The 72,089-nt window shown below is 37.2% G+C and overlaps 2 protein-coding genes, 1 long non-coding RNA gene and 1 other non-coding gene across 4 annotated transcripts; 2 read left to right on the top strand and 2 right to left on the bottom strand.

The window, feature by feature from the left end:
- Positions 1-12,344: 12,344 nt before the first annotated feature.
- On the bottom strand, positions 12,345-15,285 carry LOC118484124. The gene is made up of 2 exons (XR_004872778.1): positions 12,720-15,285; positions 12,345-12,569 (listed from the first exon to the last, which is right to left on the bottom strand). It is a non-coding gene; the product is annotated as an uncharacterized LOC118484124 (long non-coding RNA).
- Positions 15,286-27,725: 12,440 nt separating this feature from the next.
- LOC110888725 lies at positions 27,726-30,587 on the top strand. The gene is made up of 2 exons (XM_022136236.1): positions 27,726-28,598; positions 30,573-30,587. The coding sequence occupies exons 1-2, from the start codon at positions 27,726-27,728 to the stop codon at positions 30,585-30,587; spliced, it is 888 nt and encodes a 295-aa protein (XP_021991928.1).
- An 8,528-nt stretch (positions 30,588-39,115) lies between these two features.
- Positions 39,116-39,221, bottom strand: LOC118484485. The gene has a single exon (XR_004873596.1). It is a non-coding gene; the product is annotated as a small nucleolar RNA R71 (small nucleolar RNA).
- Positions 39,222-44,830: 5,609 nt separating this feature from the next.
- On the top strand, positions 44,831-47,545 carry LOC110890991. The gene is made up of 2 exons (XM_022138649.2): positions 44,831-45,049; positions 45,383-47,545. Exon 2 carries the CDS (start codon positions 45,385-45,387, stop codon positions 47,098-47,100), a length of 1,716 nt encoding a protein of 571 aa, XP_021994341.1. The 5' UTR covers positions 44,831-45,049; positions 45,383-45,384; the 3' UTR covers positions 47,101-47,545.
- The last annotated feature ends 24,544 nt before the right edge of the window (positions 47,546-72,089 follow it).

The raw sequence follows: 72,089 nt of genomic DNA on the forward strand, positions 1-72,089 counted from the left end.
ATATGTTTCATAAGTTTAAAGAAACTCACTAATTCATCAAACTATAATGTAAAAGATTAGGCTATGTGTAATGGATTCAGTTGTTATCAATGTAACAATAAAAAGTGAGTGTTACTTTTTTTAACCTTTAGTGTGTAATGATTTCATAAATTTTCACTACCCATGAAATAAATTTGTGGCAATACATGCTCATACATTATGCTTACCTATAAGCATGAAACTTGACAAAACAAAGAATTAAATAACGAGTCCAAATGGTGATCACCATTTGACCCTCATGACCCGTTTGTCCTTTTATACCATTCTTGATTCGCCATTTATGGCATATACATCAATCTTTATATTGTTTGACCCTTTTGGTTCGCGCCATCAGTTATTTACACCAAAACTCATTTCTACTAGTTTTGGTTCGTGTCAGCAAATGTTTATACCACAAACTCATTTCTATTTGTTTGACCCGTTATGGCTTGCGCCACAAAGTAATCCTTTCAAAATTCATTGTTTACCACTAAAATACGGTTCCGCACCAATTGTAAGACCCATTCAAATTAAATGCGGACTTTTATGGTAATTTGCATATTAACTTTTAAAGTAGTTTGCATACAAACATATTTGCATACTCACTTTTATAGTAGTTTGCATACAAACATATTTGCATATTTCGCGTCAGCAAGTATTTACACCAAAACTCATTTCTACTAGTTTTGGCGTTAGCAAATGTTTATACCAAAAACTCATCTTTACTTGTTTGACCCGTTTCATGGTTTACATCATGGGTATCGTCTTAACAAATTTTCGTTTATCACGGACATTAGTTCAACATAACTTTACTCGTTTTAACCCGTTTCATGGTTTACACCATGGGTTATCGTCTTAACAAACTTTCATTTATCACGGACATTAGTTCATCATAATTTTACTCGTTTTGACCCGTTTCATGGTTTACACCATGGGGTATCGTCTTAACAAACTTTCGTTTATCACGAACATTAGTTCATCATAATTTTACTCGTTTTGACCCGTTTCATGGTTTACACCATGGGGTATTGTCTTAACAAACTTTCATTTATCACGGACATTAGTTCATCATAATTTTACTCCTTTTGACCCGTTTCATGGTTTACACCATGGGGGTCTGCTCTTAACATTTATTTGGCTAACCAGATCTTAACTAAAATACTTCCATCACATATATTACGATTCTATTTTAGGAGGTGAAAGCTTTACTTACCTTGCGTCCATTCAAGCTTCTATGTGTAATTGATTCATTTGACACATTCCTTTCCAAGCTCCCACCTAGATTGCCAAGAGTCAAACTATCACATAATATCCACAAGATGATTAAATTGTCATCAAATACCATGACCATCACCCTTATGGATTTATATACCACATTTACCAATCCATTCTACTTTAGGTCAACAAAGATATTAAACTCAAGGTTACCACCTTCAAGTTCCTCCATATACTACTCATCACTAAAACATAGATTACTACATACCTTATGATCTCCAAGCTTAGATGATCACTAATTTATGTTCATGCATGTTATTTGCCCCCAATTCTCCTTTCAAATTGTTAGAACAAGATGAACTAGGGGTTTTCCCCCCTCTTTTCTTCTCCTAGTTCGACACACACACACACACATGTGTGTGTGTCTGTTTTTGTCAACTTTGCTTTTCAATAAATTCGGTTTCAGATTGCCCCACTTTAGTCCCTCATGTTTTGGCTTTGTTATAAAAGACCATCACTTAGTCAATTTACTAACACACGACATGTTTTTAACTAGGTTAGTATTCCTAGTTTCCTACTTCCCGTTAATTATCAACGAACATAATAATTCTATTTACTAAGTTCGGGGATGCTATAACCCGACTTAGATTATGTGCCGATAACCCGGACCTTTTATAAACCTTAATTTTCTAAAAACATTTACTCGTATTTATATAACATTAGGTTTATTTATTTAAATCCCAATGTTTACGGGTTAACTTTTACCACTATAGGTATTTTACCCGCTCATCCTCAATTAATTTGGTTTAATTACCAAGCCCGTTTTGGGGTGTTACAAAATTCATAAAAGAAATATAGCTGAATTGATTGGAATTATGATTGAAACCTATTGTTCAATTGAATGAAAGATCTTAGTTTTTATGTGGTTTGAAGTTAAATATATATTTATGAGCTGTGAGATTACTATATAGTTATAGATTTTTTATTTTTATTTTTTGACTTACAAAGCTTACTAATTTACATTACACCAATTAGCTATATAACTTCTTTTGCCCGATAGAGGCTTATGCCTCTAAAAGAGGAAGTCCCAAATTCATATATAGTTATAGTTGATAAGGTCTTATGATATGCGTGTTTTTATGTTTTAATAACAACAATTCATTCTCTAGTATATATATATATATATATATATATATATATATATATATATATATATATATAGGGTAAGGTTCATTTGAGAATCACCCTTATTGCGAGAATCAATGTGAACACAAAATAAAATTAAAAAAAAAATCAAAAAAGCAATCAAAAAAAAATTTAATATTTTTTTAACAAAAATTCCTATATTTAGTTACCAAAAAAACAAACAAACCTTTTTTTAGTAACAGTTATCCATGCACATGTGCATATGTATCATTACTTCGACATATTCCGTAATACATTATCAGTAATAGACAAGTGCACTTTAATTTACAATACCATTCGTAATACACTATTTTTTACATTATCAATATTCAAAATGCACATGTGTATCATTGGGTATAACCATGATATCACATGTTTTGGTACAAAAATTTTGTGATTTTGAATGGAGAAGTAGGCCCATATACATGTTTTTTTGTTAGATATATCTAGTGGTTGATGGTTTGGCTATAGTTGTTACTTTATGATGTAATATGATGATTGGATGGTATAAATGGTGTTGATATACATGTAATAAAGTGAAAATATTGGTAATTGTGTTGTATTATGGATGGTAGGAGGTAATAATATTGTATTATGGATGGTAGGAGGTAGTGGTAGTGTATTATGCATGGTATGATAGATGAAAGGGAAAGTGTATTCAAAGTAGTGTACCAAAACACCTTATTTCATGTTGATACATATAGATGCACATGTGCATTTCTAATATTGGTAATGTAAAAAGTAGTGTATTATATATGGTAGTGTAAATGAAAGTGCAATTGTCTAATATTTGGAATGAATTACGGAATTTGTCAAAGACATGACAAAAATGCACATGTGCATGTTTGTGTATTATGGATGGAATGAAAGAGAAAGTAGTGTACCAACACACCTTATTTCATGTTGATACACATAGATGCACATGTGCATTTCTAATATTGTTAACGTAAAAAGTAGTGTATTACACGTGGTAGTGTAAATGAAAGTGCAATTGTCTAATATTTGTAATGAATTAAGAAATTTGTCAACGAAATGATACAAATGCACATGTGCATGGATAACTGTGACTCGAAAATTTTTTTTTTTGGAATTTTTTTATTATAAATGAAATATAGCGATTTTTCCAAAAGAATAGTAAAAAAAATCTGGGTGTTTTTTAGATTTTTTTTAGGTATTACTGTTTGTGTTCACACTAGTTCTCGCGGTTCTCGCAATAAAGGGTGGTTCCTAACGGATCCTTCTCCTATATATATATATATGCTTAGATTCAATTAAGAATCACCAAGAATTGTGAAAAACATGAGAACTCCCATTTTCCACATGAGTTGAGTCACAATTTTTTGCACAAATGTAGATGACAATATTATAAACACATCGGTAAAAAAGGCAAAAAAAAATTGTCGAGTCGGTAGTTTTGCCTGATGTAAATTTTGTTTACGCGCTGATGTAAATTTTGTTACGGCGATGAAATTTTTTTACACCGTATGTAAATTTGTGCCTGCGGCATTTTTTTAAAAAAAATTGCTGAAACAAGTGTTTTTTCTTTTTTAGATTTTTTAGATTTTTTCTTTTTTTTGGAATAACCTTTTAGAAGGCCTAGTTCTCATGGTTCTCACAACTCAATGTGATTCTCATTTTATCCTAACCCGATATCTAATACTAATAAAGAATCATGTTAATGACACATGACATTCACTCCTTAAAATTATATCTTAACGCCATGTGGTATTCTCTCATTTATTATTATTATTATTATTATTATTATTATTATTATTATTATTATTATTAGTATTATTATTATTATTATTATTATTATTATTATTATTATTATATCATATTAATATACAATTTATTAATTTATACACAACAACAAATAAATACATATTTAATACACAACAACAAATAAATACATATTAATTTATACACAACAACAATTATATTAATATATCAAATTTAATAATCTATACATAATAGATAAATACGCAATACATAAAAATATTTATCTTACACTATTGTAGTATTTATTTATTTATTTTTATTTTCATTTGTGACATTAAATTTTATTTTTTAGTCATTGTTGATCAAACCAAATTATGTTATATACTTGTAGACCTACATTGTCTAATCTATCCAAATAATTTGTTTGCGAATAACTACACACATGTATCTTTAATTTAGCAATTTTATTATTTTATTATAATATATTAGATTAATATCCAGTTATTATTAATATATAACACATATGGTTAATGGGCTGGATGAAAATGAAAAAAAAATGCAAAACTCGGGAACAAATGAGTAAAATTGTTATTGCTATTGTTATTATTATCTATTCGTAATTATTATATTATTATAATTGTGAATTATTATTATCTAAGGTGTTGTTTGTTTTTTCAAAGGTAAAACGTTTGCAGTTTGCAGACCACATCTGCAGACATCTGCAGCTGAAAAGGTGGACCAAACCTCTGCAGTCTGCAAGAAGAAGACTGTTTGTTTTTTAACATGCCAAAAAAACGAACAATGCCTTAATTTCAAAGAAACACCTAATTTCAAATAGGGTTATTGGATTTTATCAGCCCCAACTATCGGCCTTTGGCCGTTGCCACCCCCAACTAACACTTTGACACCCGGCACCCCCAACTTGACTTTTAGTTTGTGCTGGCACCACTCAGTTAAATCTTTACTAACTGGGTTTGTTTCTTATCCTATGTGGCACAGACTTGCTGAGATGGACCGGATTACATGGCGAATAACGTGTCACGGTATCCCTTTATAAAAACCCTCCATCTTCTAAAACGCCCAAAATTCTAAATCCGAAAATACAATAATTCATACTATTGCCTAATAAAATTCGGGCATGACCCGTTCGTAAAATAAGCAATTCCTTGTTTAATAACATTCAACAATTGACCTACAACACATTTTAAAAAGACATAGTAAATTTCATAACACTTTAGAAACTTTCAAAACGACCATTACAACTAGTGTTTGACAAAAGATTTACAACTTCAAGTTTAGAGTTTATAACTACCAACATAGCCTAATTAAACCAAAATATTGACCCATTGATAATACATCAACGATTGCGGAAGCGCTTAAAGGCGTTCAAGGTGTGTTCGGTTCCAAGCGATGGGATAGCATTTAAACTTGAGATTTACCTACAACCATTACAACAAACAACATTAGCGTAATACTAATATTTCAACTAACGCATTAATGAACTTGGTGAACCAATAATCACCATTTAAATTTTGAACCATACATGACTAAGTCATTTTTATACTCGACTTTCTTGTTTATGTAACCAACTTCGTTACATCTTTCTCTCCAACTTATTCTATCACAACCCGTTTACACGGAACATTAAGAAAACTTCACTTATTCATTCTCATTCTAACCCGAACTGACCCGTTCATCACGGACCGTTACGGAGCTATACTTTCGCGTTCTCATTTTGATACAATGACTACCATTAAGAAACTAATATTTAAAGTAACAAACTACTAATGTTGTTGAATAAACTTGTAAGTAACAAACTTACCTCGTTCTTGAGCCTTTTGTTGTGAACCGGAATTAGCTCCTTCTTCTTTCACTCCTACACATATTTCATTCTTATTTAGGTTACTTCATTCATTACATAATAATCATATTCACGCATCAATCATCTTCCATATCATATTTTGCAATGTACCAAATACTATATTTTCCTTACACAATTTAACACTTTTCAATCCATTCAAAATCACATAGTTTTTCATTGAGGCATTTCATCAAACACATGGTGTGCGTACAACATATTAAGCATTATGTACATGTATCCTATGCATAATTTCACTAGATATCATCACAATTCACACAATCAACCATTCTTGCACAAATCATTCATCCTACACATAATAATCTATCAATGTTCTAGTATACATACATTTATTCATAGAAATTACTCTACTTATTCAAATTACATAATCATCATCCTACTAGAACAAGTGAGTTTTCCCCCAAACCATCAATACAAATGAATTCCAAGCATAAAACATCCTCTAATGATGTTTCTAATTCATACACAGGTTCAGTTTCTCCAATTTTCACGAATTGATTAAACCATAGTTCATGAAAGTGCATCAAATCGCATAATCCGACTTACCCTATGTAGGAAACCCTTAGATGGTTGAGAATTTGGTCACATGCATTCGAAATCTGGATCAACAACACCTTAAATCCCTGAATTTCTTGAGGTATTATGAAAGAGAAGGGTTTCTTCTCCTTCCTGCTTCTTGGTCGTGACCCACACCCACCCACTAACTGGGTTTTTAAATTTTTATTATGTTACTAATCATATTTACAAGTTTAACCCCTCAAGGTTATTTAAGTTATCATTCTTATATATTTCCTAACCTTTAACTTTCATTATTTATTTATAACTAACTAATCATTTAAAACATATAAACATTCGATTAATCTTTATTAGAATTTGGGGTGTTACAAATCTACCCCCTTAAAAGAGGTTCCGTCCCCGAAACCTTTATACGTACCAAATAATGACGGGTAGTGCTTTCGCATTTCATCTTCTGATTCCCATGTCAGGTCCGATCCTTTCCGATGCTACCATTGAACTAGAACTTGTCGAATGGCCTTAGTTTGAAGACGCGTTACTTTGGAATCCTTGATAGCCACCGGCCTTTCAACATAGTTCATTTTCTCATCCAGTTCAATATCATCAAGTGGCACATATGCCGTTTCATCCGCGAGGCATTTCCTTAGTTGTGACACGTGAAAAGTGTTATGGATTCCATCTAGAGCCGGAGGTAATTCCAACTGATATGCCACCTTACCAACCCGGGCTATAATTTCGAATGGCCCAATGTACTGAGGGCCTAACTTCCCTCGTTTACGGAACCGTATGGTGCTCTTCCACGGCGAAACCTTTAAAAATACCCGATCACCTTACTGAAATTCAATGGGACGCCTTCTTTTCTCTGCGTAAGATTTTTGTCGGTCTTGCGCTCCCTTCAAACGAGCCCGCACTAGATCGATCTTTTCATTTGTTATCGCCGCAACATCTTTAGGAGCGAGTTCTCGCTGCCCGATTTCTCCCCAGCACACAGGGGTTCTACACTTTCTACCGTACAACATTTCATATGGCGCCATTTGAATACTACTCTGATAACTGTTATTATACACGAACTCTACCAACGGCAAATGGTCGTCCCAGTTACCCCCAAAATCTATGACGCAAGCTCTCAACATATCTACTAACGTTTGTATAGTTCTTTCTGACTGTCCATCCATTTGTGGATGGTACGCGGTACTTAATCGCAAGTTTGTGCCCACATCTTCATGAAATCTACGCCAAAACCGTGACGTGAATCTTGTGTCACGATCCGACACAATAGACACGGGTACTCCGTGATGAGCTATTATTTCATTCATATAAATCTCCACCAGCTTTTCAGATGAAATAGTTTCTCGTATGGGCAAAAAGTGAGCACTTTTAGTAAGTCGGTCGACTATAACCCAAATAGCATCGTGACCTCGTTTTGTTTTGGGAAGCTTTGTAACGAGATCCATGGTTATGTCTTCCCATTTCCAAACTGGTACTTCTAAAGGTTGTAATTTACCATACGGTTTTTGGTGCTCTGCCTTCACTTGGGAACATGTCAAGCACTTAGCCACGTACTTAACAATGTCGCGTTTCATTCCGGGCCACCAATATCCCTTCTTCAAATCTTGATACATTTTTGTTGCCCCGGGGTGTACTGCATAACGAGATTTGTTGGCCTCCTTTAACAACAACGATTTCACTTCACATAACCAAGGTACCCAGATTCGGCCATACCTGGTCATGATGCCGTCAGCATTCATTTTTAGTTCATCAACTAAGCCTTTCGTTCTTTCCTTCATTGGATCATTAGCATTTAAGGACTTTGTTTGGGCCTCTTTGATCGACTCCAAGAGTTTAGGGGTGACTGTCATTCTCATTGATTTAACTTGTATGGGTGGTGGATATTCCTTCCGGCTTAACGCATCTGTGACAATATTGGCCTTCCCTGGGTGATAAAGGATTTCGCAATCTTAATTAGTTCCAACCACCTTCGTTGTCTCATATTTAAGTCTTTTTGTTCAAAGAAATACTTGAGACTTTTGTGGTCTGAATATATTGTGCATTTCGTTCCGTACAGATAATGTCGCCACAGTTTCAGCGCGAATACTACTGCAGCCAATTCTAGATTGTGTGTTGGGTAGTTGCTTTCGTGTGGTTTAAGCTGCCTTGAAGCATAGGCTATCACCTTACCCCGTTGCATTAGAACAGCTCCCAACCCCTGATGTGAAGCATCGGTGTATACCACCAAGTCTTCTGATCCCTCGGGTAAGGTTAAAACTGGTGCGTCAGATAACTTACCTTTTAACGTTTGGAATGCTTTCTCTTGCTCAGGCCCCCATACGAATTTCTCATTCTTCTTTGTCAGTTTGGTCAAGGGTAATGCTATTCTGGAAAAATTCTGTATAAACCTTCGATAATACCCAGCCAAACCCAGAAAACTTCTTACTTCACTCGGGTCTTTGGAGGAACCCAGTTCATAACGGCCTCCACTTTAGTCGGGTCCACCAAGACACCGTCCTTATTGATGACATGGCTGAGACATTGCACTTCTCTAAGCCAGAAGGCACACTTTGAAAACTTTGCGTAAATCTTTTCCCTCCGAAGAGTTTCTAATACTTCACGCAAATTATTTGCATGTTCGGCTCTACTACGAGAGTAAACTAGGATATCGTCTATAAATACTATTACAGACTTATCCAACATGGGCCGACATACTCTATTCATAAGATCCATGAATCATAAACAAACTCAGTTAGTAAAGATTTAAGTGAGTGGTGCCAGCACAAACTAAAAGTCAAGTTGGGGGTGTCAAGTGTCAAAGTGTTAGTTGGGGGTGGCAACGGCCAAAGGCTGATAGTTGGGGGTGATAAAATCCAATAACCCTTTCAAATAAACATCACCTTAATTTCAAACGCACAACACCTAACTTTACAAAAACGGTTATACTTATTAACACAAACAGTACAAAAATCAAATTAGGCATATCAAAAGAAATTAAAACAAAAAAGAATACAACAGATATATTAACATAATTTGGCGCTGTTCAAAATTAGGCATATCAAAAGAAATAAAAAATAAGGTAATTAAACTCATGCAGTCATCGGTTGTAAATGGTCTACCGGTAGCCGACAGAAGGTGGGGTTGCTGGAGGAAGAGCAAAGCTAATTCTCCAACTTACGATTACGAGAGCAAAGCTGTGGAGAGTCGATTGAGAATTGTCGAGAGTCAATTGCGTGGAGAAGAAGCATGTGGCAGTCGACGGTGACAGAGAACAAGGTTAGACGACGGAGGAGGCGTCGACTGGAGAAGGTTGATGGCGGAGGCTGCAGGGTCGACGACAAAGGTGGGGGCAGCAGTGGGTGTCAGAGGTGGGTAAACGACGGTGCAGGGCGCGACGGAGGTGGAGGCGTGGCGGAGGTGGAGGGGCGGCGGAGGTGGAGGGGGTGGCGGAGGAGGTGAGGTGTCGGCTGGAGAAGTGGAGATGGGTGCTAGGGTTTTGAGGTTTGAAGATATGCAGGTGTTTTAAAACAGAGAAGAGTCTTGAAGAGGTGAGTCCAGATCTGCGCGAGGAAGAGGTCTAGAAGACCTTTTTTAGTGAAATCTCTTCCAAAAAACAAACACACTGCAGACCCAAAGGTCTGCACGGCGCAGACATAAGAGGTCAGGAAGTACTTCTTGAAAAAAACAAACACCCCCTAAGTCACTAGGTTATAGTCTATGGGTTACCCGGGTTTGCGTAACATATTGTCTTTATTCAACCCGTGTATACGCGGATCTATGGAGAAGGTTGGTGGCGGAGGCTGCAGGGTCAACGGCAGAGGTGGAGGCAGCAGTGGACGTCAGAGGTGGGTAAACGACGGTGCAGGGCGCGACGGAGGTGGAGGCGCGGCGGAGGTGGAGGGGGGCGGAGGTGGAGGGGGTGGCGGAGGAGGTGAGGTGTCGGCTGGAGAAGTGGAGATGGGTGCTAGGGTTCTGAGGTTTGAAGATGTGCAGGTGTTTTAAAAGAGAGAAGAGTCTTGAAGAGGTTTGAATAGGTGAGTCCAGATCTGCGTGAGGAAGAGGTCTAGAAGACCTTTTTTAGTGAAATCTCTTCCAAAAAACAAACACACTGCAGACCCAAAGGTCTGCGCGGCGCAGACATAAGAGGTCAGGAAGTACTTCTTGAAAAAAACAAACACCCCCTAAGTCACTAGGTTATAGTCTATGGGTTACCCGGGTTTGCGTAACATATTGTCTTTATTCAACCCGTGTATACGCGGATCTATAAACTAGTATATCTATATAGGGAATTATAGAGAGAACCCACTTAAGTTAAGAAAACTCAAAAAAAAACCTTATGTAACAATTTTTTTTTAATAAAAGAATTAGGGAATGTAAGTTACATGTTATCGAACATTTTGTAACAAAAAAAAAAAAAAAAACAAAAAGCGCCGTGGGGATTTTTTATAATAAATTTAAAAATATTCAGTGTTTATATATATATATATATGCAAAAATTGAATTTTTAATTTTTTTTATAAAAAAAATCCCCTCAACACTTTTTGTTTTGTTTTTTTTTTTTACAAAAAGTTCAATAACAATAACATGTAACTTACGTTTCCTAGTTTTTTTAGAAAAAGAAAATTATTACCTAATGTTTTCTTAACTAAAGCGAGTTTTCTTTCTATCCCTCCCAAGTAAGGAAGTTTTTCACGGCATTGCTATTCGTTTCTGCTGGAGTATTTGGAAGGCTAGGAATAATTTGATTTTTTTCCAGAAAGCTTTTTAACACCAATGAGGTCTTTAGTGAAGTTTGATCTTTGGGTTTTGTTTGGTATAAAAATAGGTCGAAAAGTAGAAGTATATCTTGGGGTGATTGGTGTAAATTTGTGAATATGTAACTGGGGGTTGCCGCTCGATTTCGAGTGGTCCGTTTTTGTGAATGAAGTTTTCTTTCCAGAAAAAAAAAAAGAGATTACTAAAACAAAATTGAGGTTTATCGATTTCTGAACACTCATATCGGTGTCTCTATATCCATATTTTCTATATAATATAGAAGAAAATTAACGAAAACAAATAAAACATCACTATATTGGATACTTTACTATAAAGAAAAATTATAGAAATTAAAGTACGTCTCTATATATAGATACTCGTATTCAATTCTCTATATTTTATTTTCAGAGTATAAAAATAAAAAAAATAATAAAATAAGTGTTTTAAGTAAGGTAGAGATAGAGATGGAGAGTTGGATGTGAAAAGTTTTTAAAAATAAGTGAAACTTAATTTTATTAAATTATACATATGGAAATAAAGGCTACACTCTCATGCACTATTGCATGCTATAAATCTTCGTTCATTAGAGAGTCAGGATGTTATCCTGAAAACGATTTCCTATTGCTTTATTTAGAGCTAGAAAATATAATCCACTTGTTTCTCAAGAATTAAGTTATCAAAAGGTGTGCAATATAAGATAAGAACCCATTTAACTATTTAAAACCCTCTTATATTTACATGATATCATATAGCAGGCCTATTTTGAAAAGAAAAAAAAAAACTGGAATTGGATATGATTAAAAATAAGTTGGATTTAGCAAAGATTGTCCTGACATAATGGATAAGGTACTATTCCGTATGCGAGCTTAGACAATTGGTAGTTTCGTTTTTAAATAAACTAGTCTTATCAAACTGGTGGCGCGTTGTGCCAAGGGCGATCATCAATCGGTATCAATTCGTTTCATAATGGTAAGTGGAAACCATGTGTTTCGTGGAAGTATAGGCAATTAGGCACTCGAAAAAATCTATGGTACATATGTTAACTGATGAGTCGAAGGTATAGAACGGACACGGTAAATATCTGGCGAATCAATTTTATAAAAAACGCACTAAATACAAATTTAACTTTAAAATTTAACATGATGTTCTAATAAGCAACACCAAAAACTAAATCTAAAACTGCCATAGCATTATAGCTATCCAACAGGAAATGCTATGATATGCAATAAGGACCTAGCTTCCAAAAGCATCGGCTTCACTACCAAGGACACTATACCAACATTCGGGCTCTCCCCTGAAAGTATGCAAAAATGTGGAAAACATTAACATCACATTTTCGAGATAATACACAACTTTAACCATTTATAAGCCATATATGCACTCTATAGGAAAGGACCATGCTAGAAATATAGGAACTATATTAAAATTCCAATAACCAACATACCAATCGTAATACTTCTATATAGAAGCAATGGTTTTCGAAGCACCAACAAAAACACGAAAATAGCATCCCTATGTAAAGCCAAGGTAACCATAACACCAGCAAAGTTACGGTGAACAGCACAGGCATTGACCCTTGTAATTTTGGCAAGTTATTAAGATTCCATGGGCTAGGAAAACTGAAGTATCCAGATCATTGTCATAAATAACTTCAAACTTCACCAACAATAAACAAATGCATCAATGTAGAAAAATAACAACCAAAATTAAACAAATTTAGAAAGCTTTGATTGGCCTCTACTAAATCTCAAATATAACAATTTACAATACACTTAAGACTGAAATGAAAATGCAAACTCATTAAGACATGTATGATAAGTCAATAATTTGGGAAAAAAACACTAATACATACCTGCATAGAGTAATAACAACTAACGTTGAATGATAACAAATTGGAAAATTGTAAGCTAATTCATGCAAAAGGAAAAAAAAACATATTATCAACGCCAAACAACAATTAAGAAAACTATCAATGGGAAATAACAACAAAGCATGTGTCCGAACCGATTGGTCAGACGACGACTACTTCATTTCATTTATTAGATTAGTATTAGTCGCCTACCCCGGAATGGAATGAGATGGAATAGAAAAAAAGGGCAGGCTAACCATTCAATGCCTATGTCTCATTAATATAGAGCCGAACCCGGTTTAAAGAGCTGCGGGTATTCAGTCTAATATAACCTTGATAACGTAAACACTAAATTTTCTTGGTACAATGTCCATGTTCCTCATGTTCTCAAAGAGTCGAAGGAAATGTCCATACAATTTGCATCAAAAAACTCGACATCTAAAGACGCTAACCAAAACGCGTTCCACATATGTTGAGTTGCGGGTCAAAACCGGATCAAGTTCTAAACTAAAACACAACCAAGCTAATCCATTTTCCAAATAGTCACACACATATGAGTCTGCCTCCTACATGTTTATTTTGTAAAGTCAACGAACAAACATACCTGGTTAGATATGTAGGCATAGCGTTAGTAAGTCCCCTGCTCTAGAATTGTTGTAGATGTAGCGATCTTGAAATCCTCACCCGATTGATGATTTCAAGTATGGCTCACGGTGTATATTGTAAAATCAGTCATGTTAAACAAAACTGATGATTATATATTTGTAGTCTTAAGTCACATGTCATACTTTTATAATAATTCATTATATCTATGAAAACAAACGACTTCTATTGCCAAAAATAAAATGAAGAAACACTTCTTTACAAGTAGTAGGCAAGATAGTCATAAGAAAATTGCAATTTCAGCCAACGTACTAATGGATGGGTTGATTCAGGATATGCTCTATTTGTAAGAGATAAAATAAACAAATAAATAACAGGTCAGAACTCAAAATCCGCCCAAATGTGTGTTTTTAATGCTTAACTCCACTTGAATCGTTTTATTCTAAACATTAGCTTGCTATTGGAGTAACATATATTGATCATCAAAGAAAATGAGACAAAATTCCATTCAACTTGACCCGTTTAGATCTAAATAAAAAAGTACATCTTTTGACTCGTTACCCAGCCCATCCCTTTCCCCAACTCTGACCAAATATTTATAGGTGTTCACATTTCTATAGTTTTTTTTTTCAAAATGATTCGTTACAACATATTGTAACTTCTTTTCTTTTCTTGTTAAAAAACTTATCATGCCAGCAAAAAGATGCAAAGTTAGGAAACAACCTGATTCTCTCTGGATCTCTAATGAACTCCCATACAAAACGACGGTAAGCGTTTGGTGAATATATGCCTACAAAACACACATACATACAATATATATTAATCTCATCCACCGCCTCATGTACCACAGTGGGATCCGGCTGAACATTTCTAACAGCTAGGTTTGTTCAACATGAAGAAAACCAAATACTAAGCTCCAAACAACGTTTAACAACTTGTGAGGCTCAGAGAGTGCAAAAGGACCAAGCCACCATGGCTGCAATAGAGGTTGCAGGTGATAACCTGCCATCCTCCACAGCTGCCACGCCATGGCAACATACTGACTTGATTTCGAGACTCATCATAGTCTCGTGTGTACCAATGACAAATTTAGGGTTTATTATATATTGTAAACCCTAAGAGACGACACAAGCATGCCCTATAATGAATGATTTAGGGCTTAGTATCAAAAATCCTAAAAGCCCTTCCTTGTGGCCAACGCCGCACCAAATTTAGCGATTTAGGGTTTAGCAACGTAAACCTCAAAGACGCTCCAACTACGCCATCATCGGAGCACCTTCCATAAGCCATCGACCTCAGGTTTACCATCGTACACCCAAACGGTCTTCCGTCATCACCATCATCGAACCATTTTCAACACAAGATCATGAGAGAAATCCATCAACAGACAAACACAAAAGTGAAATATTGACAGAGATGAGATGAAGATATAAGCCAGAAAAATCAAACCTACAAAACAGGTCTCAAACTCTTCGACAACGTGGTAGGCCGAAGGACACCAAGAGCGTGAAGGAGAAAGGCAGGTGAATCACCTACTTGCTACTATTCATTCTAGTTGGTTTATTCTAGGTGGTTTATTAATATATATTAATATTAATTAAGTTAATTTATTATTACCCCAATGTCCAATGTACGGAAGTAGTAGTTGCCCCGCCCGCATTGCGTGGCGACGGTCGAATAAATCGCAATCAATTAAAAAACGCTACTATAATTTTGCTAGGAAAAAAACTAAAATGATGATAAGACCGTAATTTTCGGCTCAGGGCAAAACTGTAATTTTTCAAGACTAATGAGCGAATGTTAAGCAGCTCTTTGACACGGGAAAAATTAAATGGAGTTAACCAATTAAAACAAAACACTTTTATATTTTTGCTAACAAAAACTAAAACGATGGGAAAAACGTAATTTTTAACTAAGGGCGAAATCATAATTTTAATTCGGGGATAAAATCGTAAATTAAATGGATCAATGGTGGAGTGTCAGGCAGCTGCCGGTATGACTGTAATTTTACACTGGGGGCAACCTTGTAAATTTAAGTTGAGGGCAAAATCGTAACGTAGCTGTGAGAAAAAAAACCTAATGACAAATCTGTAAATTTAAACGAGGCAAAATCGTAATTTTGATCCGAGGGCAAAATTGAAATTTTTAGCTGGGAGCAAAAGCGTAAATTTATTTTTAAGTGGGGGTTAAAACATAATTTTGAACCGATGGCAAAATCGTAATTTTAAGGGAAAAAAACTAATTTCAAAAGTGTAAATTTAAACGGGGCAAAATCATAATTTTGAACCGAGGGAAAAATTTTAATTTTTAGCTTGGAGCAAAAACATAAATTTATTTTTATAACATAATTTTAAACTGATGGCAAAATCGTAATTTTAAAGCGGGATAAAAACGTAAATTTGTCGAGCCAACAGGGGAGTGCCAATCAGCTGCTTGCCTGACACTATTAGCTTAACCTTAGCCGCCCAGTTTGGCATATGTGTACCATTGACTTTGAGTGAATTTATGAATAGTATAATATGTTTATATAGTCACCTCTTTGGTTCACAATAATTGTAATTTGTTAATTAAATTCTCTAAATAATAGGATGACATAAGTGGTATATTTTGGAAGGCAGAAACAATAAGAGTTCTATCATAAGTTCATTGGAACCACCGGTGGAAGACCTTAAATTGTTAATTGTGTTCGTTTTGTGGATTAAAGTTGGATAGAAGCTTAAGAGCTTGGAGTAAGAGTCTAAGAGAGGTCGTGTGATTTAAATCTTCATGATGTGTATAACTTTGTATTTTATGGGTTTCACTAGTGTTTACTGACCCGTTGCTATATATCTATATAGTGTTATGCCATTCAAATAAAATGTATTCACAATGTAGAGTTTGGTATATTAGACAACATCCATCATTAATTGACTACCCGTATAAAATTATAAAATTGACTTAATAATTAATTTGTTTATCTTAAACTAGGTTATAACCCCGTGTATTACACGGGGTTGAATAAATAAATTTTATATACTAAATAATAAAACAATATATCTTTAAAAACTTCATTTATTGTACAGGTTGAATAAATATAATTTTATATATCTAATTCTAATAAAAGAGTCATATTAATGCCACATGGCATTTCTCATTCAAAAGTTCTATTAAAGCCACATGGCATTTTCTTATTCAATTCACTAATAATAGATATTAATATTTCGTATGCATAAATATTTTATTGCATAACAATAACAATAATTATTTTGCATATGTCATAAGATTTGTTTAGCTATTTAATATTTAGTAATTTAAAAGTTTAATATTTCTTTAAGGACAATAGAGTTGTTTTAATTGAAAATTAATAATTAAAAAAACAAAAATAATAAATTATAATGATATAAAGTATAGTAATCACTAGGGATAAATAAAACTATCAAAATAATAATAATTTTTATATTTTAAAAGAATATATATAATATTGAATTAATTTACCCAATTAATTAATATTAGTTAAGAATACAAATATATATATATATATATATATATATATATATATATATATATATATATATATATAAGGGAGGGCGGGGCAACAAGCGGCTTCGAGGAACATTCCATAAAATGTCACCTGGCAATTCATAATGCTTTTTTTTTTAACGGCTAACTGCTTTCCACGTGTAAACCCACCCTTTCGGAGCTATGTCCAAATGCCGACTACTCGACCACCGCTAGAAAGCGTAGCACACCCCAGATGCGCGGAAACCCCGTGGAATAGGTAAAACCACGCCCCCCCCCCCCCCCCCCGGACTCGAACTTGGGTAAAACCCCAGGCCAAGCCCTCACCGAGATGTGTACAACCACTGCGCTGCAATGGAAGACACCAATTCCTTCCTAATGTAATTGAGCTTTTAAAATACAAGTTAATTCGATCTTTAAGCTTTTTAAATTTAATATGAATTCTAATTCTAATAAAAGAGTCATATTAATACCACATGACATTTTCTCATTCAATTCACTAATAATATATATTTATATTTCATATGAATAAATATTATAGTGCATAATAATAATTATATCTTTAGCTACTTCCTATTTATTAATTTAAAAGTTTAATAATTTTTTTAAGGAACAATTGCTATGTAAGGTTGGTTTGTTTCTAAAAAAATAGTTTTTATACATGACCAATAATATGTGGCATTGTCCAAAGTAAAAAGTAGAGATGACCTTAAGCTATTGATACTTGCTGATGATAGTTAAATACAAGCAAAACTACAAATGTCGTGTATAAAGAAGTGTTTACAAATTTATAAATGTAATGTGTATCTTGATTTTACATTGTTTGATTTAATAAGAGTAATTCATTTATGTAAATTAGATTACATATTATAAAATTGCATTATTTTTATTTTCAAATCCGTGTAGTACGCGGGTCTATAAGCTAGTTAAATAATAAAAAGTTATATCTATAAGAACCATATTGTACGGGTTGAATAAATGTAATTTTATATACCAAATAAAAAAGTTATATCTTTAAAACCACGTATATTACACGAGTTGAATAAATGTAATATGGTTTACCGAATAATAAAAATAATACATATTTAAAAAACCTTATTTATTACACGGGTTGAATAAATGTAATTTTATATACCAAATAATAATAAAAAAAATTACATCTTTAAAAATATATGCATTACACGGTTTGAATAAATATAATTTTCTGTACTAAATAATAAAAAATATATATTCTTAAAATAACCATGTGTATTATACGAATTGAATAAATCTAATTTTATTTATCAAATAATAAAAAGTTATATTTTAAAAAACCTCTTGTATTACATGGGTCGAGTAAATGTAATTTTGTATAATGAAAATAAAAATATTTAATATATTAATACAAAGTTTGGTTTTCGTGATAAAAATAGATTATTCTGTTGTTGCAAAATTTGTTAACGAAATCTCAATAAATTTAACCATTTATTTAAAACTCCGTAAATGTATCCCTAAAATGGTTTCTTTTATTATATAGTATAGATAGATTAAGTTTTTTATATTAATATCTCATGCTTTAATATATTGCTAGACATAATTAAGGTTTAAATTGTTTTAGTTCTAATTAAGTTAGACTGAATCAAAAGTGGGCTAAGCCCATTTTCATGTATTAAGATCAGTATGCGGACCCATTTGATAGTTCAATATTTTTAATAAGAAATTAAACTAATAATATTTAGTTAGAGGGTTATCTATAATACAAAATATTAAATTAAATAATATTTAGTAGAAGGGTTATCTATAATTAATTAGAAGAGATTAAACTAAAATAATAATTATCTATAAGAGATGGTGCTTGAATGCGTGACTTATGTCTCTTTTTCCATTTATAAAAAGTAAGATGAATCTAAGCTCCTCGGCCTATACTAAGTGAATGAGAGGGTATGGGGTTCCGGGTCTTTTTCCAGTCAAAATTGACTAAGAGGCAATCCCCTTTTTCTGTGATAATGTGAAAGGACTCAATTTTTTCTTTCTTCCCCAGTGAAATGTAGGAGGAACAGCCTTCCCGTAGTCACATTAAGGAGATTTTTTCTTGAAACTCTTTACTCCTTCACCCGTAGCAAGTACTCATTTTTATTTAGTTGATGACAAATGTCCTTAAATGGTTTCTTTTATTATATAGTATAGATTTAAGTCAAACATATAAGTGATTCAAAAAAAAATATTAAAACCATTTCAGTGAATCGATTTGGGCTTTGATTATAATTGTCCACTAAAGTTAGCTCTATTCCTTTCCTATACAAAGCCCAATTTCTTTTTTATTTATACGAAGTTATGCTTTAAATTTCATTCAATCCATTTTTCTTCTCAATATTTTTCTTAGAGAATGTCTTGCATAATGGATAAAGGTTTTTACATATTCATGATCCATTGTCTTCTCAGTGGGCAACTTTATTATTAGCCACCAATTCGTAATTTACTTTCATGGTTGTGTTAATAGTTCAATATTTTTAATAAGAAATTAAACTAATAATATTTAGTTAGAGGGTTATCTATAATACAAAATATTAAATTAAATAATATTTAGTAGAAGAGTTATTTATAATTAATTAGAAGAGATTAAACTAAAATAATAATTATCTATAAGAGATGGCCTAATATGATGACAATTGTCCCTAAAGTGGTTTCTTTTATTATATAGTATAGATTATAAAATTCTCCTGTATATTAATAGATGAACTAAATGAACAGTAAATAGTAATATAATAAAATATAGTAAATAGTAATATAATAAAATATTAAATACAGTTTTTTATGGTTTTATTATTTTCATATTATAATAATTGTTATCTTCTTTACTTTTTAATTTTGATAGCTTGGTGTTAACCCATACTTGTATCGAAAATACCAGTTTGTTATCGATACATGAAGGTAAAAAACAACACCAACCTGATACATAACACGCCAAAAGTTGGTACAGGATTGAGCTTGATAATCTTTTAGTTCGATAAATTTGGTACTACTACCCAGTACCATTTCCTCATCCCTGATCACGGGTACCGTACGAACAACGGTATCGTACAACTTTTTTTAGTTTCAGGGGTAGGGATGAGCTCGGTACCAACTGATACCGTATCGGTATTGGTACCGAAAATATCGGTTACGGTATCGGTATATGAAGGTAAAAACCAGTAGCGAACCGGTACCAGGAATGCCAAACGTTAGTACCGAACTGGTACTTAGGATCTTTCGGTTCAGGAAATTCGGTACCGGTACCCATTACTATTTGCTCATCTCTGACTACGTGTTTCTACCGAACAACATCATTACCATACAACTTTTTTAGTTGATTTTCTTTTGGTTATTTTTAGTGTTTTTTTCTACATTTTCTTTTTTTCTTCTCAACGATTCCGTGTGCAACGCGCTCGTAGTGATTTCAAACATATATAAACACAGACTAAATAACAAAACAAGTTCGCCACAACGTGGCGACGGTTTTATAACTTAATTAATTTGTTTCCCAATATGGCAATATTGTATGTACGGAATACTTGTGTGTAGCATTGACTTTTATTGATTTTACGAATAACATAATATGTTTATATCGTCACTTCTATGATTCATAATATTATATTCTTACAATAATGCTTAATACGAAGTTTGTCAAATTTGTAAAAACAAATGTTCTGAATATCAGATGCCTCAAAGGTTTAAGTATTTGCTATTTTGCTAACCATCTTTTTATAGTTTATCATAGGATTCATACTTTAGTCGACGATAGTTTATCATATATCTAGCTTATGTGTTATTGGTAAGGTTTTTGGTCATGTATGCTTGTCAGGATAAATTCAACCCTTTTAAAGTTCATCATCATCATCGTCGTCATCATCATACTCAGTAAATTTCATCAATAGCAAAGCTAAGTTAAAGTCAGATGAGGGTAAGATGTAGACAGCCTTGTCTCTACCCTGTTGGAATAGAGAAACTGCTTCCAATGAGACCAGGGGCGCAAGTATACGTTTTCACCCCCCCCCCTCCCGGTCGGAAATCTCAAGCTTCGCCACTGAGTCAGCCCCCGGCTCGATAGTAGTTTTGCATCAAGCCTTGGACATAAGGCACATAAGGCACATAACACTTAGCAATCAGGACGTACAAAGACCGATTGGTGCATGTACCTCCTTGTCTTTCGGCTATCAACGTCACTACATGATTCATGATTAATCGTACGCCACTTTTAACGTTATTTTCAAAAATTAGTAAAATAATGTTAAAATTAGTGTAATTTCACTTTTGCACTCTCAGCACCTACACATATATACATTTTGTTTTCTTAAATTCTTAAATTATGTGTTTTTTATTTATTTAGTAAAGCGCTTATGTGAAATATGGTTTGCTACTTTGCTTCATCAGCATAACTACGCTCTTTCTAATGTAGACTTGTGTACACAATAGCATGTAGTTGCATGTTTGAAACTTAATTGTCCATCAGGTTTATGCGATATTGTTTTTCATCTAATGTGCCGAAATTATCGCCTGTTGGTTTCATTTTTCGCATGTGGTTCAAAAGGTTTCACTATTGCCATTTTAGGTCACTTGGTTAACTTCATCCATTTTTTCTGTTAACCAGAAAGACAATTCTGCCATTTTATATGTAATTCTGTTATTGCCGTTCTAATTAACAGAATTACATATAAAATGACCGAATTGTCCTTCTCATTAACAGAAAAAATGGATGAATTTAACCCAGTAGACTAAAATGGCAACAGTAAAACCTTTTTAGACTCAAAGAAAAAATAAAATATTTGCATTAAACTGGTAAAATAGCTCAAACTACATAAACTACATGGACTAAAATGACACTTAACTCAATTTTATATATAGCTATGTTATTTACCTTAAAAGTAAAATCTTACTATATAATAAAAGAAACCACCTTAGGGACATTTGTCATCATATTATGCCATCTGTTATAGATAATTATTATTTTAATTTAATCTCTCCTAATTAATTATAGATAACCCTCCTACTAAATATTATTAGTTTAATATCTTATGGATAATTATTATTTAGTTTAATCTCCTTCTCATTTATAATATTACTAGGTTATAACCCCGTGTATTACACGGGGTTTAATAAATAAATTTTATATACTAAATAATAAAATAATATATCTTTAAAAACCTCATTTATTGTACGGGTTGAATAAATATAATTTTATATATTAAATAATAAAAAGTTATATCTATAAGAACCATATTGTACGGGTTAAATAAATGTAATTTTATATACCAAATAAAAAAGTTATACCTTTAAAACCGCGTGTATTACACGGGTTGAATAAATGTAATATTGTTTACCAAATAATAAAATAATACATCTTTAAAAAACCTCATTTATAACATGGGTTGAATAAATGTAATTTTATATACCAAATAATAAAAAATTACATCTTTAAAAATATGCGCATTACACGGTTTGAATAAATGTAATTTTCTGTACTAAATAATAAAAAATATTTATCCTTAAAAAAACCCGTGTATTGTACGAATTGAATAAATCTAATTTTATATATCAAAGAATAAAAAGTTATATTTTTAAAAAACCTCATGTATTACATGGGTCGAGTAAATGTAATTTTGTATAGTGAAAATAAAAATATTTAATATATTAATAGAAATTTTGCTTTTCGTGATAAAAATAGATTATTCTGTTGTTGCAAAATTTGTTAACGAAGTCTCAATAAATTTAACTCTTTATTTAAAACTCCGTAAATGTATAAATGAGAAGGAGATTAAACTAAATAATAATTATCTATATGATATTAAACTAATAATATTTAGTAGGAGGATTATCTATAACATAAGATATTAAACTAAATAATATTTAGTAGGAGGATTATCTATAATTAATTAGAAGAGATTAAACTAAAATTATAATTATAGTCTCTTATAACCCACCTTGTAAGTTTTTGTTTACGATTTTTCTAAAAGTATACCTTTTAAAAATAATTAAATAAAATTTTAAAAAAAGTATAAAAGTATACCTCTACATATTTTCAAGCAACCCATTTGTATTTTTTTTAATTATGTTGTTAGTCTCACACTCAAATAATGTCAAAGATATAACTTATATAGTATTACCGAGTTAACATATACAAATTTGGTGTACATTTGACGATTTTTTTTTTTTTTTACAAAAGGGTGTAGTTGAGAAACTTATTTACCAAAATGGCTTGTTATAAAATGAATTACCAAAATGGTTCTTTTATAAAAAAATAATAAAGAAACATTGAAAAATCCCCTAACCATCCCATCTTCTTCCTTGTCAAATCTGTGGACTCCATGGTTATCGCCACCAAATCACTACACCCTTTTAGGAAAAAAAAAAAAAGGAAAAAAACCTCTACATTTTGCGTATATTGTTTTTTTTTACTATGCATTTCTTGTTTAATGTGAGAGTTGAACCCAAAACCTTCCATAAGTGTTTTAAAATGTATTACCTTGTCATTAGACCACAACCCATTGGTCAAGATTTAGTACAGTTCTTGCATGCAAAAAAGACAATGACGAACTATGGAAATCAAAGGGAGAAGGTGGGTGTAGCCATATATGTCGAAAATTTCCGAAAATTAGAAAATCCATTAATTTTGTTAGACTGCTTTTTACATTACAATGATATTTAACGGCGATGTTTTTTTTTTTTTTTTTTTTGATAGTTTGCTTTTTCAAGATGGTAGAATCAGGGGCGTAGCACACACGAAGGGTGTGTCCAATCTCCAATGTTCAAACCTCTTACATTGCCGATTACAATCCATATTTTTTAAACTTGGTAAAAAATTACATCTACAATATAAGATATTAAACTAAATAATATTTAGTAGAATGGTTATCTATAATTAATTAAAAAAGATTAAACTAAAATTATAATTATCTATAAGAGATGGCCTAACATGATGACAAGTGTCCCTAAAGTGGTTTCTTTTATTATATAGTATAGATTTATTTGAATTAATTATATTTCAACGTTTTGTTTACTTTGGTATCAAATAAATTTTACAAAACTTAAAATAAAATTAACTAATATTATTTATCATTTATACATTTACGGAGTTTTAAATAAAGGGTTAAATTTATTGAGACTTCGTTAACAAATTTTGCAACAACAGAATAATCTATTTTTATCACGAAAACCCAACTTTGTATTAATATATTAAATATTTTTATTTTCACTATACAAAATTACATTTCCTCAAACCATGTAACACATGAGGTTTTTTAAGATATAACTTTTTATTATTTGATATATAAATATAGATTTATTTAGTTTGTAGAATACACAGGGTTTTTTAAGGAAATATATTTTTTATTATTTAGTACAGAAAATTACATTTATTCAAACCGTGTAATGTTCTTATTTTTAAATATGTAATTTTTTATTGTTTGGTATATAAAATTACATTTATTCAACCCATGTAATAAATGAGGTTATTTAAAGATGTATTATTTTATTATTTGTTAACAATATTACATTTATTCAACACGTGTTATACACGTGGTTTTAAAATATAACTTTTTATTTAGTATATAAACTTACATCTATTCAACCCGTAAAATATGGTTCTTATAGATATAACTTTTTGTTATTTAATATATAAAATTATATTAATTCAACACGTACAATAAATAAGGTTTTAAAGATATATTATTTTATTTATATAAAATTTATTTATTCAACCCGTGTATTTACACGGGGTTATAACCTAGTTATTAATTAACACAGACACTTGTATATTTTCATAAAGTTCGAAATTTAGATTTTTTTATCAATTTTTGAGATATGAGATTAATGATTATGGTTGATAATTGATGATGTCTTATCACTATCTTTCTATGATAAAAAGTCAGCCCTAAAAAGAAACAACTATGTTTAGATTGGGTAATAGATGATAAAACACAACCAGGGTCAAAGGATTTCATGTCCGGGGTTGCTAACTATAAACCACTAATAGGCTTGAAAGTTGAAACTTCATTTATTTTCTTTTCTTAATAAGAACACTTGTTTACATAAATACTGGGTCCTGCTGCTTTATAAATTTGATGTCCATTTTCTTAACGGGAAATAAATTGTTTATGAAAAAATGAAGTCCGGTTTCTTTAGGAGACGATTAATCTCGATTTTTTTTTTTTTTTTTTTTTGTGAAATCAAGTTTAATCGGACGAGCAATTTCTTATTATGTAGTGAGCATGTATAAAAGTAAAAAGTGGACATAAAACTTCTTCAAATGATAAGACTACTAACCATGGAAGTGAATTAAAACATCAGAACAAGTCATAAACTTATTCATATATTACTAGGGAACGGTTACGAGAAAACCTATAAAAATGTCAGAAAACTTTATATTACATGTATGTAACATATTATATGTTGTATGTTACACATATGCAATATGTGTTGCATATATGTAATGTATATAATTTATCATATATTGTATTTATGTAATATAAAATTGTTACATATATGTAATATATGATATGTTGCATATATGTGATGTAGAGTTTTCAAGTAGGTTCATTAAAATAATTTCTCTTATGATTACTAGCTACTGAATTAACCCACCCATCTATGGCATATTGAAGAACGTATAATTAACAAAACAAAATAGTAATAAAAAAAAAAGTTTCTAGTCTGTGCAAGTAAAAAAAAAATATATATCATAAATATCTATCATATATGCCTTTGAAAAAAAATATCTATCATAAATATCTTAAATCTTTTTCTCTTTATATATATATTAGTAAGTTTGAAACAGTATTAATTAAATTATACCATGTAATATATTATGATGTTTGTTTCGACTGACGTATGTTTTATGGTGTACTATGTTTTCTTGTAATTTTGGTGACTAGCGTCTCGCTATATTAAATAATATTTTTTTTTGTCCGTTCAAAAAAATATATTATGATGTTTGAATTTTAGATTTGTACTTATTAATTTTTGAGATATGGCATTACTCATATGATAATTGATTTATGATAAGGTATGTGTATTCTTACAATAAAAAGTCAACCACTATAAAGTCAAGCTCTTTTTAGTAATGTTGTCTTGACTCTTGAGAAATGATAAGCTCATAGTGTAATAACTAAGACCATGCGTAATGGTTAAACACTATAATGCCCCCACCATGGGGCGTTTTGCGCCATGTGGCGTCCTAGTCAGCAAGGGGGCATTATAGCAAAAGTGGTGTAGTGGGTATAACGCCCCCATAATGCCCCATTCAATCCTTAAAAAAAAAAAAAAAAAAAAACAAAGTTATTTCTTATTGGTGGGTCAAACATAAGTCAAACCTCCAACCAAGCAAAATGGCGTTTTAACAATCACGCCGGGAGGATTTTTTTTCAAAAAAAACGCCCCAAAACGCCCCATGTAATGGGGGTTTGGGCGTTTTTGGGCGTTATAATGCAATTTTTTTTAAAAAAAACGCCCCACTACGGGCAGTCTAACAAGTCTATCCATGTTTGGATGAGGTGGAAACGTGGATTCGAATTATTGGATGAGATATTAATCTTTTAATAACTAAACCGTAAATCTGTCCACTACAACCATTGAGCAAAATCATAATTCATATGTACAACGACGTGGTCTCCGTTGTTCGCAGGTCCATCTTGTTCAAAATATGGCTGACGTGTTATCTTTTACCAATTTGGATGGTGTTTTAGAATCTTTTAGCAACGATTATTCTACGAATTTCTGAGCCACGGGGAGTTGGTTTTCAAGACGATTTTTGAAACACATAACAATGTATTTTGAAACAATTAGCGACGGTGTTGGAACTATTATCGAGTAATAAGTCATATTAGGATTTGTTAGACCTTATTCGTTTTCAGTGTGTTATATTAGGTTGTAAAAAATCATATTATGTGGTAATGAGTTGTATTAATTGTACATTAATGAGTTGACCATTATGAGCTCTAATGGGCTTATTAGGTCCTTACTGGGTTGTAGTGGGACTTATGAACAGGGGCGCAGCATGTGAGGGGGGGGGCGCCCGACTCTCCGAACTTTTCAGTTAGTAGTGTTACGTATGTGTTTTTCGTATGGAAATTTTTAGGGATTTACGTTGACGACCCCCCGGTTTAAAAAAAAAATATGTATATACGTGTTCGCCCCCCGGTTTTCTGAAAAAAAATATGTATATACGTGTTCGACCTCCCCCCCCCCCCCCCCCCCCCGGTTTTCTAAAAAATATATTATATAAGCCAAATAAAATACTAAATTAGCCCAAATAAAAGAGTGTTATGTATGTTTATCATAAGCCCAAAATACCCATCTAAGAATCAAGGTAACTTTCGTGAATTGCTAAAACTCTTATGATTATTACATTTTTTGTTTTTTGCTCACAGGTTACAACTTGCCTTGGTTTGTGTCTCAAGAGATGTGACTCCAGTACACCAATTCTTCTCATACCTAGTTTTTATAATTAATGTAGTTTGTGCTTCTAGTAAGCGCCATGATGAGTTACAAATGGCGAAGGCGGATGAGATTAAAAAGTTACTAGAATTGGGTGAAATCAAATCGAGAAAAGGACAAAATCAGGTAGGGACATTAAGAAGGGCCGGTGATACACGTTGGAGTTCCCATTTTAAATCTGTTTGTAGTTTGGTTAACATGTTTGATGTCACCCGTGCTGTTCTCAAGGGAATAATTGAAGACACCGTTCATGCTACTAGTTCTCAACGTGGAGATGCTAATATAGCTTACGGTTACTTGCAATCATTTGAGTTTGTGCTTGTTCTTCACTTGATGAAAGAAGTAATGGCAAAAACTGATACGCTTTGTCAAGCATTACAAAAGAAATCCCAAGACATCCTTAATGCAATGGAGTTAGTTTTTGCAACAAAGGCTAGTCTAACTAATTTTAGAAACAGCGGATGGGATTCTTTATTTGAAAAGGTTCGTTTTTTTTTTTGTGAAAGGCATGACATAGATATGCCTGATATGAGTGCTCCATATACTTCTACTCGGTATCGGCCTCGTAAAAAAGATCTTCATGTTACATTCGAACATTATTATCGGGTAGATTTGTTTACAGAGACATTGGACAAACAACTACATGAGCTGGATAGTAGATTCAATAAGCAAGCGATAGAGTTGTTATCTCTTAGTGCGACTTTATGTTCAAAAAAGATTAATATTGATCAGATTGTTCTTCTTGTTGAGAAATATTATCCTAAAGATTTTACAGAGCAAGAGAGGGAGCAGTTACGTGGTCAGTTGGATAATTTTCAAGTTGAAAGGATAAATAATCCTAAGCTAAGTGGGGTATCAACTCTTTCTGAACTTTGCAAAACTATTGTGGAATGTCAGAAAAATAACATGTACAAATTGGTTGAAAGAGTGTGTCGGCTAATCTTAACACTTCCAGTTTGTCACACCCCTATTTTCCACGTGTCACCGGTGGGCCCGGTGGGGAGTATCGTGACGTAATTGATATCATCATAGTCAAACAACACAACATATAAATGCACAACGGAATCAAAAGATAGATTTATTTCAACTGAATAAATTGTAATGTTTAAGTATCACAAAACAGTCGAAACAGATCCACAGGCGGATCAAATAAAAAGAAACTGTTCAACAGACTTTGACATCTAAAGCTTGCGAGACTTGAGTAATGATGCCTGGAGTAGCCAGCCTATTTCGTCTAGTACCTGCACTTAGCCTTTTTGGAAAATACGTCAGTTTACACTGGTAAATAAAACTTAACTGACTCATTTTGAAAAGAGTTTGAAAATTGATTTGAATGCACTTCGGCAAAAATATTTTTATAACTTGGGACAATTCTTCAAAATAATCTTGTATACAGTTTTACTTATTTGTCGTCCATTAGGGCCGGTTGCAAGGCCGGACTTAAGTTAACTGACACGCCACAGGTATAATGCCCACAAGGTCGATTCCTTATAGTGGGATACCAGTTTTTACATAATGCATCTGTCAGGTGTACGCCTACACCCCGTGCTTAGGTTGTGGCCATTTCTTTGAACGATGCCAAGGATATCCGGGACATGGTCATTTAACCCCCAAGGGCCATACACCAAATAATACATATCAAACAGGTTATGTAAATACATCAATCACAATACGATTTAAATGACTACATACACCCGACCAAGCGGTACTTTTATAGTACCGTATCCCAAGCCCGTATAGGGAAAATAAGTTAAGGGTATTTACTTGAGCAAAGTATAAATCAAATATAGCAAGTGCACGTAGCTTTTACTGGGCTCCTAATCTGGAACGAAGGTTTTTAATAACCTATTAGAATCCTAACGGGTCTTTAATTAAGCTTAGACTTAGACCGGTTAGTGTGACACCCCGTTGAAACATTCTCACTCATACTAGCTTGACAGTGACTGCCTTAACTTTCGGGACGAAAGTTCTTAAAACTTGGGGATAATGTGACACTTCGGGTTTTCCCGGACAGCCTTCTTCATGTAACATTTCGTGTACGTATATTATTAAATGAAACCTATGAATTATCTGTTATTACGTGTTGTATGTATGTATATTATATGTGTGTTACAAGTGAGCCGAGACCCCAAGGACCCGACTCGAGACCACTCCCGGTCTCGAGTGAACAGTGAAAGTTTGGGCCGGTTGGGCCGTTGAGCCCCACTCGCAACATGCTTGGAGAAAACCCACTAGGGGTGTACCGGCTTTGTAAAGGGTATAAAAACCCAAAACCCTCACACTTTCTCCTTTACACTCTCATTCATTTCACTCTCTCAACTCTCACACTCTCTACCTCTCACTAAAACCCTAAAACCCTAGATCATCAACCTCCTCTCATCTCCTTTCTCTCTCGGATCAAAACCGGTGATAGCAAGGAATTCCGGTTCAAGCTTCGGATCTTGCTTGGAAGCTTATTCATCATATTCTCACACCTTAAGTCTAGCCGGTTAGTATCCCTTTTGGATTGAATGTTTAAAGAATGTTGTTGTGTGTGATGTTTATGTAAAGATGCTTGTTTGATGAGATAGTAACATGTTTTGCTTGATTAACTATGCTCCTTCATGTTTTAGATATAAACGGTTTGGTAAAAAGAGGGTTAGAACCATTCGAATTATGTTAAGCGTTATAGTGATCTCTCTATCTTAGCCATTTTTGCTCATAAATGCTTGATTGTGATAAAGGAACATGTGTGTGCATAAATCAATGTTTGATGGTTATACCATCCGATTTATAATGATAAAATAGGGCAAATTTGGTGCTTAATGATTGTCTTATCTCATTGTTACAAAGTTGTGTTAAAAACCAAGGATTAAATGTTGGTTAAATTGTTTGAATATTTGAATATGCATTATGAACTAGATGAAGGAGATATGAACATTCAAAAATGCTTGTTTTGATCCGTTTTGCTTAGTAATCAGACAAGGAAACATGTTAGTGCAATATGGTTGGATAGTACACATTATCATGAAATCAAAATGCTATTGGCTAGTACATAGGACAGGTTCTAGAAGGATTCAGGTGCACGTAACAGTGGTTGCGAGTCGGAACCCTTGGTTGTGACTCGAGACCAAAACGTGATTCTTCGAGATCTCCCGGTTGCGACTCGCAAGCAGCACACTCGAGACCAAAGCATGATGAACCGAGACCGAGGTTGCGAGTCGGAACCCTTGGTTGCGACTCGAGACCAAAGCATGATGAACCGAGACCGAGGTTGCGAGTCGGAACCCTTGGTTGCGACTCGAGACCGTGTATTCTCGAGTAGAAACCGCCCTTGTCTCGACTGGGCTGCCTAAGTGTTATTGGGCCAAAAGCTTGTTGGACTATCTGTTGACTGGACTGCATGTGTATCTGTTACTGTTTGTGAAAATGTTAGAGCAGGCCCAATAACCCAACTGTTTGAACGTATGCATGCTAAGTGTGTCTATACGTGTTTGCTATACGTGATTACTTGTACCCCAACTTGACCTATATTTGGTAACCATGCTAGGACGTGGTGACCAACGTGTTTGACCAAGTAAAATATCTACCGAGCAACCCAAGGTGAGTTCACAACCTAAAGCATGCGTTCCCGGTAGTTTAGGAAACGGAACTACAAACAACACTATTCCCTTATGAGGGATACAACTTACTTTTCTTCCCTTGTTATTGGGAACCTTTAGTTAATTACTGTTTATACGGATTGCAACCAACGGCACTAAACGAAACTCTATCACTCAAGTCCCTACTACTTAATACCGATTAGTCGCCGGGGCCAGGTGAACGGGTTATTAGTTGATAGCGCTATTTAGGTTTTACCAACCTCACACCGTGCCATGGTATGGGATCGGTCGTGAACTAATGTACTCAGGCATCCGTCAATGATGATAGAACATTGACATCGGGGCATCCTGCGGAAACGCAAACGGTTACCTAGTGTTCGGTATTGGAAAAACAGTTTAGTCGCTAACTTTTGGGGTAGCTCCCCATGGCATGTATAAACGAGTAAATTAACTGGTGAAACAAGTTTTTGGTAATTAAAACTGGACAACTAGTGAACTCCCTCAGCATTGTTGTTGACACCTTACTGCATGCTTTGCAGGTAAACAGTGACTGAGGAGCTGCTGCTTGGGAATGTGTAGTGTTCGTCAAAACCCGTGTGTTGGGTTTTAATTATCTTGAACTTTGAACTATCTTTTTGGTTTATGCTTCCGCTGTTTTTGTTTAAACTAATTATCGAACTTAAACTACGATGTTGCTAACTACTTTGGATAGCAATCATTTTACTATTAACCAATGCTTAGTATAATTGGTGGCTGGATCCTGGTCAGTCACGCCCTCAAGCGGATGTTACTCCGCAGGTGGAATTTGGGGGTGTGACAGATTGGTATCAGAGCCATTGGTTATAGTGAACTTGGTTTTAAAAAGGGGAAAAATCTTTTTGAGAAAAACCAGACTATAACCCGTGACTCGTGACGACACTACACTCCAAGTGCAAGGCTCGACTTATCTGACCTCATAGCTCGGACCCATATTTACTTGCTTGTTTGTCTTATGCTTTCTGCTTTACTATACGTACTAGTTTGCCTAATTAGATAGATACGCCTCCCCTCTTCTATCTCATTCTCGCTATGTTACGACACCACACTCATACTATGTTTTCTGGTTATGAAGACAATGAGTGGACGCGGACGAGGAAACGTCAACATGACTCAGGCTCAGTTCACTAACCTGATCAACACGGTGGCTGCAGCTTTCGCAGCTCACCCTGGAGGTAAAACTCGTTATTTTAGGATGTGTAGATCCTACCATCGCATCGTCTTGTCACCTCTAAACCCATTCGTATCACTCTCACAACAGGTCAGCATGCGCCGGTGCAACCACGTGTCTGTACTTTCAAAACCTTCATGGATTGCAAGCCTCTTCCATTCAATGGCACTGAGGGTGCCATAGGTCTTCTGCACTGGATCGAGAAGGTCGAAGCTGTCTTTGCTGTCTGTGAGTGTCCCCCTGCTAATTGGGTGAAGTTTGCTACTGGTACCCTTGAGGGAAGCGCACTTTCATGGTGGAAGGCGCAAATTCAAATGCTTGGTTTGGAGACTGCTAATGCTACTGCATGGGAAGATTTCAAGGATATGATCAAGGAAGAGTATTGTCACAGGGATGACATCCACAAACTCGAGGACGAGTACTATGGTCTCAAGATGGTTGGGTCAGAGATTGAGACCTACACCAAGCTGTCCAACGACTATGCTGCACTTTGCCCAAACATGTCCCGACCCATGTATCGAAGGATCGAATTGTACATCAAAGGCTTAGCCCCAGAAATCAGGAGCCATGTGACCTCGGCCAACCTCACTACCATACAGCCTGTGGTTCGTCTTGCCCACAAACTCACCAACCAGGCTGTGGAGGAGGGCAGGTTGCCCAAAAGGATCAGTGCTGCGGAAGGAACTTCTAGTGATGGCAAACGAAAGTGGGATGGAAATCAGGGCAAGGATGCTAACTCTACTCAAGCCCCAGCCCAGCAAAGGAAAACTGAGAACAACAAAGGCACTCAGCAACAGGGTGGCTACCGGGGAAGCTACCCTAAGTGCAACAAGTGTAACAGGCACCACCATGGGACATGTAACAAAGGTCAGTGTCAGCGATGCAACAAGATGGGGCACGAAGCCAAGGATTGTAGAAGTCAGTTCCCAGCAAGGCAGAATCAGCAACAACCCCAACAGCAACAGCAGCAGGGAAACAACCGCGGATGTTTTAAATGCGGGGCAACAGGGCACATGCGAAAGGATTGCCCTGAACTGAATCAGAATCGCAACAACAACCAGGGAGCTGGGAACAATGAGCAAAACAACAATGCTGGGAATGGTGCAAGGGGAAGAGCTTTTGTGATTGGAGCTGGAGAAGCAAGGAACGACCCCAACGTCGTGGCGGGTAAGTTCCTACTTGATGATCGTTATGTTTCTGTGTTATTTGATTCCGGTGCCGATGCCAGTTATGTATCCCTTCGCATTAGTAAGAAACTTAAGCACCCGCCCGCATTATTAAGATCTAAGCACGTCGTCGAGATAGCCAACGGTAGGAACATTGAGGCCTCGCACGTGATCCACGACTGCAAATTAGAATTGTCTGGTCAAACGTTTAGTATCGATCTTTTCCCTGTCAAACTTGGAAGCTTCGACGTCGTCATCGGTATGGATTGGTTATCCAAACATCGCGCTGAGATCCTCTGTCAAGAGAAAGCAGTTCGTATTCCTCGTCGTTCTGGCCAACCCCTCATCGTTCAAGGCAACAAAGGTGGAGAAGTCACAGGCATTATCTCGCTTTTAAAAGCCCAGAAGTGCTTACAAAAAGGGCACACCGCTATTCTAGCACTGGTCACCGACACCCTCGAAAAGGAAAAGAGGATTGAAGATTTTCCAGTAGTACGTGACTACCCCGAGGTATTTCCTTAGGAACTACCTGGACTCCCTCCCCACCGTCAGGTCGAATTCCAAATCGAGCTAGCTCCCGGAGCAGCACCCATAGCTCGTGCGCCTTATCGTCTAGCCCCTGCAGAACTGAAGGAACTCTCTACGCAACTACAGGAACTATTGGATAAAGGATTTATCCGTCCTAGTTCATCACCCTGGGGAGCACCAGTACTCTTTGTTAAAAAGAAGGATGGCACATTCCAAATGTGCATCGACTATCGTGAGCTGAACAAGGTTACCATCAAGAATCGTTACCCTCTCCCGCGCATCGACGACCTATTCGATCAGTTGCAAGGATCGAGCTACTATTCTAAGATTGACCTGCGATCAGGCTATCATCAGCTGAGAGTTCGTAATGAAGACATCTCTAAGACTGCGTTCAGGACTCGTTATGGTCATTACGAGTTCCTCGTTATGCCTTTTGGAATGACTAACGCACCTGCGGTTTTCATGGATCTCATGAACCGAGTGTGCAAGCCTTACCTCGACAAATTCGTGATTGTGTTTATCGACGACATCCTGATCTACTCGAAAAGTCAAGAAGAGCATGAACGACACCTACGCCTTATCCTCGAACTCTTACGCAATGAGCAATTGTACGCCAAATTCTCGAAGTGTGACTTTTGGCTTCAAGAGGTCCATTTCCTTGGGCATGTGGTCAATAAGGACGGGATTCACGTCGACCCCGCTAAGATCGACTCGATAAAGAATTGGCCTACGCCCAAGACCCCAACCGAAGTTCGCCAATTCTTGGGATTGGCAGGATACTATCGTAGATTCATCAAAGGATTCTCAAAGATTGCTCAACCCCTCATGACTCTTACTTAGAAAGGCATTGTTTACAAGTGGAATGAAGCTCAGGAGTCGGCCTTTCAAAGGCTAAAGGATAACCTCTGTAGCGCTGCTATTCTCTCGTTGCCGGAAGGCACTGACGACTTTGTGGTTTACTGCGATGCGTCCATTCATGGGCTCGGTTGCGTATTGATGCAACGCGAGAAAGTTATTGCCTACACTTCTCGACAACTCAAGACGCATGAAAGAAACTACACTACGCATGATTTGGAACTGGGAGCAGTGATCTTTGCTCTTAAGATATGGAGACATTACCTGTACGGTACCAAGTGCACTATCTACACCGATCACAGGAGTCTCGAGCATATCTTTAGGCAAAAGGAGTTAAACATGCGACAACGTCGATGGGTCGAACTCTTGAATGACTACGAATGCGCCATCAAGTACCATCCGGGCAAAGCCAATGTCGTGGCAGACGCCCTTAGCCGAAAGGACACGACACCAAAGCGCGTGCGAGCATTGCAACTTACCATCCAGTCTAACCTCCCTACCCAGATCCGAAATGCTCAAGTCGAAGCATTGAAACCGGAAAACATCAGGGCTGAGTCTCTGCGAGGATCGAGACAGTGATTAGAACAGAGGGAAGATGGCGCTTACTATGTAACAGGGCGCATCTGGGTCCCACTCTATGGAGATTTACGTGAACTCGTGATGGACGAAGCCCACAAGTCCCGTTACTCAGTACATCCTGGCTCGGATAAGATGTACCATGACTTGAGGACAACATACTGGTGGCCTGGCATGAAGGCCCACATAGCAACATATGTCAGCAAATGTTTGACTTGCGCAAGAGTCAAGACAGAGTACCAGAAGCCAGCAGGCCTACTCCAACAACCAGAAATCCCGAAATGGAAATGGGAGCAAATTTCCATGGACTTTGTTACAGGGCTACCTAGGTCTCAACGCGGAAATGACACTATTTGGGTAATAGTAGATCGATTGACCAAGTCCGCGCACTTTCTGGCTATTAAGGAAACAGACAAGTTTTCTACCTTGGCGGAGATTTACTTAAAGGAAGTAGTTTCGAGGCACGGGGTGCCAACCTCAATTATTTCCGACCGAGACGCTCGTTTTACTTCGGAATTGTGGCAAGCTATGCACAAATCCTTTGGCTCACGTTTGGACATGAGCACCGCTTATCACCCGCAAACGGATGGACAGTCCGAACGCACCATCCAAACCCTAGAAGACATGCTTAGAGCGTGTGTGATCGATTTTGGCAAGAATTGGGAGAAGCATCTACCGCTAGTGGAATTCTCCTACAACAACAGCTACCACACTAGTATTCAGGCAGCACCTTTTGAGGCATTGTACGGTCGTAAATGCCGGTCACCTCTCTGCTGGGCGGAAATCGGTGATAGTCAAATCACGGGCCCAGAGATGGTGGTAGATACAACGGAAAAGATTGCCCAGATCAGACAACGCATGGCGGCAGCTCGTGACCGTCAGAAGAGTTACACTGATAAGCGTAGGAAACCACTAGAATTCCAGGTCGGTGACCGGGTTCTACTTAAAGTCTCACCCTGGAAGGGTGTGGTTTGCTTTGGTAAACGGGTGACGGGTGGTCCTTGGGACAACCCTTAAGCATGTTAAGATATGAAATAATCCTCCATTTAACCGCGTAATTATCTTGAATTAGATAACTACGATGCTTATGTTTCAGGTGCGAATTAGGAGATAAGAGATGGATAAAAGGCAGCTTATGGATGCTTTGGTGGAAAACGGGTCGAGAGAAGAACACAAGACAAAACAAAGAAGTGAAGGCAGCTTGGTACCGTAAATTACGGTACCACCGTAATTTACGGTGACCCATTTTCTCATTTCTGCTGCACCGTAAAACAGGCTTGACTCACCGTAACACTTTGATGACCACCGTAAATTACGGTGGAGCCGTAATTTACGGTGGTGCCTGAACGTGAAAAGTGTAACTGCCATAATATATTCGTTTTTTGTGTGTCTTTTGGGATTATCTCATCATTGACGGTTCTTGGAGACTTTGGGAGCGAATTTGGAGTACTTGCTTGGTTTGTGAACGATTCTAAACATTCGGTTTGTGTTTTTAATTCGTATGAACACTAGATTAATGTTGATGATGATTCACCGAGCCATGTCCGGCTAAACTCTTCGGTGATCATCCTAGGTGAATGTTTCTAAGACTTTTGTGTGTTAATTTCTGCATTTCTAGAATGATATTTTGCGTTGCTTGAATGTCATGGTGTGTGTTTGATTGTTTGTAGTGCGTTAATCTATATCACAATTTCTAGTCTTGATCGTACGTTCTTGGTGCCGTTGGCAACCGAGATATCACGGGAAGGGTTAGGGTTGGTTATTGGTTAATAGGTCATCGGGAAACAACCTCGCATTATCTAATCCGAGTACTTTGTTCCCTTTTATCACTTCAATCACACATACACGAGTTATGTCTATGTAACTCTTTCTAGTGAAATTGCACACAATTGTTTAAAGAAACTGAAACCTAGGGTGATCATTGTTCTCTCCTAATTGTTTACAACCTACTTTGATTTGAATTAGTCCTTAATTTAGTTTTATAAAACAACAATCCACAATCTTGAATTTTAATTTTCTGCAATTTAGTTTAATTTTAGTATAAATACAAAGCTACACAATCAACACATTTTCCACATACTCCCTGAGTTCAATACCCTACTACCACTAACTGCAGTTGTTTAGGGATTAAATTTGCGTGACCCACGACATCACGTCAAATTTTGGCGCCGCTGCCGGGGAGTAGTGCGCAACGTGTGTTAATTTCATAGTTTTGTTTGTTATTTTCGGGTTTACGCTGGTTGTGTTTAGTGTGCAGGTACTTGAGGTGCATGCGTACTAGGAGCTCTCACAAGCTATCACCATTGGCGTTTGATCCGGAAATTGAGCGAACTTTGCGAGCAAACAGAATTTTGCTAAGGGAAAATACAATCAATAGTTCACCAACAACACCAATTACACCAATTCGATACATGGATCCACCACCACCACCACCCACTACGGGTGAATTTACCTCATCATTCATACCAACATCCACTCAACCTTCACCTAACACTACCATTCCACCAAATACTACCGAACCCACCATACCTCAACAGGTTACACCAACCAACACCACACAACCCATTACTACCCAAGAAGAACCAACCGTCACCTTTAACCCTTCCACTACTATACCACCATTATCCCATTTTTTCCCGGGTGCGGGTCCATCATATTCGGGCCATACTATGGCACCAATTTCGTCTATTGTCCATGCTACACCGTATCGACCACCAAATCAATCGGGTTTTCAATACTCGACTATTCCATTTGGGCAATCATCGGGAATTCAAGGAGATGGGTATGATGAAGGATTTGAAGACTTTGAGGGGTATGAAGATGATGGGTATGGTTATGGAGATTATGGTGATCAAGGGGATTTTGGGTATGTTCAGAGTCAATCTCAAGGGATGGCGAGTGTTGGTGGAATGCAACATCAACAACTTATACCACAACATATTCGGCCAAGACCACAAGGGCCACCAATGCCACAACCGATTCCATTGCAACAGGTCCGGCCACAACATGTACACCAACAACCATTTCAAAGACCGCCTCAGCGCCCACCGATGCGACCACAACAGTTTCAACAACCGATCGCACCACAAGGGCAAGTACAAAGACCGAATGGGCCGATTATTCCGAGAGGTAGGTATGGTGTGCCACGAAGACATCTTAGAGAACAAGCAAGGGGAATAGAGGCACATTTCAGGCCAATCATTACTCAAAACCCCTCACCGGTGGTTATCCCTCACAACAACCAAGGGAGAACTTTTGAAGTAAGAACGAACTCGTTGCAAAGTTTACCGAAGTATAAAGGGTTAGCAACGGAGGAGCCGTACTTTCATCTAGAGGCCTATGACTCAATTTGCAACACTTTTGGGAGTCAAGGTTTTTCGGCCGATGAAGTTAAGTTAGTCTTATTTCAGTTTTCGTTGGAAGAGAAAGCTAAGAAATGGTTCTATACATTACCTTCAGCATCAATTTATACATGGGGGGAGATGCAACAAACCTTTTTGGATGAATTCTACACCGCCCAAAAGACTAATGATGCGCGGAAGGGGTTGAGAAGCTTTCAACAACAACATGGTGAGATGTTCCATGAGGCGTTCGAGCGTTTTAACATGATGATTAAAAACTGCCCTCATCATGGGATTGAGTTATGGGAGTTAATGAACGCTTTTCATGAGGGGTTAAGTGCCGAAGATGCACGGGATTTAATGTCTATCACCGGAGGGACATTTGGAACGAATTATGAGAATGAAGATTGGGAGTTTTTGGAGAATATGGCAACTACATCAAAAAGGAAAGCCCAAGCTTCGAGGAGAGCCCGACCGACAACTAACCGACCACAAGTGCATGCCATAGATGAAGGTAATGTTCAAAGTACTAACCAAATTTATGATGTGTGTGCTTTGTGTAATGAAATAGGTCACGCGGCTGAAAATTGCCAAGGGATGTTGGAAGGGCAATATGAGGAAGTTCATGCGATCCAAGGTCAAGGCCAAGAAGGAGGTGGTAGGAACTACAACAACATGAATTCTAATACCTACCACCCCGGGTTGAGGAATCACCCGAACTTTAGATATGGGAACCCGTCAAATCAAGCGAACCCAAATTTTCAAGGTAGCCAAGGTAATTTTGGTTCACGGCCATCTTATAATAACCAAGGTGGGTACCGGGGCGGAAATAACCAAGGGTATCAAAAACAATACCAAACGGGTCAAGAGCAAAGGGGATCTTCGGGTGGAAACGAGGTGATGGAGATGCTTAAAAGCATGCAATTGGAAATGCAAAAGCGGAATCAACTTGATGAAGTGCGGATGCAAAAAGATGAGGTTCGCGATAAAAGCATTCAGTCACTAACGACTCAAATGGGGCAATTAGCAACCGATGTGGCGGAACTAAAGAAAGGTAAGGGTCAACTTCCAAGCGACACAAAGGTAAACCCTTCACATGGTTCATCACGAGGTAATGTTAATATTAACCATGTTAGTGTGTTAAGAAGTGGGAAAGAGTTTAAGGCCAATTTGTCACCCGAATTGGTCGAGGGGGTGGTTGAGGACATCACGGGAATGGAAAGTGATGATGAACTTGCACCGGTTAAACCAAAAGAAACAACTATTAAAAAACCGGGGTTGGGTGAAAGTGAAAAAAGTAAAAATGAAAAGAATGAAAAAATAGAGGGTGAATCGAGTGAAGTTCCATTTCCATCGGCTTTACTTGATCCGGGAAAGAAAAATTTTATTGTGTCAAGGGGTCCTCAAAAAGAGGAAATGTGGGATATGTTTAAACAAGTTAAAATAAATCTCCCACTTCTTGATGCAATAAAACAAGTTCCCGCTTATGCAAAATTCTTAAAAGAATTATGCACACAAAAGAGGCAAAACAAGAAAAAAGTGCCTAAGCGGGTAGATTTGACCGGGCAAGTGAGTGCGGTGTTGAATGGGGAGCTTCCTCCTAAGCTCCAAGATCCGGGCACGCCATTGATTAATGTACAAGTTGGTAACTTTCAAATGGCTAAGGCGTTGCTAGATCTTGGAGCCGGAGTTAGCATTTTACTGGGGGGATTATACGACCAATATGACTTTGGTCCATTAGCAAGGGTAGAGACAACGGTTGTTTTGGCCGATTTGTCTCATAAGTTGCCCCGGGGTATGGTTCAAAATGTTATTGTTAAAATTGATGAGTTTTACTACCCGGTGGACTTTTTGGTTTTGGACTACTCATCGGCGGACCCTAAACAACAACAGAACATAATTTTGGGTCGGCCATTTTTAAGCACCGCACATGCTATTATCGACTGTAGATTTGGTACGGTTGATATGGCATTCGGAAATCGAAAAATGCGTTTGAATGTTTTCACTAACAATTCTAATGCTAATGGTGTTGATGAGTGTTTTATGGCAGACATAGTAGATGGATGCAACCCGCATGAGTATGAGGAGGATGGTTTGGATATTTGCCTGTGTGACTTTTCTGAACAGGTACATGCTTATGCACTACGGGTTGAAGAGGAGGCACAAGATGTGATGGCGATGAAAGAAGGTAGACCACCATGGACTCATCAATTCGAGGGTCTACCGGTGGAAATCGATTCGGGTACAAAACCATCGTTGGAGGAACCACCAAAGTTAGAGCTCAAGGACTTGCCGGGCCACTTGAAGTATGTATTTTTAGGGGATAATGACACTTTGCCGGTCATTATTGCCTCTAATTTGGAAGTGGCACAAGAGCAAGCCTTGATGGAGGTGTTAAAAGCGAACAAGGGTGCTATTGGATGGACGATTGCCGATCTTAAAGGAATTAGTCCATCCATCGTCATGCACAAGATTATCACAACCGAAGATGCCAAACCGACACGAGAAGCTCAAAGGCGGTTGAACCCGAACCTAAGGGAGGTAGTAAAAAAGGAGGTAATTAAATGGTTGGATGCGGGAATCATCTATCCGATTTCGGATAGTGCTTGGGTGAGTCCCACCCAAGTTGTGCCTAAGAAGGCCGGCATTCAAGTAGTCAAGGACGAAAGTGGTGAACAAATTGCCACCCGACCGGTTACCGGATGGCGGGTGTGTATTGACTACCGAAAACTGAATGCCGCCACTTCTAAGGACCATTTCCCGTTACCTTTTATTGACCAAATTATTGAAAAATTATCGGGTCAAAAATATTATTGCTTCTTAGATGGGTACTCGGGTTATAATCAAATTGCCATACACCCGGATGACCAACACAAGACCACCTTCACATGCCCATACGGCACTTTTGCCTTTAGGCGAATGCCGTTTGGGTTGTGTAATGCTCCGGCAACTTTTCAACGATGTATGATGAGTATTTTCTCGGACATGGTTGGAGAGTCGCTTGAAGTGTTCATGGATGATTTTTCCATTTTTGGCACCACTTTTGATGCTTGTCTCAACGAATTGGAAAAGGTTTTAAAAAGGTGCGTTGAGAAAAATTTGGTGCTAAGTTGGGAGAAAAGTCACTTCATGGTGCAAGAGGGCATTGTGTTGGGACACGTGATTTCGGAAAGGGGGATGGAGGTGGATAAGGCAAAGATACGGGTAATTTCATCATTGCCACCTCCTAAAAATGTTAAGGGTGTACGATCATTCTTGGGACACGCGGGTTTTTATCGACGTTTCATTAAGGGTTTTAGTGTTATCACCAAACCCTTATGCAATTTGTTATTAAAAGATGTCCCGTTTGACTTTACTAATGAATGTATGCAAGCGTTTACTGTTTTGAAGGAACATTTGGTCAAGGCGCCTATCTTGCAACCACCTGATTGGTCAAAGCCGTTCGAGATAATGTGTGATGCCAGCGATACCACTATTGGTGCAGTTTTGGGTCAACGGGTTGACAAGAAGCCGGTGGTTATCTACTATGCAAGCAAAACTTTATCCGAAGCGCAACTTAACTACACCACAACCGAGAAGGAATTATTAGCGGTGGTGTACGCTTTGGATAAGTTTCGCTCGTATATTTGGGGAAGCAAGGTAGTAGTTTATTCCGATCATAGTGCGGTTCGGTATTTAATGGAGAAAAAGGATGCGAAGCCGCGTTTGATTCGGTGGGTTTTATTGTTGCAAGAATTTGATCTAGAGATCCGAGACAAGAAGGGATGTGAGAATGTTGTCGCGGATCATTTATCCCGAATCCCGTTGGAAGGTGTAGATGATGCAAGTGAAATCAATGAACGGTTCCCCGATGAACAATTGTTGGCCGTTTCTACTTATGTGGCCCCTTGGTATGCTCATTATGTTAACTATTTGGCCAAGGGTGCGATTCCAAATCATTGGACTAAGAAGAGACGACAACAGTTTTCTAGTCAAGTGAAGCAATATATATGGGACGAACCCGACTTGTTCAAAATCGGGGCTGATCAAGTGATAAGAAGATGTGTTCCCGAAACTGAAGTTTTAGAGATATTGACCCATGCTCATTCATCCGCATGTGGGGGCCATTTTAGTGGGAATAAGACAGGCTATCGGGTGTTATCGAGTGGGTTTTATTGGCCCACGATTTTCAAGGATGCTCGTGAGTATGCCCGAAATTGCATCAATTGTCAAAGAATGGGAAGCATTTCGAAACGTGATGAAATGCCGTTGCAACCAATTTTGGTAGTGGAGGTATTTGATGTTTGGGGAATAGACTTCATGGGTCCTTTCCCAAACTCAAATGGGTTTTTATACATATTGGTTGCGGTTGATTATGTGTCGAAATGGATTGAAGCTATTGCCACAAGGACCAACGATCATTCCGTTGTATGTAAGTTTGTGCAATCCAACATTTTTTCTCGTTTCGGTGTACCTCGGGTGATAATAAGTGATGGTGGTTCACATTTCAAAAATTTCAATTTTGGAAAGTTGTTGAAGAGATATAGTGTGAATCATCGTGTGGCTACACCGTACCACCCACAAACGAGTGGTCAAGTGGAGGTATCTAACCGGCAAATCAAAGAAATTCTAATGAAAACGGTTAGAACGGATAGGAAAGATTGGTCAAGCAAGCTTGATGATGCATTGTGGGCATATCGCACGGCTTTCAAAACCCCACTTGATACCACTCCGTATCGAATGGTTTACGGGAAAGGATGTCATTTGCCTATGGAATTGGCACATAGGGCATATTGGGCAATTAAAACAGTGAATGCGGACTATGATGAAGCGGGTCGGGCGAGGAAGCTTCAACTGAATGAAATTGAAGAGATAAGGGACCAAGCGTATGAGTGTGCATCCGCATACAAAGACAAACTGAAAAAGGTTCATGATGCGAAGATAAAGAAGAAGAACTTTGAAGTGGGTCAAAAAGTGTGGTTATACAATTCAAGGTTGAAAATGTTCGCGGGGAAACTCAAGAGCAAGTGGATGGGCCCTTATGTTGTCCGACGAGTGGGAAGGTTCGGAGATGTTGACATTCAAGACGAGCGAACATTGAAACAACAAACGGTGAACGGTCACCGGTTAAAGCCGTATTTGGATGGCAATGACATCAACAACTTGGAGCTTGACAAAGCGGGCTACATCCTACGCCCGGTTGAGGAGGAACAATCGTAAGAGGCCCAGGTTTGGTGATAATGTACATAGTAGTTTTGTTTTGTTTTGTTTGTATAGTTGCATAATTGCCATAGTCCCTCCAAGTCTGTGTTCGAAACAAGTGTGGGGAAGTTCGGGTCGCGAATTGCTCTTACATCGTGTTGAGGACAACACGGGATTTTTGAGGGGGTAGGGTGATTTTCCCAAGTTTTTGAAATAATTAAAAAAAAACATAAAAAAATCGAAAAATTTGAAAAATCAAAAAATTTGGTCACATAAATTTCAAGTTTTATAAAAAGAATGGATGCCCAGTGTCCACCGTAAATTACGGTGGAGCCGTAATTTACGGTGGTGGTTGAAAATTGTTGGAATTTTATGGTGAAAACCTCCTGTTTTACGGTAGAAATTGAGCCCAGTGTTTACCGTAAATTACGGTAATACCGTAATTTACGGTGGTGAAAAAATTGGGTGAGGTTTACGGTGGAAACAGCCTGAATTACGGCACATTTTTGACATCCAGGTCTCACCGTAATTTACGGTGAGACCGTAAATTACGGTACGCAATCGATTCGTTTCCGTCGGCAGGGTTCCGTGTGTATATAAAAAAAAAAAAAAAAAACAATAAAAACGAAAACAAAAAGCCTGTCACGTGCCTATTACCCTAACCACTCATTCACTTTTTACCTTTCCACTTCTTCTTCTCCAAAGAACCCACAAACTCCTTCTTCTTCTTCCACCTTCTACTCTTCATAAAATCTTCAATACTCGCTCAAATCAAGTGGGGTTTTGGTCTAAATCGACTAATTTTTTTCCCAAGCTTCGTGATTGTGAGGAGAAATTCCAGAGAAAACGCGGTTTTGTGGTCGAAGTTTGAAACCCTAGGTTGAGATAATTTGGGGGTTTTGGGATTTTTAGTTTCACAAGCATCCTCTCGTCTTGAAACAAGGTATGAACATTTATTCTACTATATTATGAAGATGCATTGTGAAAAACAAGGTGATTTAGGTTATATGTTCTTGCCCACTTGCTTGTTGCTAGGATATGAGTATGAAATTGTTATTGAACATGATTGATGGTTGTAGATGTAGGAATTTTGGTTAAAGTAGTGAACTTTTGGGATGTTCTACATTGTAGAGACATCATGCCCAATTTTTTTGAAAAATCCTTGATACATTTTGGGTTCACTAACATCTACAACCATGGCAACAAGCAAGTGTGGGGATGATTTGTGAAGAGAATGTTAATTTTGTGTTATTTTGTTGTTTCTTCATGTGTGTAGGAATGGCAAGGACAAAGGAAAAGCCGGGTTCAAGTTCATCCTCGTCAAGAGGCAAAGGCAAGGAGAAGGAGCAGCCATCGAAGAAGAGGCAATATCTTGGTAGGGTTAGTGAAAGCGAAAGCGAGGAAGAAGAAGAGATGCAGTTAGACCCAAGAGATAAACCGGTGTGGAATTCGGGGTCATTGGATGACCAACCCGAAATTTGGCAGCCAACTTTGTATAACGATTGCATGAACAAGTTAAAGAATAAAGCGGCCGCATTCATCTGTGAAAGAGATGTTGATGAGCCTCAGTTGGGCCAGTTCGGGGTGTATGACAAGTTCCGTGCTTTGGGTTGGGAAGGAGCACTCAAGTGTTGGGATAAGGATAAGAGCAATTTGTTTTTGACTGAAATTCAGGAGTGGATGGCAACACTTAAGTGTGAAAACTTCTATAGGCCATCACAAATGAAGTTGATTGGGACGGTACATGGGGTACCAGTTGAAATGTCATTTGATACTTTGAAGAAGTTGGGAAAATATGATAGTCTTCCAGCTAGGGAATACATGATTCCCACGCTTGATGACTTGTTGCTCAAACCCGAGAAGCACGTGACATGGAACAGTATGTTGGCTGATTTGTTTTTGCCCGGTAGGTATGGTGGCGTGTTATACCGAAAAAATCTGAAGATAGAAGCCAAGCTCTTGCATACGATCTGTTTACTTAATGTCATCCCAAGGAGAGGGGATAAAGAACAGGTGAGGTTTCCAGAGATACCTGTTCTGTACTCATTGATGCACGGGTCCCCACGGTTTCCAATCCGCTACCTGATCATGCACCATTTGTGGATATGTCGGAACAAATACGGGAGAGACATTGTCCCGTACTGCCGCATCATAACGGGCTTAATGAAACAGCAGAAGGCACTCACATCTGAAGACCGCGGTTTAACGAAAAGGCACTTGCCTTTTACTTTGGATAGGTTGGGAAACGTTTGGACATACACTTCGTCTGAACGTTATCACAAGCTGAAATCAGAGGGTCAACGGTGGAGGGCGTTGAAATTAGGGGCAAGGGAATTGTTACCGGGAGAACCGGATGAACCTGAGAGTGATGAAGAGTTAGTTCCGAGTGGGGATGACGATTACGCAGACGAGCCAACGGGTGGTGCAAATGTTGGTTTTGGGGCTTTTCATGGTGGTCATGGTGGCACATTTTACGACTATGCGCAGCAACCATATGAGCCGGGGTGGGCTTATAGTGGTTCAATGCAGGAGGTGATCGAGAGCCAACGCCCGCCGGCGGCCATCTTTGATACTTGGTCGGGTCCGGAGAGGTCGTTATTTGATCAAGGCACGCGGAATAGCGCTAGTATTGAGCGGGCACTTAAACATAGCCTCGACCGCAATGAATCATGGCACCGGACTCACGCATATTCGCAGGAGGTGGAAATGAATAACCGATATCACGATGATCAGATGAGGCGGATGCATGCGGACTGGCATGCTGGGAGGCCGGTGGTTGAGGATCCACAACATGTGGATTATGCCTCATTGCCACCATATGATGGCAGCGTTTCGTATCCGACTCCACAACTCCACCATTCTCAGTGGCTTGATCCAAGACGGCAAGAGGGACCACAACAACAAGAGGGAAGCAGTAGCGGCTCGTTCGGGTTTGGAGAATGGAGCGATATGATGTCGTCCATTTTTGGGCCCCCAGGACCGCGTTATTATTGATCAGGTGGTATTCTCTCTCTTGTATAGTTTGTATATATTTGTTGGTTTATGTTGATTATGGTGGGAGGATGGGTGGTGATTGATCATATGATTGATTGTTGGGTTTGGTTGGTTGGTGGTGTTGTGTTCAAAAATGAAAAAACATAAAAAAAATATAAAAAGAAAAAAATACAAAAAGAAATTTGGGGTTTGAGATAAAAGCTTTTTGCGGATGTTGATTGAGGATGTGATCAAATCCTCCCAAAGCCATACATTGGGGACAATGTATCCCAAGTGTGGGGATGGGGGGAATTTTTCGAAGATTTTTGAAAAATTTTAAGCCGAGCAAAACAATATGAAATCTTGTCGCCCTAATTTATCCCCAAGTCAATGCACCGGCAACCCTTATTACCCTTTTCATTCTTGGTGAGAGTTGTAGCCACACATGTATATAAATAATCTTTAATGAGAGTGGCTACGGGTGGGGGTGCGTTAGAACTTGTGCTTGAATGCAATTTGAATCCTTGTTAGACATGAATGTAGAAAGGATAAGGGCATTAGGTAGCCTTGTCGGTTGTGTGAGTGAGTGTGGGATTTGGGGGGTTAGACCTCATAAATTATATATATGAGCATGGTAGTGAGAGGGGTGGGGGTTTGGTCATTTAGTTGCCCAATTTTGTGCCTAAAGCCTATCATTTGTTTCCCCTAGCTACTTACTTGAAAATGTACCCAAATTTGACCCGGTCTTATAGCATTAGTGATATAATTAGTAGTTTATGAGTTTGAAATAGTTATGGTTAATGTATTATGCTTGAAAAAAAAAAAAAAAAAAAAAAAAAACAATGAAAAGAAAAAAAATGAGAAAGAAAAGAAAAAAGAAAAAAAAGAAGGTTTCATTGTCTTGTATATAGTAGTATGTCTTTGTTAGTTGTTTTGGTAGTTGTAATAAAAAGACCGGGTTGAATTTTCGCTACTCATATATATTCCATTTCTTACCCATACACCTAGCCACGTTACAACCTTTAAGTCCCTTTGATTTGCATTCATGTTTGACCCGTTATAGGAGTATAGTTGATTCAGGTACAAGCTTATGATTGCGCAACCACCCGTTTGCCTAGTGTGTGTCTAGCTTATCTTTGCTAGTTTCCACTTGTAGCCGAGAGGAGAGAAATTGTGAGGGGTGTATTGCTTGGGGCATTAAAAAGGGGGTTGGTAAAGAAATTGCATGATTTGTTTGGCTGATTTGATCACTTGTCTTGAAACTATATTGATGAGTTGCTTGGGACAAGCAACGGTTAAGTGTGGGGATGTGACGGGTGGTCCTTGGGACAACCCTTAAGCATGTTAAGATATGAAATAATCCTCCATTTAACCGCGTAATTATCTTGAATTAGATAACTACGATGCTTATGTTTCAGGTGCGAATTAGGAGATAAGAGATGGATAAAAGGCAGCTTATGGATGCTTTGGTGGAAAACGGGTCGAGAGAAGAACACAAGACAAAACAAAGAAGTGAAGGCAGCTTGGTACCGTAAATTACGGTACCACCGTAATTTACGGTGACCCATTTTCTCATTTCTGCTGCACCGTAAAACAGGCTTGACTCACCGTAACACTTTGATGACCACCGTAAATTACGGTGGAGCCGTAATTTACGGTGGTGCCTGAACGTGAAAAGTGTAACTGCCATAATATATTCGTTTTTTGTGTGTCTTTTGGGATTATCTCATCATTGACGGTTCTTGGAGACTTTGGGAGCGAATTTGGAGTACTTGCTTGGTTTGTGAACGATTCTAAACATTCGGTTTGTGTTTTTAATTCGTATGAACACTAGATTAATGTTGATGATGATTCACCGAGCCATGTCCGGCTAAACTCTTCGGTGATCATCCTAGGTGAATGTTTCTAAGACTTTTGTGTGTTAATTTCTGCATTTCTAGAATGATATTTTGCGTTGCTTGAATGTCATGGTGTGTGTTTGATTGTTTGTAGTGCGTTAATCTATATCACAATTTCTAGTCTTGATCGTACGTTCTTGGTGCCGTTGGCAACCGAGATATCACGGGAAGGGTTAGGGTTGGTTATTGGTTAATAGGTCATCGGGAAACAACCTCGCATTATCTAATCCGAGTACTTTGTTCCCTTTTATCACTTCAATCACACATACACGAGTTATGTCTATGTAACTCTTTCTAGTGAAATTGCACACAATTGTTTAAAGAAACTGAAACCTAGGGTGATCATTGTTCTCTCCTAATTGTTTACAACCTACTTTGATTTGAATTAGTCCTTAATTTAGTTTTATAAAACAACAATCCACAATCTTGAATTTTAATTTTCTGCAATTTAGTTTAATTTTAGTATAAATACAAAGCTACACAATCAACACATTTTCCACATACTCCCTGAGTTCGATACCCTACTACCACTAACTGCAGTTGTTTAGGGATTAAATTTGCGTGACCCACGACATCACGTCAACGGGGTAAGCTCAATCCGCGATATATCGGACCATTCGAAATTACCGAGAAAGTCGGTAAAGTTGCTTATAGATTGAACCTGCCTGAAGAACTGAGTGCGGTACACAACGTTTTTCACGTATCTAATCTGAAGAAGTGTCTGTCAGATGAAACGCTCGTAATTCCTTTCAAGGAACTAACTATTGATGAACAGCTACATTTTACTGAGGAACCGATTGAGATCACGGATCGAGAGATCAAAATCCTCAAACGTAGCCAGATACCTCTTGTACGAGTCCGTTGGAACTCGCGACGTGGCCCAGAGTTTACTTGGGGATAATGTGACACTTCGGGTTTTCCCGGACAACCTTCTTGATGTAACATTTCGTGTACGTATATTATTAAATGAAACCTATGAATTATCTGTTATTACGTGTTGTATGTATGTATATTATATGTGTGTTACAAGTGAGCCGAGACCCCAAGGACCCGACTCGAGACCACTCCCGGTCTCGAGTGAACAGTGAAAGTTTGGGCCGGTTGGGCCGTTGAGCCCCACTCGCAACATGCTTGGAGAAAACCCACTAGGGGTGTACCGGCTTTGTAAAGGGTATAAAAACCCAAAACCCTCACACTTTCTCCTTTACACTCTCATTCATTTCACTCTCTCAACTCTCACACTCTCTACCTCTCACTAAAACCCTAAAACCCTAGATCATCAACCTCCTCTCATCTCCTTTCTCTTTCGGATCAAAACCGGTGATAGCAAGGAATTCCGGTTCAAGCTTCGGATCTTGCTTGGAAGCTTATTCATCATATTCTCACACCTTAAGTCTAGCCGGTTAGTATCCCTTTTGGATTGAATGTTTAAAGAATGTTGTTGTGTGTGATGTTTATGTAAAGATGCTTGTTTGATGAGATAGTAACATGTTTTGCTTGATTAACTATGCTCCTTCATGTTTTAGATATAAACGGTTTGGTAAAAAGAGGGTTAGAACCATTCGAATTATGTTAAGCGTTATAGTGATCTCTCTATCTTAGCCATTTTTGCTCATAAATGCTTGATTGTGATAAAGGAACATGTGTGTGCATAAATCAATGTTTGATGGTTATACCATCCGATTTATAATGATAAAATAGGGCAAATTTGGTGCTTAATGATTGTCTTATCTCATTGTTACAAAGTTGTGTTAAAAACCAAGGATTAAATGTTGGTTAAATTGTTTGAATATTTGAATATGCATTATGAACTAGATGAAGGTGATATGAACATTCAAAAATGCTTGTTTTGATCCGTTTTGCTTAGTAATCAGACAAGGAAACATGTTAGTGCAATATGGTTGGATAGTACACATTATCATGAAATCAAAATGCTATTGGCTAGTACATAGGACAGGTTCTAGAAGGATTCAGGTGCACGTAACAGTGGTTGCGAGTCGGAACCCTTGGTTGCGACTCGAGACCAAAACGTGATTCTTCGAGATCTCCCGGTTGCGACTCGCAAGCAGCACACTCGAGACCAAAGCATGATGAACCGAGACCGAGGTTGCGAGTCGGAACCCTTGGTTGCGACTCGAGACCAAAGCATGATGAACCGAGACCGAGGTTGCGAGTCGGAACCCTTGGTTGCGACTCGAGACCGTGTATTCTCGAGTCGAAACCGCCCTTGTCTCGACTGGGCTGCCTAAGTGTTATTGGGCCAAAAGCTTGTTGGACTATCTGTTGACTGGACTGCATGTGTATCTGTTACTGTTTGTGAAAATGTTAGAGCAGGCCCAATAACCCAACTGTTTGAACATATGCATGCTAAGCGTGTCTATACGTGTTTGCTATACGTGATTACTTGTACCCCAACTTGACCTATATTTGGTAACCATGCTAGGACGTGGTGACCAACGTGTTTGACCAAGTAAAATATCTACCGAGCAACCCAAGGTGAGTTCACAACCTAAAGCATGCGTTCCCGGTAGTTTGGGAAACGGAACTACAAACAACACTATTCCCTTATGAGGGATACAACTTACTTTTCTTCCCTTGTTATTGGGAACCTTTAGTTAATTACTGTTTATATGGATTGCAACCAACGGCACTAAACGAAACTCTATCACTCAAGTCCCTACTACTTAATACCGATTAGTCGCCGGGGCCAGGCGAACGGGTTATTAGTTGATAGCGCTATTTAGGTTTTACCAACCTCACACCGTGCCATGGTATGGGATCGGTCGTGAACTAATGTACTCAGGCATCCGTCAATGATGATAGAACATTGACATCGGGGCATCCTGCGGAAACGCAAACGGTTACCTAGTGTTCGGTATTGGAAAAAAAGTTTAGTCGCTAACTTTTGGGGTAGCTCCCCATGGCATGTATAAACGAGTAAATTAACTGGTGAAACAAGTTTTTGGTAATTAAAACTGGACAACTAGTGAACTCACTCAGCATTATTGTTGACACCTTACTGCATGCTTTGCAGGTAACCAGTGACTGAGGAGCTGCTGCTTGGGAATGTGTAGTGTTCATCAAAACCCGTGTGTTGGGTTTTAATTATCTTGAACTTTGAACTATCTTTTTGGTTTATGCTTCCGCTGTTTTTGTTTAAACTAATTATCGAACTTAAACTACGATGTTGCTAACTACTTTGGATAGCAATCATTTTACTATTAACCAATGCTTAGTATAATTGGTGGCTGGATCCTGGTCAGTCACGCCCTCAAGCGGATGTTACTCCGCAGGTGGAATTTGGGGGTGTGACAGTTAGTTTTCAAAAGGAATACACGGTTCAAACGCATGAAAAAGCGAAGACCGGTTTAGAATGTGGTTTTGACCCGACAAGCTTGCATGCTTGTTTAATATGGGTAACTTAAACACATTCTGGGACACTCATCTTAATTGGAGCATTAGCAGTTGGTATATGTGACATAGTCACCTTTTTAAGGTCAGTGAATGCATCTGGTAAAAGTTTCGCTAATCTTTATAAATGAGTTATTCTTTGAACTTATGGTATACACTTTTAGTTTTGAGGATCCATGATAATTCATATTAACTCATTTCTTTTCCAACTGCTTTTATCTCCCCCTGATATTGGGAATGTTAATCCATTGAAAATGGATAACAATTAATTGAGTTGTAAATAAATATCTCGTGAAAGGCTCTATTCGTAATCATATATTCCCAACCATCTTTTAAGGTTCCATCTTTGTGCGTAGTGGTGGATCATTTTCAACATATACCGCACAACGAAAATCCTAGAAGGGACATCTTTAGTTCCTGACCAAAAACCAACTATAATAGGCAGAAACTATTACAACATATTGGCTTGATGTGAGTTAATGTTATTGCATGTAAAATTTACATGTACTCATATATAAACATGAACTTGCTCTCATGATTATTGGCTTTGCTATCAATCGTAGACGTTCAGTGATCATCTTAACAAAAGCAATTCATGTATGAACATAATCTATAGGAAGTTCAACACTTATTCCGCCAATCATTAATAGCCAGGGAAATAAACTAATCGTCACTACTAACAAATACATGCACTCTGGAATATTATGCTTGCCATCTTATTAGCTAAGCCATAAATTACACAAACATCTTGTTGTGAATTTGATAACCATTTAGACGATGCATCGATTTAAAACACTAAATGGTATCATGTTTGGATATGCGTATCATTTGTTCATTTCCAGAATATTTAGTGATTCACACCTTACTTTTATTGGCATATACTTAACTTCCCTTGAGAGCGAATATTGCATGCTAATCACCAACTTGAAGAATCTTCTAGTTCTTCAATACGTTTTACATCATCATTGACATGGTTGTGGTCTAACCAGTCATGCCAATTAAATAATCATGATCCATAAACTTTTGGTTTATGATCGTATATGTAATGCTTTCACTTATGCTTATTCATTATAGGACGAAAATATGAAAGAATAATTTATTATCATCTCGTACTATTATGTTATATCACTTTCATTATTTCCACATATTATTCGCATATTATCACTCTCTTATATTTCCACTTCTAGTGGTCGATCTCATTATGCCTATCATTACAATATTAATAGTCGGTCTCACTATTAACTTGGCTATCTTACATTTTCTGATAGTTCGACCTCATTACAAGTTTCACACAACATTTTCAATGATTGTTATACAATCACATTCACTTCAGTGAATGGAGTAACTGAAAAAGCTTCATATCTTTCCATTATTTACTTGGTCACACGAATATAAGATCATTTCAATCTTTCATACTCTCATTAATGATATTGCTACTTCAAGTGCATATCCCATGTGTGATAAATGGAAATTTTTATCCGGTTACCAACAAAATTTCATGGTTCCATCATATTACGACTTTAGCATATTTGAGATATGACAAATGGAAATTGTTTGATCTGATTATTCCTTGTAAATAATCTTCTCTTTGCATAATACGAATAGAGAAGTGACTAAATGTTCGAGTCATGTAGGATTTATCGATTAAATATCTTACGACCTTTTATAACTTGATAATGAGATTCAGGGAGTATGACACTTCAGGTGTCATATCTAAGCATATTTATACTATTTCATGAAAGTGATAAGAAATCACACCTTAGATTCAACTTTTCTATTCAATAGTATTTATATAAATAAATAATAGCATATATCATAGAAGTTGTACATAAAGTCAAATTACATGGCCCTATAACATGTCACTATAGAAAACAAACTATAACAAAACTGTATGAAATAAGATATCTTTTCGTCACTTGTAAGAAATGTATGTAATTTATGTATAAATTTTTCATAGTACAACCAATCACAAATATATACATATACGCACATTAAATTATGCAATTCCTAAAGTTATAACATACCATCAAATAAGCCAACAAGTAGTATTTATTATAATAATAATATCATTAAATAAATTCAATAATGATGAATTGCATAACATATTGGTTTTCTTCAAAAACTTTGATATTAAACAACTATTTAACACACATTAGTAATCTATACATGTGAAGAAGCATATAGAGATAAAACATCAATACACTATTTAATAGTAACAATAATAATAGTTAATATTCAATACTATTGTTAAGTATCATGACTAATCGTATAAAATTAATGGATGTATGAGATGCCGATATCACTAGCAAATAACACATGGTTTCTCTTGTAACATTTAATGGAAATTTAGAACAGTAAACCGATATTTGAATTTTATAGAAACCAAAATTTTTATAAAAACTTACTATAGCAATATTTTATTATAGTAATACACTACATTAAAGCTTGTATAGTAATTGTGTAAAAGTTTTTTTTTTTTTTTTTTGCATGTCTTTTTACAGTAACATAACTAATAGATCAACAAGTGATTATAATAAACATTAATAATTTATACAATTCATTATTGATTGAAGTTATTTTGCTATCTCACATATAGCATTATTATTTTCTAAGCGTTGGCTTTGCACCAAAAATAATTATAAACACATTATATTACACTCCCATATGCTTATAAATAGAACTTTCACCCTCAATTTGGTTCGATAGCCATGCTATTGCAAAATCATTAAATTTAAAGACTATTCTAATTTCACAATAATCAATACTAAGGGGAAAAGTTGTTTTAAAGGCTATTAAACGAAAAAAAAAACAATAAAATCACAAGCATGATCGTATGTAAGAACTATCGCTTTACATAATATAAATAAATGATATTAAACGAACATACGCTAAGAGCAAAGGACATTGACAAGGATTAAAATAATAACTTATTTTAGGATAGACTTGTTGAGGATCTTTTAGGCAATAATAAATATAAATCCCTGAATTATTCTAAAATATGAATTAGCTTGAGTTACTATTTTATAAATATGTCGATCGAGAGTCGGTTCACGGTTGTGGAAATTAAAAAAACTACCCCTCTAAAATTTTCAACCTCCACGGTTAAAAGCAATTTACCCCATTACATGTATTTAAGAAGTTAATAATTTTATTGGTTTAATAAATTCATAGATATGTAGTCAGAGATGGGTTAAAAACCTAATTCATTGATTTCTTTCATATAAGAATTATAGTGCTTAACTACCAATCACAGATTCACGGAGGGACAATGACATTACCTCATGTCGAAGAGAACGACCAATATTCATGATTCAATCTTTGGGGCAACAATAACCATCAAACCAAACACCTTAAATCATATGGTGATGCACTCTTACTCCAAAAGCAATTCGTGCTGATAACGTGTTGTAAAACTAGCCTATTAACACAAGAATATGAGAAGAATTATAGGGAGAAAAGAACTAATATTTCATTGATTGGTATGTCTTTAACAAAGAATTACAATCAATATATATAAGAGATGAAATCTTGGAGAACAAGTCAATCTATTTATGGAGTTGATAACCACATAATATAATATATTTATAACACGACTTTTATTATTTTTGTAGTTTTCCCGACCTTTCAATTTACATTTTTCTTTAAACATAATTTCACTAATATAAAAATACACAACTTAAAACTATATATAAACTTATTACCTAGATAAACGGCTAGAAAAGGCTCCAACGGTTCAAACCATTTTTTTTTCAAATCCGTTTGGAATCGGTTCCTCAAAAACCGGCTCGGTTCGGGATGCCAGGAAGGGGAACCGGTGTGGAACCACCAACTTGGAAATAGAACCAAACCGGTTCGGGTCGGTTCCCAAACCGATTTTCCTGTGCGTGCATCTCTAATAAGTCCTATGAGATCATCAGGGGCGCAGCATGTGAGGGCCGGGGGGGGGGGGGGGCGACCCCCCGAACTTTTCAGTTAGTAGTGTTACGTATGTGTTTTTCTTATAGAAATTTTTAGGGATATACGTTTACGACCCCCCCCCCCCCCGATTTAAAAAAAATTATGTATATACGTGTTCGCCCCCCGGTTTTCTAAAAAAAATTATGTATATACGTGTTCGACCCCCCCCCCCCCCCCCCCGGTTTTCTAAAAAATAAATTATATAACCCAAATAAAATACTAAATTAGCCCAAATAAAAGAGTGTTATGTATGTTTATCATAAGCCCAAAATACCCATCTAAGAATCAAGGTAACTTTCGTGAATTGCTAAAACTCTTATGATTATTACATTTTTTGTTTTTTACTCACAGGTTACAACTTGCCTTGGTTTGTGTCTCAAGAGATGTGACTCCAGTACACCAATTCTTCTCATACCTAGTTTTTATAATTAATGTGGTTTGTGCTTCTAGTAAGCGCCATGATAAGTTACAAATGGCGAAGGCGGATGAGATTAAAAAGTTACTAGAATTGGGTGAAATCAAATCGGGAAAAGGACAAAATCAGGTAGGGACATTAAGAAGGGCCGGTGATACACGTTGGGGTTCCCATTTTAAATCTGTTTGTAGTTTGGTTAACATGTTTGATGTCACCCGTGCTGTTCTCAAGGGAATAATTGAAGACACAGCTCATGCTACTAGTTCTCAACGGTGAGATGCTAATATAGCTTACGGTTACTTGCAATCATTTAATTTTATGCTTGTTCTTCACTTGATGAAAGAAGTAATGGCAAAAACTGATACGCTTTGTCAAGCATTACAAAAGAAATCCCAAGACATCCTTAATGCAATGGAGTTAGTTTTTGCAACAAAGGCTAGTCTAACTAATTTTAGAAACAGCGGATGGGATTCTTTATTTGAAAAGGTTCGTTTTTTTTTTGTGAAAGGCATGACATAGATATGCCTGATATGAGTGCTCCATATACTTCTACTCGGTATCGGCCTCGTAAAAAAGATCTTCATGTTACATTCGAACATTATTATCGGGTAGATTTGTTTACAGAGACATTGGACAAACAACTACATGAGCTGGATAGTAGATTCAATAAGCAAGCGATAGAGTTGTTATCTCTTAGTGCGACTTTATGTTCAAAAAAGATTAATATTGATCAGATTGTTCTTCTTGTTGAGAAATATTATCCTAAAGATTTTACAGAGCAAGAGAGGGAGCAGTTATGTGGTCAGTTGGATAATTTTCAAGTTGAAAGGATAAATAATCCTAAGCTAAGTGGGGTATCAACTCTTTCTGAACTTTGCAAAACTATTGTGGAATGTCAGAAAAATAACATGTACAAATTGGTTGAAAGAGTATGTCGGCTAATCTTAACACTTCCAGTTTGTCACACCCCTATTTTCCACGTGTCACCGGTGGGCCCGGTGGGGAGTATCGTGATGTAATTGATATCATCATAGTCAAACAACACAACATATAAATGCACAACGGAATCAAAAGATAGATTTATTTCAACTGAATAAATTGTAATGTTTAAGTATCACAAAACAGTCGAAACAGATCCACAGGCGGATCAAATAAAAAGAAACTGTTCAACAGACTTTGACATCTAAAGCTTGCGAGACTTGAGTAATGATGCCTGGAGTAGCCAGCCCATTTCGTCTAGTACCTGCACTTAGCCTTTTTGGAAAATACGTCAGTTTACACTGGTAAATACAACTTAACTGACTCATTTTGAAAAGAGTTTGAAAATTGATTTGAATGCACTTCGGCAAAATTTTTTTTATAACTTGGGACAATTCTTCAAAATAATCTTGTATACAGTTTTACTCATTTGTCGTCCATTAGGGCCGGTTGCAAGGCCGGACTTAAGTTAACTGACACGCCACAGGTATAATGCCCACAAGGTCGATTCCTTATAGTGGGATACCAGTTTTTACATAATGCATCTGTCAGGTGTACGCCTACACCCCGTGCTTAGGTCGTGGCCATTTCTTTGAATGATGCCAAGGATATCCGGGACATGGTCATTTAACCCCCAAGGGCCATACACCAAATAATACATATCAAACAGGTTATGTAAATACATCAATCACAATACGATTTAAATGACTACATACACCCGGCCAAGCGGTACTTTTATAGTACCGTATCCCAAGCCCGTATAGGGAAAATAAGTTAAGGGTATTTACCTGAGAAAAGTATAAATCAAATACAGCAAGTGCACGTAGCTTTTACTGGGCTCCTAATCTGGAACGAAGGTTTTTAATAACATATTAGAATCCTAACGGGTCTTTAATTAAGCTTAGACTTAGACCGGTTAGTTTTCAACAGGAATACATGGTTTAAACGCATGATAAAGCGAAGACCGGTTTAGAATGTGGTTTTGACCCAACAAGCTTGCATGCTTGTTTAATATGGGTAACTTAAACACATTCTGGATTTTGAGACAAAAACGATATGGTTTGACCCGTTTCGGCTAATATATGCAAACTAGTTACACAGACCGATCCGAACGCGAAACATGCGTAACGGGTAACCATAAGAGTCATGAACATGTTCCACAAGTTAATATGCTTCAAATATGTTGTGACATCAGTAGGATGTCTTCTATTATGCCCAAAATGATTTTAAACTCAAGTTACGCCTCGAAAGGGTATTTTGGTCATTTAAAAGGTTATAAAAGAGTTTAAATATAATTCTGAGTTTCGGGTCTAATGTAATTAGTAAAAATACTTAATTTACTAGGTTATATCAGTTGGGTATAACTTATATGTGAAATTTATCACTTAAAACCAAACTATGCATCTCAAGGGCATTTTGGTAATTTCACATAGGCTTAAAAGGTTAAAACTGGAAATTTGAGTTTAAGACTTTTGCTTACTGCTAAAGTATAAGAATTTACTTAAAACATCAGTAGGTATCAAGCCTTATATTTATAAAATGGTTTTAATACATATTACGCGTTAAAAACGCTTAAAAAGGCGATTTGGAGCCATTTCCGGGTTTTCAAAGGAAAGCTGATAATTTTATTATTCCAGAAGGCTCAAAATACTTTATTTAATATATTACATCAGTAGAAAAAGTTTTGGTATCAAAAGGTTTGGTAAAACTTATTTTATAGCCTAAAAGGGCAAAACCGACAACTACCGAAAATAAGCTTAGAGCTCTAGGTTATGATCAGCCTAAAAATAAATAAAAGTCTCCAAAAATCCCAAAATATTATTTTATATCAGTGGGTAAAAAGTTTGGTATCAAAAATTGGGTTTAGATAGGCTATATGCTAATTACGCCTTTTAATTACTAAAAAGCTTTCTAATTACGCTATTGAGCGTAACTCTTAATCTAGACCTCAAACTGATGTCAAATTTTAGGTATAAGTTTATAAATTAGTACCTAAGGTTTCTAATCTTTTACATTTTCAAAATTCACGTTTTAAGGTCATAAGGGCATAACGGTCAACATTTAAGCATTTAACGGAATCATGCATATGAATCAGATAACTAATGAACCAAGTTGTATAATCTTAGAGGGTTATACTTATAGGTAACTTGGTCCTAATAAAGCTCTAAGGCATTCCTAAATCATGCTCAAATGGGTCAGAACTGAAAGTCAAAGCATAAGTCAAACTATGCGACTTTCGGTCCCGAACCGAGCCTAAACTGAAAATTGTCGAGTTGAACATGTTTAGACATGTTCTTACATTAATTACCAAGTTATATTAATGTCAAAACAGGTTGCATAGCTTCTACATTGTTAATTATGCATTTATTTGAAATTTAGCTTTCTGTTGACTTTTTATAATCAAGTTTGACTCGACAATTGACCTAATTAGAATGGGAATCAGCGGGTGACCTTTTAAGGGTTTAATGCCCACATAATTACCAACTCATAGGTACTTTCAAGATGAAATTTGACTGGAGCAATTAAGATTAATGACGAAGTCAAACCTTAATTACGACGGTTTGACTAAACGCTAATAAACTAAGCAAAACTGAATTAAAGGAGGTTAAGCATACTTACAATAGTCCTAAGCACAACTAATGATCACTAGGAAAGATGCTTGAGCTCTAGGAACCTCCAAGAAGTGAGTTGTGGAGTTAACAAGTGAATGAGCAATGAAGACCCAAGATCATGGCCTTTATATAGGTTTCTAAGATCAATTTGATCATGCCAAACAACTCTAGGATTGTTTCCAGATGATTACAAGTGTCCCTAGACCCTTTAAAACCATCAAACAAGCTCCATGTATTGAAAAATGGTAAGTTAAGTCGGTTAAACGAGCTGGAACAGGCAGCTGTCATGAAATTCTGCATCTGGTGTCCTCAGGCGGCCCGCGTAAGGTTCCATAGACACCTTACGCGGCCCGTGTCATGGTCTGATCCGGTCAACAAGTTTCCCATAATTGCAATTTCAGTCCCTGGTCCTTCTAAAGTTGTTTTCTTGCACTTTTAACCCCAAAACTTGACTTTTAAGGACTCCAAGTTATAAACCAACTTTGTTTAGTCCCCAGTTATTCATACGTTCACCAAAAAGTCTTAAATTTCAACGCTGACGCTTTTAATCCCTCGTATACGAATATTGTCATAACTTTCTCATACTTTATCGAAACCTTGTGAAATTTTTATCATACATTCTTGTGAGTATAATTTATCATTACAAAGCTTTGGGTCTGCTAAAAGATCACTCAGAGGTATACTTTAAACATGTTGACACATTTAGACCCTGTAGTTTGTAATTCCTCACTTTCTTTCACAATTAGCTTCGTATGACCCATGATTTATTCGTTTAAGGGTATAAACATCATGTAGGGTTATTGAAAGACATATTTATTCATTGTTGACATTTTGAATCCTTTTACACACATAGATTCCCTGTTTGTCAACTTTAGTCCCTCTAATTCAATCCTTTACACATTTTAGGTCCATGACACGTGTCGATATAATATTGGACATGAATTTTCGAGGTGTTACACAGTTTCGACTGCAACAACGGAAAGAGGATTTTCAGCAATGAAAATATTTAAGAATCGCCTTCGCAATAAGATGTCCGATCAGTATCTAGCAAACAGTATGGTGATTCACATATAAAAGGAGATTGCTGAGAACTTTAATTCGGAGTCCATAATGGAAGAATTCAAAAATCTTAAAGGAAGACGAGCAGAACTATAATTCTTCATCCAACTGAACCGGATACCCACATTCCTCTTCTTTTTAATGTTTTGGTGTCTTTATTCAATTGTTTGTTAAACAATGTTTACGTTTTAATGTTTGAGAACGGCTTTTAATTTGATATTAATGTTTGACCCGACCCGAATCGAATCACCGACACCCTACCCCCCGACCCGACCCTAATCGTATCACCATTGCCCGACCGAACATAGAAACTTTTTTTAGGTCTAATGCCTTCCGACCCCACGAAATTTTTTTTCAAGCTTCGCCACTGCTTATGAATCATATTAGGTAGTGACAAGTTCTAGAGATGCATAAATCAGTTTGTCTTTTTTTTTTAACCCAAATTGGTTTGAAACATCAATTTCGTTTCAGTTAGTCAACCGGTTCTTGCACGCACATTTTAAAATGTGTTAATGAAAAATAGAGAAAAAAACAAACATAAAGTACGACTTGTTGTAAAACTAGCCTATTAACACAAGAATATGAGAAGAATTATAGGGAGAAAAGAACTAATATTTCATTGATAGGTATGTCTTCAACAAAGAATTACAATCAATATATATAAGAGATGAAATCTTGGAGAACAAGTCAATCTATTTATGGAGTTGATAACCACATAATATAATATATTTATAACACTCCCCCTTGGTTATCAACTTTATACGCTTTGAGATGCTGCCTCGTTAAAAACCTTGCTAGGAAAACCCAGTGGGACAAAACCTCAGCTAAGGGAAAAAGAGTGCAGTGCGTATTTTCTTCTCCTGATACTTCTGGATTATGTATGTTGCCTCATTAAAAACCTTACTAAGAAAACCCAAAATGGGACAAAACTTAGTGAGGGAAAAAGAGTGCAACTTGTATGATACTCCCCCTCATTTGAATATGTAGCCTTTAAGTGACATGTGTCGATCTTCCTTGAAAGTTGCTCAAAGCTTTCATAGCCAATGAAATGCTGCTTGATCCCTTGAAGTACAATCCTTTATGTTGAGCAATGTGGTATGATCTTAAAATGAGACTTTAGGTGCTTCTTATCAAATTATATAATATGATCTACGATTGTGTTGTGTCATATTCCCTGCATCTATATGACTAACCAAACTTGTTTTGATGGGTTAGTAAAATATAAACAAATATCGTTCATATCTGGAATATTTGTTTTAACTCATTCCAGTGTCTCCTCGCTCAACACATGCTATATCATGACAATAAGTTCGAATGGAAGATATTATAATCATCCATATATAGCAAGACATATTAATGCACATATGCATAACTATGGTGCTTATAGACTGAGAATCTCTACTTTGGTACGAGATGATAATAGTCATTCTTATAACAAGTGACTGAACAATCTTTAACGTACTTTAAGGTTGAGCGGCTTAGACATCATTGACGTGATGTCGTGGTCACAATCAATTTTAAATCCAAATACTACTAATAGATAGCGGTAAGTGGGTATCGAACACAGGGAGTTTGTGGAATATGTGTTATTTAGAGTTGTATCTACGTTAACTGAAATTAAACTAATTACACTAAGAAGTAAATTCAAGAATTGGATTGTTGGTTTGATTGTTAAAACTAAGATTACCAATTACATTGCAAAATGAAAATTGAGTTTGTAAACACTTTAGAGACAAATGACCATCCTAAGTTTCCGGTTTGCTTCAACGTTTGTGTTATCATCCACTAGAAAGAACTACATAGACATAGTTCATGTGTAATTACTTGTTGTGATAATAGGGAACGAAGTACTCAGATTCCTAGAACGTGAGGTTGTTACCCGATGACCAATTAACCCTTACCCAATCCTAATTCTACCCATGATATCTCGATTGCCAACGACACCAAGAACGTATGGTTTCAAAGTAGAATATCATAAGAATCGACAATTTACAAGCAAGTAATCACACACCATAATAAACAAAACATAAATAAAGTTTACCATTCTAGAAATATGGACTCAAAACACAACCATCTCAAACAAACCTTCAACCTAGGATGATCACCATAAAATTAGCCGGACATAGTTCGGTTGATCATCATAACATTCAAATTCGAGTTCATAAGCATCAAAAACAAGAACCAAATGTTTAGAATTGTTTTGAACCAAGTAAAACCAGCAAAAATCGCCCCTAAGATGATAAGAAAACGTCCAATGATGAATACCAATCAAAAGCCACCATAAAGCACCTTAAAAATGGGAGTTACACTTTTCCTCGCAGCCTCCACCGTAATTTACGGTATCCACCGTAAATTACGGTGGACTTCATAATGTTATGGTAGAAGTACACTGAGTTACGGCAGGAACATATGACTTTCAGGGCCACCGTAAATTACGGTGGCCACCGTAATTTACGGTGAAGCCCTGAATGTTGGGATTTGCTTCTTCGTTCCTTCTATACGCGACCCGTTCCTCTCCAAACCGTCCAAAGCTGCGTTTTTACCATTTTTAGCTCCCTATCTGTACCTGAAACATATGCACTTGTAGTTATCTAATTCAAGATAATTACACAATCAAGTGAAGGATAAATTTGTCTTTTAACATCGTTAAGGGTTGTCCTATGGACCACCTGTCACATCCCCACACTTAACTGTTGCTTGTCCCAAGCAACTCATCAAAACGTTTTCAAAACAAGCGATCAATGTAAACCAAACAGAAACATGCAATCCTTTTACTAACCCCTTTTAACACCCAAACTAATGCACCCCTCGCTATGTCTCTCCTCTCGGTAACAAGTAAGCACTAGCAATATGAGCTAGACACACAAAGGCTAACGGGTGGTTGCACAACTATAAGCTTGTACCTAAATCAATTCTTCTCCTAAAATGTGCCAAACATGAATGCAAATCAAAGGGGCTTTTAAGGTTGTAACGAGGCTAGGCGAATGGGTAGGAAGTCGAATATATATGAAGTAGCAAAAACTTAACCCGGACTTTTATTGCACAATCAACAAACACTAAATAAGACATAACTTCTATATACAACACAACTCACACTTCTTTTTCTTCTTTTTCATTGCTTTTTTTTAACAAAACATAAATAAGCAAACATTCAATCACAACATCATAACACATCTAAACACTACTAAAACAACTACTAATACTCTACGACCGGGTTAAGTTGGGTAAATTTTAAGGTCACTAGCTAGGGGGAAACAAATGATAGGCTTTTAGGCACAAAATTGGGCAACTAAATGTCCAAACCTCCGCCCCTTTCGCTACCATGCTCATATATATAACTTATGAGGTCCAACCCCCCAAATCCCACACTTGCACACACTAAAGACGAGGCTACCTAAATGCCCTTATCCTTTTCGCATTCATGCCCAACTAAGGACTCAAACCGTATCAAGGTACAAGTTCTAATGCACCCCACCCGAAGCCACTCTCATCAACGATAAGTATTATTTATTTACATGTGTGGCTTCAACTCTCACCAAGAATAAAAGGGGTATCAAGGGTTGCTGGTGCATCAATTGGGGTTAATCTAGGGTGTTCAAATTCTCACATTGTTTTACTTGACTTAAAAATTTTTAAAATCTTCAAAAATTTCCCCCCATCCCCACACTTGGGATACATTGACCCCAATGTATGGTTTTAGGAGGATTTGATCACTAAACCTCAGTCACATCATCCAAAAGCTCAATACTCAAACCACAAATTTCTTTTTGGTATTTTCATTTTATATTTTTTTTATGTTTTTCTTCTTTCTTTTAAACATCACACCGCCAACTAGCACCAACCCAAACATAACATAACAAACTAACACCACCCAACCACCCGACCATAAACAAAACAAGCTAACAAATATGCACAAAATATACAAGGAAGGAACACGACCTGACTAGTAATAGCGTGGCTGTGGAGGCCCAAAAATGGAAGACATCATGTCATTCCATTCTACAAATGCAAATGAACCGCTACTACTCCCACCTTGTTGCGGAGCTCCTTCTTGTTGGCGCGGGTCGATCCATTGTGAATGATGAAGTTGCGGGGTCGGATACGACACACTACCATCGTAAGGTGGTAGAGACGCATAATCCACATGTTGTGGATCCACAACCACCGGCCGCCCGGCGTGCCAATCGGCATGCAATCTTCTAGCTTGGTCATCATGGTATCGATTGCTCATTTCCAATTCATTGGAATACGCATGTGTGCGATTCCACGCCTCTTGACGATCAAACCTATGTTTCAAAGACCGCTCTATACTTGCACTCATCATCGTGTGTTGATCATATAACGTCCGCTCCGAACCCGACCATGACTCGAAAATAGGTGCCGGAGGACGTTGATTCGCGATGACCTCTTGCATAGTGCCTTCATAAGCCCACCCGGGCTCATAAGAACGCTCCGTATAATCGTAGAAAGCACCACCATAACCTCCACCCGGGCCCCCTTGTCCCACATTCACATTCACATTTACACCTCCTTGCGGCTCGTCCGCATAATCATCATCACCACTTGGGACTTCCGCATCACTTTCAGGTTCGTCCTCTTCACCCGGTAGAAGATCTCTTGCACCCACCTTCAATGCTCTCCATCTCTGCCCCTCCGACTTGAGCTTATGGTACCGTTCCGATTGCGTGTAAGTCCAACCAATCCCCAACTTGTCTAAAGTAAAAAAGCTGATGCCTTTTTGTTGCCCCTCTATCCTCTGACGTGATTGCCTTTTGCTGCTTCATCAATCCCGTGATAATTCGGCAATACGGGATAATATCTCTTCCCAACTTGTTTCGGCAAATCCAGATGTAGTTCATGATTAGATATCGGATTGGAAAGCGCGGAGACCCAGTGAGTAGCGAATAGAGGACGGGTACCTCGGGGTACCTCGGGGTACCTCACCTGCTCCTTATCCCCCCTTCGTGGTATGACATTCAAGAGGCAAATCGCCAACAACAACTTTGCTTCGATTCTCAAATTCTTCCGATACAAGACTCCATGATAAGTACCAGGCAAAAACAACGTCGCCAACATATCATTCCAACGGGGGTGCTTTTCCGGCCTTATCAAAAGGTTATCAAGAGTAGGAATCATGTAGTCACGAGCCGGAAGACTATCATATTTCCCAAGCTTCTTCGACGTATCAAAAGACATCTCCACCGGAATCCCATGCACTTCACCAACTAACTTCATTTGTGACGGCTTTTCATATGTGTTGCACTTAAGAGTTGCCATCCATTCTTGAATTTCGGTGATGAACAAGTTGTTTTTATCTTTATCATAACAACTAAGTGCCGACTCCCATCCTAGAGCATGGAATTTGGAAAACACACCAAACGGGCCAAATTCAACTTCTCTCAACTCCCTTTCACAGATGAATGCATCTGCCTTATTTTTCAATCGGTTCATACTGTCGTGAAAGAGTGTTGGTTGCCAATGCTCCGGTTGCTCATCCAATGGACCCGACTCCCATTTTGGCTTTTCAGCCGGGTCCAACTCCATTTCTTCCTCACTTTCACTCTCATCAACTCTACCCAAATATTGCCTCTTCTTTGGTTGCACTTCCAGTTGTTTGCCCTTTCCTTTCGCCAAAGAGGATGAACTAGCTCCCGCTTTCTCTTTCGTCTTAACCATTTTCCTACACACATAAAGCAAACAACACAACCAAACGCCAAAAATTAGTCCTTTCTCTCCAAATAACATCCCCACACTTGCTTGTTACTATGGTTTTAGATGCTAGTGAACCAAAACTTTATAAATCATTTTCAACAAAATTTGGGCATGGTGTCTCTACAATGTAGAGATTCCCAAAAGTTCACTACTTTAAACACAATTCCTACATCTACAAACCATACCCATATTCGAATATCCATTTGCATAACAACATCTAAGAACAAGCAAGTGAGTATGAACAAGTGACAAAAATACCTTCTTCTCACAATGCATCAACAAAATATAGTAAATAAACTTCATACCTTTGTTTGAGGATGTAAGAAACACAACTAAGGCAAGAACTTCAAAAACCCCCAAAATTTTCGGACCTAGGGTTTGTGATTCAGACCCGAAAACTTTGTTTTCTTGCAAAACTCCTCTCAAATCCAGAAAGTACGTGAAAATTTAGTCAAGATAGACCTAGATTTCACTTGATTTGACTAAAGATTAAGAGAGTTATGAAGGAATTAAGGTTGAAGAAGGGTATAGAGATCTTGTGGGTCTTAGAAAGTGATAGATGAAGTTGTGGTGAGGGAAGAATGAAAGAAAATGAGTGGCTGGGGAGGATTCACGTGAATGATTGTTATTATTATTATTTTTTTTATGTAACGCATGAACCAAAACGACCCATCTGCTCGCAGGTCCACCGTAAATTACGGTGGACACCGTAAATTACGGTGGACGCTGGCCAAAAAATCTCACCGTAACTCAGTAGCAAAATACCGTAAATGACAAATTTTTTTTAATGGCCACCGTAAATTACGGTGCCACCGTAAATTACGGTGGCATCTGGGCAAGTCTGGTTCGCTGAAAAATGTTATTTTTAAGTGTTCTTTTTATATTTTTTCAGTTTTTGCGTTTTTTTGTGTTTTTAAATTTTTTTCAAAAACATGTAAAAATCACCCTACCCCCTCGAAAGTCCCGTGTTGTCCTCAACACAACGTTAGAGTAATTCGTGACCCGAATATCCCCACACTTGTTTCAAACACGGATTTCAAAGAAATACGGTAATTGTGCAAACTGTGCAAAACAAAACAAAACGAAATGCTACTATTTACACTACCAAACCTGGGCCTCTCATGGTTGTTCTTCATCGACCGGGCGTAAAATGTAGCCCACTTTGTCAAGCTCCAAGTTGTTTATGTCGTGCCCCTCCAAGTATGGTTTCAACCGGTGACCATTCACCGTTTGTTGTTTATTCGTTTGCTCGTCTTGGATGTCTACATCACCAAACCTCCCAACTCTTCGGACAACATAAGGACCCATCCATTTACTTTTAAGTTTTCCCGCGAACATCTTCAACCTCGAATTGTACAACCACACCTTTTGACCCACTTCGAATTTCTTTTTCTTTATTTTTGCATCATGAACTTTCTTTAGTTTGTCTTTGTATGCGGATGCACACTCATAGGCTTGATCCAGTATTTCCTCAATCTCATTCAATTGTAACTTTCTCGCCCGACCCGCTTCGTCATAGTTTGCATTCACCGTTTTAATCGCCCAATATGCCCGATGTGCTAACTCCATAGGCAAATGACACCCTTTTCCATACACCATTCGATACGGAGTTGTATCAAGTGGAGTTTTGTAGGTCGTTCGATAAGCCCACAATGCATCATCAAGTTTGCTTGACCAATCTTTCCGATCCTTTCTTACCATCTTCATTAAAATCTCTTTAATTTGCCGGTTAGAAACTTCAACTTGACCACTCGTTTGTGGATGGTACGGTGTAGCAACACGGTGGTTCACATTGTATCTTTTTAACAATTTGCCAAAGTTGAAATTCTTAAAATGTGAACCACCATCACTTATTATCACCCTAGGCACACCGAATCGAGCAAAAATATTGGATTGCACAAACTTACATACAACAGAGTGATCGTTAGTCCTCGTAGCAATAGCCTCAATCCATTTTGAAACGTAATCAACCGCAACCAATATATATAAGAACCCATTTGAGTTCGGGAAAGGACCCATGAAGTCTATTCCCCGAACATCAAATACTTCCACTACCAAAATTGGTTGTAACGACATTTCATCCCGCTACGAAATGCTTCCCACTCGTTGACAATTGATGCAATTTCGGGCATACTCACAGGAATCTTTGAAAATCGTGGGCCAATAAAACCCACTAGACAACACCCGATAACCCGTCTTGTTCCCACTAAAATGCCCTCCACATGCCGATGAATGAGCATGGGTCAAAATCTCTAAAACTTCAGTTTCGGGAACACATCTTCGTATCACTTGATCGGGTCCGATTTTGAACAAGTCCGGTTCATCCCATATATATTGCTTCACTTGACTAAGAAATTGTTGTCGTCTCTTCTTCGTCCAATGATTCGGAATTGCACCCTTGGCCAAATAGTTCACGTAGTGGGCATACCAAGGTGCAACAAAAGTAGATACGGCTAACAATTGCTCGTTGGGAAACCGTTCATTAATCTCACTTGGGTCGTCAACACCTTCCAATGGGATCCGGGACAAATGATCTGCAACAACATTTTCACATCCCTTTTTGTCCCGAATCTCAAGATCGAATTCTTGCAACAAGAGCACCCAATGAATCAACCGGGGCTTTGCGTCCTTCTTTTCCATCAAATATCAGACCGCACTATTATCCGAATACACTATCACCTTGCTCCCCCAAATGCAAGATCTAAACTTGTCCAAGGCATACACCACCGCTAATAATTCTTTCTCGGTCGTGGTGTAATTGAGTTGCGCCTCGAACAAAGTTTTACTTGCATAATATATCACCACCGGTTTCTTATCGACCCTTTGACCCAAAACCGCTCCAATGGTCGTGTCGCTAGCATCACACATGATTTCAAACGGTTTTGACCAATCCGATGGTTGTAAGATAGGAGCCTTCACCAACTGTTCCTTCAACACATGAAACGCTTGCAAACATTCGTCAGTAAAATCAAATGGAACATCTTTCAATAATAAGTAACATAAAGGTTTTGTAATTACACTAAAACCCTTAATAAACCTTCTATAGAACCCCACGTGTCCCAAAAAATGATCTCACCCCCTTAACATTCTTTGGTGGGGGTAGAGATGAAATTACCCAAATCTTTGCTTTGTCTACCTCCATTCCCCGGTCCGATATCACATGTCCCAACACAATACCCTCTTGAACCATAAAATGGCTCTTTTCCCAACTTAGGACCAAGTTCGTCTCAACACATCCTTTTAAAACTTTTTCCAATTCGTCAAGACAAGAATCGAAACTTGGGCCAAAGATGGAAAAATCATCCATAAACACTTCAAGAGATTCCCCAACCATATCCGAAAATATACTCATCATACATCTTTGGAATGTGGCTGGGGCGTTACATAGTCCAAATGGCATTCGCCGAAAAGCAAATGTACCATATGGACATGTAAACGTGGTTTTATGTTGGTCGTCCGGGTGAATAGCAATTTGGTTATATCCCGAGTACCCATCCAAAAAACAATAATATTTTTTACCGGAAAGTTTTTCAATTATTTGGTCAATGAAGGGTAACGGGAAATGGTCTTTGGAGGTAGCGGCGTTTAATTTTCTATAATCAATGCAAACTCGCCACCCGGTTACCGGGCGGGTGGCAATTTGCTCACCTTGCTCGTCTTTTATTACCTGGATGCCGGATTTTTTAGGCACTACCTGAGTCGGACTTACCCACGCACTGTCCGAGATGGGATAAATGATCCCCGCATCCAACCACTTGATAACTTCTTTCTTGACCACCTCTCTCAAGTTTGGATTCAACCTTCTTTGTGTTTCACGGGTCGGCTTTGCATCCTCACTTGTAATAATTTTGTGCATTACAATGGATGGACTAATACCTTTTAAATCGGCTATCGTCCATCCAATTGCCGCCTTGTGAGCCTTCAACACCCGTATCAACTCCTCTTCTTGAGTTACCGCCAAATTGGAAGCAATGATCACCGGTAAAGTGTCATTCTCCCCCAAAAATGCATATTTTAGGTGCTTTGGCAACTCTTTCAATTCCACACTTGGTGGACATTCCAAAGAAGGCTTTGTACCCGAATCAATTCCCACCGGTAGAGTATCTGTTTGGTGGGTACATGGCAGTCTTCCTTCTTTCACCGCAAGAGCCTTTTGCTCCTTCTCCTCATTTTCCAACTCACATGCATGCACCTGCAAAGACACATCACAAACACAAGAACCCAAAATTTCCTCTTCGAACTCCTTCGGGTCGTATCCATCTATAAAATTTGCTAAGAAACACTCATCACCCTAAACGTTAGTACCGTTAGTAAAAACATTTAATCTCATCTTTCTATTACCGAATGTCATGTCGACCGTACCATATCGACAATCAATAACGGCATGTGCGGTATTCAAAAACGGTCGAGCCAAAATGACATTTTGTTGTTGAATTGGGTCCGCGGATGAGTAATCTAGCACAAGAAAATCCACGGGATAATAAAACTCATCAACCTTAACTATCACATCCCGTACGATACCCCGGGGAAGTTTGTGAGACAAATCGGCTAGTACAACCATTGTCTCAACCCGCTTCAATGGACCAAAATCGTATTGGTCATATAACCCCCCCGGTAGGATACCTACTCCGGCTCCAAGATCCAATAACGCCCTTGCGGTTTGAAAATTTCCAACTTGGATGTTTATTAGAGGCGTTCCCAGATCTTGTAGCTTAGGAGGAAGATCTCCTTTCAAAACCGCACTTACCCACTCCGTCAAGTCTACCAACTTAGGCACTTTTTGTTGCCTCTTTTGGGTACACAATTCTTTTAAAAACTTGGCGTAAGCGGGTACCTGTTTGATAGCTTCAAGTAAAGGAAGATTAATTTTAACCTGTTTAAAAACCTCCCACATTTCCTCTTTTTGAGGACCCCGTTTTGAAATAAAATTTTTCCTACCCGGATCTAATAAAGCCGAGGGAAATGGCA

This window comes from Helianthus annuus, chromosome 11 (assembly GCF_002127325.2).
Source record: "Helianthus annuus cultivar XRQ/B chromosome 11, HanXRQr2.0-SUNRISE, whole genome shotgun sequence".
NCBI lineage: Eukaryota > Viridiplantae > Streptophyta > Magnoliopsida > Asterales > Asteraceae > Helianthus > Helianthus annuus.

Coding starts and splice junctions, on each gene's coding strand:
- LOC110888725 (XM_022136236.1), top strand. CDS start 27,726: ATGGCGAAGGCGGATGAGATTAAAAAGTTACTAGAATTGGGTGAAATC.
- LOC110890991 (XM_022138649.2), top strand. CDS start 45,385: ATGGCAAGGACAAAGGAAAAGCCGGGTTCAAGTTCATCCTCGTCAAGA.